General features: G+C 46.4%; 3 protein-coding genes and 1 long non-coding RNA gene across 7 annotated transcripts in view; 3 read left to right on the top strand and 1 right to left on the bottom strand.

The window, feature by feature from the left end:
• Positions 1 to 1,549: 1,549 nt before the first annotated feature.
• LOC146008875 (solute carrier family 2, facilitated glucose transporter member 9-like) lies at positions 1,550 to 20,828 on the top strand. 2 transcript variants are annotated; one of them, XM_083148667.1, is made up of 11 exons: positions 1,550 to 2,002; positions 2,475 to 2,635; positions 5,521 to 5,645; positions 5,738 to 5,867; positions 6,523 to 6,671; positions 8,059 to 8,246; positions 13,225 to 13,335; positions 14,019 to 14,120; positions 17,213 to 17,288; positions 18,254 to 18,381; positions 20,236 to 20,828. In XM_083148667.1, exons 1-11 carry the CDS (start codon positions 1,850 to 1,852, stop codon positions 20,431 to 20,433), a joined length of 1,521 nt encoding a protein of 506 aa, XP_083004793.1. In that variant the 5' UTR covers positions 1,550 to 1,849; the 3' UTR covers positions 20,434 to 20,828. The 2 variants fall into 2 exon arrangements, with proteins under 2 accessions (XP_083004793.1, XP_083004802.1); XM_083148676.1 differs by lacking the exon at positions 14,019 to 14,120.
• On the bottom strand, positions 9,303 to 36,270 carry LOC146008895 (uncharacterized). 2 transcript variants are annotated; one of them, XR_014444584.1, is made up of 4 exons: positions 35,862 to 36,270; positions 20,213 to 20,314; positions 14,010 to 14,124; positions 9,303 to 11,181 (listed from the first exon to the last, which is right to left on the bottom strand). It is a non-coding gene; the product is annotated as an uncharacterized LOC146008895 (long non-coding RNA). The 2 variants fall into 2 exon arrangements; XR_014444583.1 differs by lacking the exon at positions 9,303 to 11,181 and having other exon boundaries at positions 13,903 to 14,124.
• Positions 35,258 to 41,096, top strand: MIF (macrophage migration inhibitory factor). The gene is made up of 3 exons (XM_083148689.1): positions 35,258 to 35,473; positions 37,555 to 37,727; positions 40,924 to 41,096. Exons 1-3 carry the CDS (start codon positions 35,366 to 35,368, stop codon positions 40,988 to 40,990), a joined length of 348 nt encoding a protein of 115 aa, XP_083004815.1. The 5' UTR covers positions 35,258 to 35,365; the 3' UTR covers positions 40,991 to 41,096.
• Positions 41,097 to 43,235: 2,139 nt separating this feature from the next.
• DDX51 (DEAD-box helicase 51) overlaps positions 43,236 to 60,948 on the top strand; it is a 92,676-nt gene continuing 74,963 nt past the window's right edge. The window contains exons 1-15 of one of the 2 annotated variants that reach the window (XM_083148624.1): positions 43,236 to 43,502; positions 45,820 to 46,285; positions 46,700 to 46,850; positions 46,942 to 47,087; positions 47,167 to 47,238; positions 47,332 to 47,438; positions 47,586 to 47,694; positions 47,793 to 47,935; positions 48,075 to 48,273; positions 48,427 to 48,542; positions 49,800 to 49,916; positions 50,986 to 51,087; positions 51,515 to 51,578; positions 53,426 to 53,560; positions 58,347 to 58,388. In XM_083148624.1, coding sequence (XP_083004750.1) covers positions 43,414 to 43,502; positions 45,820 to 46,285; positions 46,700 to 46,850; positions 46,942 to 47,087; positions 47,167 to 47,238; positions 47,332 to 47,438; positions 47,586 to 47,694; positions 47,793 to 47,935; positions 48,075 to 48,273; positions 48,427 to 48,542; positions 49,800 to 49,916; positions 50,986 to 51,087; positions 51,515 to 51,578; positions 53,426 to 53,560; positions 58,347 to 58,373 — 2,043 coding nt within the window. In that variant the 5' untranslated portion in view covers positions 43,236 to 43,413 and the 3' untranslated portion in view covers positions 58,374 to 58,388. Of the gene's footprint in view, positions 43,503 to 45,819; positions 46,286 to 46,699; positions 46,851 to 46,941; positions 47,088 to 47,166; positions 47,239 to 47,331; positions 47,439 to 47,585; positions 47,695 to 47,792; positions 47,936 to 48,074; positions 48,274 to 48,426; positions 48,543 to 49,799; positions 49,917 to 50,985; positions 51,088 to 51,514; positions 51,579 to 53,425; positions 53,561 to 58,346; positions 58,624 to 60,948 lie in introns of those variants that run through there. The other variant, XM_083148615.1, reaches the window with a different exon arrangement.

Genomic DNA, 60,948 nt, shown 5'->3' with positions numbered 1-60,948 from the left:
TCAACCCAGTGACCTATACCCAATGTATACATACATTGGAACAAACACCCTTAGGTTGATAGGCCATAAATCAACACCTAGAAATGGTCGACATGGACTATGGCTCGACAGGGACTTTAGTTCGACATGCCAACGTTCAACATGAAAAAGGATGACATGATGATAATATCTTGGGTGACATTTAATGGGATGAGATATTTCGACTTTGGCAATTTTTTGTCAAAAAACTTCTGAATTTGCATGTTTTCCCATTATCGCCAACTTACTAGGATGCGAATTGCAATGTATCTCACAATTTTCTCTGGTCAATCTGCACATGATTGCCTGTCATTTGAATTCGCACTTCATATCGCATCCAGATATTTTCCCATACAAAAGTATACAAATCGCCGATTTAATAGGATACGAAGTCGAAATTTGCATCTGAAATGTTACAAAATATCGCCACCTAAACAGACCAGGTTCTGATGGGCGCTTTTGAAACAGACCAATATGAATAAAGAGGGAAATGGTTAATTTTTTACATAGGCGTCTACTACTATAATCAGAAACCCTAACATTATTAAAGACACCTGTGAGGGTTTGAGAAACTGAGTTTTTGCAGTATTTTGAATTTCTACTCATAGGCGTTGCAGGTCATTTTCACACTGGTTCCTCTCCCTGTGTGACTGGCCTGCTTCTTCTCTGTAGCCATCTTTGTTTTGAGGAGTCTTTTTATATCATTGAAGCGCTTCTTTACATTGCACATTTTGCGCTATATCACCCTCCTCCTCCTCACCCTCCTCCTGCTCTGCGGCCTCCTCATCCTGGCCAGCATCAGCCTCCTCCTGCAAGTCGGAGATGTCGGTCTCCTCCAGCTCCTCATCATGCTGTGTGGTAAACAGCTCCTCCTGTGTGCTGCTGTAGCTGATTGAAGCAACAGCCTCCTCCTGCTGTGGCTGCTCCTCCTTGGCACCAAGCCGCCTCTCACTGCGGCTGTCTCTGGGTCGCTTTCCTCCTCTCCTGTCCATGCTGCTCTCCTCACTACCTTTGAAAGGTCAAAATGGTGCCTGGATTCTTTATATAGGGTGTGATGTATATTTTAGGGGACTTAGGTGGGTCAATAGGTTGGGGTGTTGTATTGTTTGATAAGGTAGTATTACAAATCACATTCCGGTTGGTCAGAAATTCGCACATGACCAGGTCATAAAATCACGCCACATAGCACCATATCGCATTTTTCATCCGCAAAACCACATCCCATTAAATAGTGGAATCCTTCATAGAAATTGGCGATTTGGAAAAATTTCAGAACCTTACTAAAAATCGAATTCCATTAAATTTCACCCCTTGTGTCTATGTCGACTTACGACAACATAGACTCTGTATAAGTGTATCGCTCACCATGCTTTTTTTTTTTGGGGGGGGGGGGGATAAAATCCTTTTAAAAACTTTTAAAAACCATGTCTACCTTTTACATGTCAACCTAAAGTACCTTTTGACCTAAGCCAGGTTTACCTTTTATAGGTATTGACCTATGGGCTGTCTAACTAAGGATATCGACCGAATATAGGTCGACTACCATATCCCATGCAGCAACAGTGAGTATTATGTATATAGCTTTCAAGCCTACAAGTGCTAAGCACACGTGTCTTCCTTAGCACATGCCTAATGCTTTCCTTGAATTAAAAATCCTATAGGAACCCAGAGTACAGTATCTAATGTTAAGGGACTAAAATGGCACTGAGGATTTCTTACACAATGGGCCCAATTCTGAGATGAAAAGTGAAAGCAGCGTCATCTATTACCAGTCGCCTGTTTTTCAAGTTTACACAGATGGACTACATGGTACACCCACAGATAATCACAGATGTGTGCATCAAAATGTTTGTATTATATTCATGTTGTTTTATTTTTTGGTCAGCTGCAATATCGTGGGCTCTTCATCCTGATATTTGTGCTAGGCATCGGAGGCTCTTTTCAGTATGGGCTCCATATATCAATCCTAAACTCTCCCTCTCAGGTGAGTGCAGTATCCACAAAGACATAATTGAGAAAGGATTCCAAAATAGCGTCTTCTCAGCATTCTAATATCCCTAAAACTCAGGAGACTGCTCCCTAATAAAAGGTAAGCTGCCACTGGGTGAAATTTATTAAAGGCCCTCTTACACTTGTGAGATGTTGTCAGATTTGACCCAATTCAAATGGATTGGGTCAATTTATCTGACAAAATCTTATGTGCCTGATGTGTAGGACCCAATGCACAATCCAGTGCCATTGGGTATAACCAAGAGATTGCAAGAGATGCGAATGCGAGAGATTGCAAGAGATGCGAATGCGAATTCGCATCTGAGTGAGTCAACCAGAATAAGGGCCAGTATGTGGCCAGTGGCCACCAGTTGAACTATACTCAGTGATATGTAATCCATAAATGAGATCTAAGAAAAACAATGACATAGGATATGAATAATTATTGTCCAGTCTTTCTCTTCCAGTTTGTAAAGGCCTTCATCAATGATACATGGATACATCGCTACCATCTACCTATTGCCGATAGTAGCCTCACATTATTATGGTCACTCATTGTTTCCATTTATTGCATCGGGGGGCTTCTGGGGTCTCTGGGGTCAGGATATTTATCTTCCAGATATGGCAAGTAAGTAAACACTTCACACACATGTTAGCAAAAGGCATGGATTTCATCTGTATACTGTATGTTTGTTTTTTCTATTACATAAAGATGGTCATATCTAGAACATTAGGGATGACCCAAGCTCGACAGTGCCCTTTATTGTGAAAGTCTGTCCCATGAGCACAGCTAAATGTCCCATAGCCTAACCACAAACCATCCTATGTGAGAATCATATATGGAGTTTTATGCTGCTTTCAGACCGCAAAACTGGCTTTGACCAGGTATTTTGAAACCGTTTCTAAAAACGGGTCTGCCAGGTAAAACCCCTTTCACACCGCATCTCTTAAATGGGATATTACCGTTTAAGTGCCGCTCTTTGACACTGGCAGACCCGTTTTTGGAAACTTTCCAAATACAGGATCAAAGCCAGTGAGGTTCCCCCCCCCCCCCTGTAACCCCCTCCCCAATGTGTTTAAGAAGCCCTCCGTGCAGCCGGTACCTCATGCCTTGCGGATCCCGGCTGTGCAGACTCCTGCTGCTTATAAAAAAAGTGACTTTCGGAAAATGGCTGCCCCCATACCAAAGACAGTTTTATCAAACAGTCTTTCCTATGGGGCAGCCATTTTCCGAAAGTCACTTTCTTTTATAAGCAGGAGCCGACAGCCGGGATCGTAAGGCACGAGGTACCGGCGCATGGGGGTTTTCTTAAACACATTGGGGGGGTCCCCTCTGAGCCATGTCCCCTCTGCGCTGGTCCCTCTGAGCCAGCGCAGTGCATATTTAATGAGCCGGCCGCTCATTACATATGTGCATATGTAATGAGCGGCTAATTACATATGCGCATAGGTAATTAGCAGCCGGCTCATTAAATATGCAGGCACTGGGGACCAATAGCTCTCACTGCTGAGGGGGTACCATTTCAGACCTGTTCAGACCGCAAAAAAAAACGGGTCTGAAACATGTAGGACCCTGTTTTTTTACCGTTTTAAAATACCGGTTATTTTAAAACGGTAAATTCCCTCTGGACCTTTCAGACCGCACATATTACCGTTTTGAAACGGTAAAGAAACGGCAATATACTGTTTAATTTGTGCGGTCTGAAAGGGGCATATGTATATTATATTTAGGGCTTATTTATTAATTCTGCACTTAAAATACCTAGAAATTACTGTGTCCTCACATCAAGGAAATCTCGCATACCTTAATTGGTCCAATTAAAAAAGCAGGAGATAATGGAGAAAGCTTATGCTTTCTGACCACCAGCACCTGCAATAGCCACCACATTGTTTTGTACTGTATGTATTTAACAAGAACCACAAAGTGAAGCATCTCCTTCAATTACTCTGTGGGCTGCAAGAAATCCTAATGGAAGCATCAGCGACAGCTCTAATATGGTAACGCAGTAGGAGGTGTGCCACCTCCTGCTGCATTCACCGCTTCAGTGGTATGCCCTGGAAATATTCCGGGCTCAGCTGCACTGCCACAGCAGGCTGCACCCCTGGCGTACCACCTTGTAGTAGCAACCCATCGCCCTGGTAGGTTTGTCCAGCCCCAGCAAAACCCACCACTCAAGGGGTTATGCATTGGTATGTAATGCGCGCCTGGGGGGGGGGGGGGGGGGGTGGCGGCGGTGGTATGCAATAATGTGCGCCCGGGGGGGGGCTCACCTGCTGCTGCTTCTTCTTTTCTTCTGCTGGCTGGGCGGAGAGGGAAAGGGAGCTGGGAGCCTGGGAGGTGCTGCAGCCCTCCCGTGGCCATTTTGGATTTGGGAAAAGTGCTGCGACCGCTGCCCGCGGCCCGGTTTCCGGTGGGCCAATCCACCGCTGCACGTGTGCGACCTTTGTACACATGCACCATGCAGGAGAATAGTGACCTGTGATGCCCCCCTCTCTCCTGGACCTCAGCGGCACACAGAGAGCCGCCAGTCCTGCCGCGAATTTAGCAGCTCTCTGTGTGCTCTCTCCGTGTGCCGATCAGGAGGCTTACACTCCAGGTGGCCAGTCCGGCCCTGGGTGTATCAACAAAGAAGGAGGATTGTGTGCAACCTTCTCTATATAGGCCCATTCCTCTGTAGTTGGCGCCTAGTGGCACAATACAGGCTGAGAACTAGAGTAGTAAAGACGTTATTGCACATGTGAAAATCTCTGAGGTATTGGTGCGGTGGCCATTTTCTTACTGCGTATGCGCAAATCTCAGGGAAAATGGCCGCTGCACCATTTACCTGGAGATTTGTGCAGAGATGCTACCGCCAAGACTTTGGATATGTGAGTATTGAAAAAAATGGGTGCATGGTGTGCAGTGTGCGCCCCCACAGGGGCCCCTATTCACCACACACACACACATTATAGATACACGACTGCTTCAGATGCCGGGCCAGATGCACTAAGCTTCAAAAGTGATAAAATGGAGAGTGATAAACAACCAGCCAATCAGCTCCTACCTACCATGTCACAGATTGTGTTTGAAAAATGTCAGACAGCAACTAATTGGTTGGATTTTTATCACTCTCCATTTTATCGCTTTTGAAGCTTAGTGCATCTGCCTCGCTGTCTGTCTGCTAGTTTTCACAGATAATGGTTTACAGGAGACATGTATCAAGCCTTTCAGATAATGTGGAGAAACTAGCCAATCCAATCAGCCCACATGTTACAATGGTGATCCAATGCTGCATCTTCAGACACAACACAGATCTGTGATGCCAACAGAAGCCTTTTTATTCTTCAGACACTAGCATATTTTCACTTTGCTGCTGTGTCCAAAGACACAGCAGACATTGGACTAATGTGCACCATTTTTACTTCTTCTGCACAATGTATGAGACACAGACACAGCTCCTGTTTTACTGATTAGACTCAAATACTGTATAGCCATTACTAAGGAAAAGATTATCCAGACTTTGCATGTTACAGAAAGAGAAGCCTTCTGTGGAGCGATCTGATCCCCATGATTGCCGCTCTTCTGATTGGTCTCAGTGCCACTGCTAAGTCCTTTGAGATGATACTAATTTCCCGTTTTCTGTATGGCGTTAATGCAGGTATGGATATAATGCAGATCATGCTAGATAACACTTAAATATCCACTACTTTCATCCTATGTTTTTATTTGACTTCTATTTTACATTTTTAGGATTAGGACTTAACCTGCACTCTCAGTATGCAGGAGAAATTGCAGATAAAAACCTACGTGGCTTTACCAGCAGCAGTATTTGCATATTTTTGGCGGCTGGGAAACTGGTCGGTCAGATTCTTGGTCTAAGGTGAGTTCTTAGAGAAGGGTGGTTGGTCGTCATATGATGCCACTGTAATGCCAGAAGCAATGTCATAAAACAATATTATTTAAGCCAGGGGCGGAACTTGTGAGTGGTGGGCCCAGGTGCAAAAGTATAATTTAGGCCCCGCACCAGTGGGTGACAGGGGTACAAGCTGCTTGTCTGGGCAGCAATGGGCCCCTTATTCCTCAGAGGCCCCGGTGCAATGCACCTGTTGCACCGGATTCAGTACTGAATCCCGGCGGTCGGGATCCCGGCGTTCAGAATCCCGACGCCGGAATCCCGACAGCCGAAATGCCGACAAGGGGGCTTGCGCTCGCCATGCAGCGGGCCCGGTGCCTCGCTGCGCTCGGCACACTAATTTATTCTCCCTCCAGGGGTGTCGTGGACACCCACGGAGGGAGAATGTGTCGGGATTCCGGCGTCGGGATTCTGAACGCCGGGATCCCGACCGCCGGGATTTTAACTGCATCCCGTTGCACCAATGGTAGTTCCGCCTCTGATTTAAGCATAATTTTGTATTACAGTCATTATCACCTCATTGGCCATCAATAAAACTTGGCAGATAATTGTGGATGTTCTCTTAGTTTTGATTGTTCTGTGTGCCTAACAGCAGATCTGTGACTTTTTGTTTTACCACAAGGGAGATACTAGGTATTGAATCTCAGTGGCCTCTTCTCTTGGCCATCAGTGGATTGTGGGCACTAGTTCAGTTTGTCCTATTGCCATTCTTCCCTGAGTCCCCACCGTATCTCTTGATGGAGAAAGAAGATAAGGATGGCTGTATACGAGGTTTGAAATAAACTGATGTTCTGTACTAAATCAATTGCTTGTGGGTTTTGCTGGGGCAGGACAATCCTGCCCTGGTAGGTTTGTCCTGCCCCAGCAAAACCCATCACTCAAGGGGTTAATAATCTCGCAGTGTGTGGGCACCACCTGTAACAATGGGTCTGAATGAAACACCTGAATATAATTAACAAGTGCGGTTAAATACTTTTGTCCATATAGTACAAGGGTAACCAACTCCAGTCCTCGAGAGCTACCAACAGTTCATCTCGCAGGTGCACCACCTCACAGGTGCATTACTGACTCACACTTTTTAAAAGATCCACAGTTGGAGCTAAATACTTCACTTGTGATTCTGTGAGGAGACATGGAAAACTTTAACTGTTGGTAGCTCTCGAGGACTGGAGTAGGGCTACCTCTGATATAGTATATTAACATGTCATGTTGTACAATAAATAAGCAGCTTTATTTTGTGGGGGAAAAAACAGGGTGAAATGAAAAAAAAATTGGGACTTGAAAATCTAAATGAAAAAAGTATACGAATAGCAAAAAAAAAGCAGAAATAAGAACCACGCTTTACTTTTCAGCAACTGGAGGCATGGTAATGATGATGCTATCGTACTAAGACATACTAGTAAACATGTGCAAAGGAGGGCAAACACTTGGGTACATTTACAAAGCGTAACCAGATAAGTTAAAACAGCAATGATCAGAAAAGCAAAATAGGTTACAATGGAGGACACACTAGATGGAGTAACTCAGCTATAATCACAATACACAGGATACACACAACATAAAGACATACAGTATATGTAGTAAATGAATACTGAGAAGGAAGCAGACATACATACATACTTACATACAGTAGCTATTTTATTGCTGTGCTTGAATCATTTATTTGGTAACTTAATATTTTATGTTTTGTGACACAGCATCTGTCTGTTAAGCCCCATACACACTGGGCGATTTTGAGCTGAAAGCAGCTCACTTTTACTGATTGAGCTGCTTTCAGCTGAAAAGCGGCCCAGTGTGTACGGAACAGCACTGATCGCTGATGCGTGCTCCCGCATCCTAGCCGGCCACCGCCGCTCATCTCCTGGTATTACTAGCAGATGAGCAATGGGGTGGATGGCTTTACATAGCGTCCTGCTATAGAAAGTTGTCCACCCCAAGGGAAAATCGATTAGATTGGCAAAAATCACCCAGTGTGTATGAGTGATTTTTAGCCCAATGATTTTCCCCATCATCGATCTGTATACACGCCGGGCAAAAACGCCCAGAGTGTATAGAACTTTAATGTGACTTTCCATAATCTGCTTTGGCTAAGTGATCTCTTTATTCCTATGTATGAAAAATCTTAGTCGTGTGTTATTATTATACTCCACCTGCTTAGCATTGAAACAGCTGTGGGGAGACCGGGACCACCAAAATGAGATTAACGAAATGCTTAGAGAAAAAGCATCGCGCAAAAGTGTCCGGAGTCTGAGTGTGCTCGAGCTGCTGAGAGAGCCCTCGCTACGCTGGCAGATGTACGTGCTCCTCGCCTTGGCAACAGCTTTGCAGTTGTGCGGAATCAATGCGGTACGTCTTGTTATGCCTTATAAGAACTGAGGATCATGTTATCATGTATAATGCGTCTCAAGGCCCACATACATTAGTCCGACTTATCCTAAGGACAAGTCGGACCTGATTTCCTCAGCAGCTCCCTGGGAGGGGGACACACAATTAGGCACTTGATGTGACAAGTTTTGCACATGATAAATTGCATGCGATTTATCATATGCAACTCCCGGAAAGCTTGCAGGTGGAGGGAGCAGGGGTGCGGCGGACATAGAGGTGGCGACAGGAGACGCCAGTGAGCTGGCGAGGGTAACGGAGATGCGGGCAGGTGAGCTGTCTGTGCTGCAAGAAAAAAAAGCCCATACAAATGAATAGACAGCCAGTGATTGGCTGAGAGCTCTCTCAGCCAATCAGCAATCGGCTTAGAGAGCGCTCAGCCAATCACTGGCTGCCCATTCATTTTTATTGTTTTTTCTTTTCTTACAGCACAGACAGCTCCCTGCTTCTCCTGCCCAGCTCGGCTTTCCATTCCCCTCTCTAGCTTCGCCTGCCCGTCACCTCTGTGTCTGCTGCCCCTGGCCACCTTGCAGCATCCCGCGCCCGCCAACTCTGTGTTCGCTGCCCCTGTCCACCTCACAGTGTCCACGCCTCTGTGTCCACTGCTCCTGCCTGACTTGCAGCGTTACCCGCCCAGAAGCTGCACATAAGATTGAGCAAATCTTATGTGCTGCCAGTCCGACCCCCCAAATTCGATCCGATGGGCACAGGACCTCGCATCGGGCCGGACGGGATGTCTAAACATGTAACTTGGCCCAATTTCACTGCCCACTCCATCCGAATCTGGTGAAACTCGCATATTGTATGGGGGACTTCAGAATCTCTGCAGTAATTGCTGTAATTACTGGCATTGGTAACCCTGCCCCCTCTGAAGTACAGTACATCATAAGGCATCTATACATTTATTTGGCTTGAACCTTAACACTCTCTTTAAGCTAGCTTAACTAAAATTAAATCACGCTGACACAATAAAGACACAGACACCATAACAATTAGATTTAAAGGTCATATGGTATTTATTATGTGGTATGACCCTTCTTCGTAAAGGGCTGGCAATAAGGCGTCACGGCTGCCCAGCTCTAGTCACATCAAAAATGGCGGCGACTTAAACGCCCCAACTGACTGATATTACCCTGGGGACGACTGATACGGCCCCATCCGACTAAGGCACAACCTAACGCTGGGAAGTCTCACCACCCCTTTTCTGGCCAGTGTGAACACTCCGCTGACGAAGTGTCCACAGCGCCACCCCGCAAAGGCAGGACACCCCGCCTTCTTTCCAGGGGGCAGTGCCTCCCAGCGCCCTCTCATACCACAAGTGACCGCTGGACCGTGACGCCCTACCGCCCCAGTTCTGATAATGGTAAATGTACCAATGAATTGACTATAAATTGAAATGCCAAAGGCAGGGGTGGGTGGGTGGGGCTGAAGAAAATTCTGAAAGAGGAAGTATTTCCTGTAAGGACCTGCCTATATACCCCTCTCCTAAGCTCACACCCCTAAGCTCACCCATAGGCTAACCACTAAACTGAAAACAACTTTAGCCAACTAGCAGTCATTAACTCTTTCCTGCCAACCCCAAAAATGTAATCCTCTTAAGTACGCTCTGGCTTAGGCAGCCCTCGCTTAATCTAAGGCGTCTATACATTTATTTGGCTTGAACCTTAAAACTCTCTTTAAGCTAGCTTAACTAAAATTAAATCATGCTGACACAATAAAGACACAGACACCATAACAATTAGATTTAAAGGTTATATGGTATTTATTAAGTGGTATGACCCTTCTTCGTAAAGGGCTGGCAATAAGGCGTCACGGCTGCCCAGCTCTAGTCACATCAAAAATGGCGGCGACTTAAACGCCCCAACTGACTGATATTACCCTGGGGACGACTGAGACGGCCCCATCCGACTAAGGCACAACCTAACGCTGGGAAGTCTCACCACCCCTTTTCTGGCTGGTGTGAACACTCCGCTGACGAAGTGTCCACAGCGCCCCCCCGCAAAGGCAGAACACCCCGCCTTCTTTCCAGGGGGCAGTGCCTCCCAGCGCCCTCTCATGCCACAAGTGACCGCTGGACCGTGACGCCCTACTGCCACCGCCAGGCTCTAGGAGATTAACTAGATGAGCTCTAAGAGCCGCCGCATGCCACCCACGAAGACCTACCTAAGTGTCCGCTACCCTAAACTATACCTCAACAAAACCCCAAACCTAATTGAAGGGGAAGCTGAAAGAAAAAGTTCCTAACCGTTAGAAATTATACATTGATTGATTAGTATGACAAGGTAAGTTAGTACAATGGACCCAAGTGAAGTCGAAAACTTGATAAAAACCTCTCGTGTGTCCCGGAAGGGGGAGGTGGGCCGAATTGAAATTAATTAGGACCCACGGAGGTAAAAAATGCAAGAAAGTCCTTCACAGCCCTGATTCCGGAACACTAGCTGTTCCAAAACCAGCGGGTAAACAGCGTTTTTGGGTCAGCGCCACAGGCGCACTACATCCAAATCTTATCTAACCTTATATAAATCCTAATTGCAGCAGACTTCCACCGTCCCCATTGCCTGAACGGAAGAGTCAGGAAGCCTGCTGGCCGCTGCGCAGGTAGTTGCCCAAAAGGGGCAATTTCAGCACTAAATATTGCAGCCGCCGCAAGGCCTGCGGCGGCAACGCTAAAAGTGGATCAGCACCTAAACCCAGGATTATAACCAGGGACTTGTCGAAAAACCTGGTACTGTCTGTGGATCCCTCGAGGAGGAATTCCGCTTCCCGCCGGCCGATGAGTGAGGGAAGCCTGCACGGAAACCATTTTATCTCTCGACAGCACGTGGGGGGAGCGCCGGGACTGCATCCAATACGGCCGACGGCAGAGATCCCGAAGACTCCACTGGATCAAGGGTAACACCTCAGAGGAAAAAAGAGAAAAATGTTAAACCCTGACCATCCGCTGAAGTAACGAACAAAGCCCACAAAGGAAGGGGCTGCGTGCGACTAGTGGGGGGGGGGTTTGCCACAGTAATGTATGCGCAACTGGCCAACAACACTATACGCTGACAAACAAGGGGAGGTCCTGAGGGTCAACGGGGATTATTATATAAATAAGGATATTATGTAAGATACAAACCAAACATCAACACTAGTGTTCTTCTTGAGGGCAATGCATGCAACGCTTATTACTCATGATGGGCGAGATGTACTAAGCCTCGAAAAGTGATAAACTATAGCAGTGGTTCCCAACCCTGGTCCTCAAGTACCCCCAACAGTGCACGTTTTCAAGGTCTCCACACAGAATCACAGGTGACATAATTAGCTCCACTTGTGGATCTTTTAAAATGTGTCTGAATAATGAGTGCACCTGCTGGGTTACCTGGAAAACGTGCACTGTGGGGGTACTTGAGGACCAGAGTTGGGAACCACTGAACTAGAGTGATAAATAACCAAACAATCAGCTCTTAACTGTCAATTTTCAAATGCAGCCTGTAACATGGCAGTTAGGATCTGATTGGCTGGTGGTTTATAACTCTTCATTTTATCACTTTTCAAGGTTGGTACTTCTAGCCACTTGACTCTTGCTGAAATGCATCAGTCACATGATCCTGTGAAAGCGGTTGTGAAACCACATGATTAACACTAATGATGGAAAGCCCACTGAGACATCCTTGCTCCATAATAGGTCTCTGCTATCTTTTAAACAGGTTGAACTTAGAGAGGCCCCTTTGTGCAGCAGCAGAGATATCTACATAGGCCCTCATTCTGATTGACCTGCAAAGCTGCAAAATTCACAGCTTTGCAGGTCATCTAATCGCCGCCCGCCACCAGCACGAACGCCCGCCACACACGCCGCAGCTTGCATGCGTGGCCAAAATCATTCGATGGTCGCCGACCATCAAATGATTTCACAAGCACTCGCAGATCACAAGTCAGTCTCTGCTGACCTTAGATCTGCGGTGCCCTGTACGGGAAGAGGGCGGGCAGCTGACATCTGATGATATCAGCTGCCCGCCCAGTAGGGCACATGCATTGCCATGGGAACGCCCAATGTTTTCATGGGAACCCTTTGCTGCCGCTCCACGCCCCCCTTCCGCACTGCTGTATGTGAGCCACCGATGAATACTCAATTCACCATGCACGCTCACACAAAGAGGCAGTCTCTAAACATCGCTCCCCTGTGCGAACGCGCAGTGGAGCGAATCAATTAGAGTGACTTCCATATTGAATTGTGGGCCTGATTCTGGTTCACTCGCAAAAGCAAATTCTCTCTCTAATGGACAAAGCCATGTGCACTGCAGGTGGGGCAGATGTAACGTGCAGAGAGTTTTGTATTTGGTTGGGATTTGCACTTCAAACTGACTGTATATTGCAGTGTAAAATTAAAGCAGCCAGTATTTACCCTGCACAGAAACAAAATAACACCCAAATTTAACTTTCTCTGCACATGTTACATCTGCCCCACCTGCAGTGCACATGGTTTTGTCCATTAGAGAGAGAATTTGCTTTTGCAAGTGAACCAGAATCAGGCCCTGTGTCTTATCTGTCAGCTTCTAATGCTGGAAATTCAAGAGTTCATTTTCTGGCTGCTGCTAATACAAATGACCCTTTTAGGGGTAAGGTAGAGTGGGGGGGGGGGGTATTTTATGGGGGGTTCCGTAATTTCCGGCGGGGGGTGGGGGGGCACGCATTTTATAGTTACGCCACTGATTACAACAGTGCTCAAGGTTTTACACGGCTCCAGAAACTTCTCTAGAAACTGCACTTTGCCAGGTAATGAAAGTTGAGAACAGCACTACAAATCTGACATTAACCTTTTCCAGGTTTTGTATTTATTGCAATGGTTGACAGCCACATCTAGCTGTATACGGACTGCATGATTCCATCAATACTCCTTAAACAACTACATATATCATAAATACAGTGTAAGATACACATAATATAATGTTTATTGTTTTAGATTTATTTCTATGCTGCTGAAGTGTTCAGATCTGCTGGCTTTCCAAACACCACAATTCCGTACCTGACAGTCGTAGTGGGGGTGTGTGAAACCTCAGCAGTGATGCTTTGTGTAAGTGACCGCAACACTTTCCTTGTTTGTTTTTCCTTCGTTTTCAGACACTGATCTTTGTATCTCACATGGTACGCACACAAATATATAACAGGAATCACACAAAAAAGCAGATGGACAACACAAATAGGATGTATTATTCATCATTAACTTATTCACTGTCTACAATTGTATGATCACATATATACAATGTTTTCCAGTATTGTGGTTTAGCAAGGTTTAGCACCAAGGGCCCTATTAGAACGAGGCTACATGTGGAGGATTAAGGTTATGGGGCCTACACACCTAGCAATTTTCGGACATTTTCTATGCAATCTCACTAGATCACTTAGAAAATGCCCTTAGATCTGTGAGTGTTCTAGCATCGCTCAGAATGCTCATCTCCCCATGTGTAGGCCCCATTAGGCTGCTGGGTAAGGGTGGGGGGGGTTACAGGTAAGTGCTAAAGGGAATGGGCATGGATTAGGAATGGGGTGAAACACTCACTGACATGCCAGCGAATCACAGCTCTGCATCAGAAGACACAGTTCTATGACCTCCAATAAAAAAATATTTTGCCCCCCCCCCCCCCCCCCCCCCCAGTACCCAGGCCCTCTAAATGAAGGAACCTTTGTACAGCTAAACATTGGCAGCACACTTTTGCTATCTCAAATGTAACCTTACTGTGTACATACTTGTCTCAGAGTCTGGTAGTTGATCGCTTTGGCAGAAGACTTGCTTTGCTGACCGGATACGCATCCATGGTTCTAGCTTTGGGACTTCTCACTCTGACAATCTCACTTCAGGTAACTGTTTTTACCAAACATAGAAAAAGAAAAACATAAAGAAAAACATAGAACACGCTTGAAACAATATATAATAATAAAAAAAACATAAATGTTTAATATACTAAAACACACTGGCGAGTGAAAATGACAGCACAAAACATGTATAAAACATACACAAATAAAGAACTTATTAAATCTGTATAGTCTCATTAGTGAACTGGTAGGGTTAATAGGGTTAGTCCTGTAAAGTTGATATAATTGGATTTGTCGGATACAAAAGTAGTTGGTTCAACTTTGATTCGATGTTTAGTAAAATTCCAATCAAATGTGTCCACTAATGAGGAGTAGAGGCAAATGCTCTCTATCGTCTTATCTGGCCAGACAGAAAAAGGTTTTAAAATAAAACAGGAGAGTTCTCCCGGTACCTGCCATGTTGTTAGTCACCCCAATTGGATAGGTTTGTAGTCATTATTGGTAGTGCAGACTCTGGATCTCAGGGCTTCTTTGTGAGGCACCCCGGATCAACCAATTTCTGGGGGGTGATGGTATTAGCAGGTAGGCAGGGGGGATCCCGTGTAATCATCAGAAAGATGGACGCTCAGCAGAGTATAAAGTGAAGTATGACGCGTTTCTTCGCCTCCCTGGGGTCTCAGCGGCTTCTTCAGATTGTGAGCTCACTAAGTGGACGTCTCCAAAGTGGTCTGTACTTATATGTATAGTTCATGTGTCCAGTTGTGTATATGGTCCACAACACTAATTAAGAAGTGACATTTTATCTTATAACAAATTGTAACCCTTTGAGTGCCAACATCTGTGAGAGATGAGCAAAATACCTGTTACAAATGCTAGCAACGCTCACATTAGTTATACAGATTCAAATAACAATGGTTGTGTAAAAAATATATATATATATTATATTTCCTATATAAGGTACACATTATCAGAATCAGCTTTATTGGCCATGTAGGGCAAAATGTAGTAGGGTGCGATTTTTTTAGACTGAATTGGCTTATTGTCTGAATTGGCTTATAGGCTGTAAGCGTCTCCATGTAATAAAGCTGTACTGTTGTTGTTGGTGTGTGTTTGTTTATGTTAACATTCTTTTCACAGGTGAACTACAAGTCTAAAGGCCCCCATACACTGGTCTGATTTGTCCTATGGACAAATCGGACCAGTTTGCCCTTGAGAGCCCCCGGCAGCTCCCCAGGAGGCTCTGACGCGATGTGGCACTTCATGTGTCATTTTTATATACAATAAATCGCATGCGATTTGTTGCATACAAAAAACGCCCAGGGAGCTGGCAGTGGCAGGGGATGGGCAGCTGGTGGTGGTGGAGGGGGGCGGGCAGCTCTTAGTTGCGGGCAGCGGGGTCCGTCCGAGCAGCGCCGGTGGCTGGGAGCTGCCTTGTAGCAGCATTTTGCCGAGCTTCAGGGCGGGATGTGGCTGCTGTATATTTTGAATTGACTGGAAGGTCACTGATTGGCTGAGAGAATTCTCCCAGCCAATCAACGTACATCCAGCCATTACAAAATAATCAGCAGCCAAATCCAGCCCCGAAGCCCGGCAAAATGCCGCTACAAGCTCCCAGCCGCCGCCACTACTGCTTGGATGGTCACGGACCTCGCTGCCCGCCACTACCAGCTGATCGGACCATGCCGACTGCCACTAGGAGCTGCCTGCCCCAGGTGCCTCACTGCCCGTCAGGGCCGCCGACAGGGAGGTGCTGTGGGTACAGCTGGCCTCCTGCATCTGGAAAGGCCCAGGCAGCTCATTTTGCCCACAGCAACCCTCCGCTGTGTGCTGCCTGCGCTGCGCTCAGTCCTCAGCACAGCCTGGCTTCTTCAATGCAGGAAACCGGCTGCCATTTAAAATGCTGCCCGTCTTTTGAGCCAATCAGAGCTCGTGTACTGTTAGCCAATTAGAGCAGCTGCCGGTACACGTTCTCTGATTGGCTCATCTGCCGGTGCTGCATTTTAATTGGCCGCCGGCATCCTGCATTGAAGAAGCAAGGCTGTGCTTCGGGACCTGCGGTAAGTGAAGGGAGGGGGAGATGGGGTCCACGCACTGACAGCTCATCCACGGTGCCTGGCGGGGGGGGGGGGGGGGGGGTAGGGGGGGCACATGGGGGGGGGGGGTAGAAGGGGGGCCCGTGGGGACCGGACTGGAAATCAGTCCCGGGCCCCAAAATTCCTGGTGGCAGCCCTGCTGCCTGCCTCCACTGAACAGACCCGCTGCTGGCTTCACCGCTGGCACACATCTAGTATCGGACCTGACACATCGTGGGTGCTAAAAAGAATGGCCATGTGCCACTGATGGGTCCAATTGCGAGACATCTGATGTCCACCCGACGGCATGTCACGCACAGCCAATTTGATCGGATTTCACGGCCAGATCCGTCGGAATCGGCCAAAATCGGACAAAATCAGCTTGGTGCATGGGCACCTTTAGGGGGCCCATTAATGCCATGCCTGCTGGGACTTGTGGTTCGCCAAGTCCCAGCACGCGGGGGAGTCCTTCTGGGACTTGTAGTTCTATTGTAAAAAGCAATGTTTTTCTGCCTAAGTTTACACTTATCATCCCGGTGTCCAACGCCTTGGGATGTCGGGGACAGCCCCGGGCTTTAGCCGTGGATGGGGGACCCCCTTGGGATATGTTGGAATTGACATTGAATTGCACTGAATACAATGAAATGGGTCTGGCGTGCCAGGCTTTGTTCAGCAGGTGGACCACCTGGGGAAAAACTGTTTATGCTTCTAGACGACTTAACTGGGATGGGCCTGTAATGTCTGACAGATGATAGCATTTCTAACAAGGCATGGCCAGGGAGAAGTCTGTCCGCTATTTTCCCTGTGCGCTTCTTGGCTCTGGAATTGTACCGATCCTGGACAGTGGGGAGGTCATTATGATGAATACAAATGTTCGCTTGGAAATTTTTACACCTATTTTGACAAATTCACTTGGCACTCAAAGCGTTAATCATAAACCTGTAATCTATTTAAGGACACCTTGAGTATTATTATAAGCTTGTGAATTCATTACAGGCATGAGATGATTAATAAAGTGATAGGACATATTTACATAAAGATCTTGCTAATATCTACATTCCTCAGGACAAATACACATGGATGCCTATCTGCAGTGTCACTCTTATCTTCCTATACACTTTTTCCTTTGGATCAGGACCAGGTAAGTTGAACATTTATAATTATTATTATTATTATTATTATTATTATTATTATTATTATTATTATTATGCTGGTTCTCACATTTGATAATTATATGTACTTATCAAATATACAAATGAAATAAATCTGCGTATATAATAATCCTTATACATAATACTACGGTCACTTGTATGGTGTCACTGTCATAATACTACGGTCACTGATCTGTACTCGGGACTGCGCATGCTCTATTATGCGCATGCTCTATTATGCGCATGTGCAACCCTCCTTGGCGAATGGCTTTGGTGACTTACATAGTCGCTGAGCTATTCACAAGCATCGGAGCAGGCCGAGGGCATACGGGGGGCAGTCGCATTGTGAAAGCTGTGCGTTTCCTGGGCGTGCCCAAAAAAAGATGGGTGCGCCCCCAGGAAAACACTGGGCGTCTCCATGCGAATGCAGGGGGCGGTGATTCCTGTCGGGGGCGGGCGTCTGACTTCACATGAGTCAGAGTCCACCTTCGCTGCTTACCGAGCCATCCTGAATCAGGGCCCTAGTGATGTCATAACTTTAGTATTAGCTGCGTTCTTACAGACACTTCAATTTGAAGGGGGAGGGGTGCATGAATCACATTTATGTGCCACTGCCCTATGTTGTCCAGTGCTGTCACATGCAGCATGTTTTATTATAATTGTGAATACATTTCTAAGGGGATTTTTATTTAGATACAGTATGTGATACTGATGTTAAACTGAACAATAAGTTGTCAAAATTCCAATAATAAATAGGCCCCTATGTCATCCAGCATAACATCACAATGCCTCAGACAAACTGCACACATAGACCGATATTTTATTACCGATATTTTGCATTGACCAGTTATTCTTTTTCATTGTCTAACCCCTATAGCCAGTATAAAGTATTGTATGACGTGTATAAGTGGGAGTAGTGATCTCCAAGTAATTCTGCATGCCTTGTGTTTCTCAGGTGCTACCTCCATAACTATCATTGTGGAAATATTTTCTCAGGAGTCTCGAGCGGCAGCAATAGTGATTGTGGGGGTAATAAACTGGTTAGGCCTGTCCATTATCGGCATGGTCTTTCCCTTCTTAGTGGTAAGAGAATACCAAGAGGTGTTTTGTGTTTTGGTATTATGTGTTATCATATACGTTCAACTTATTTATTTATTAACAGTTTCTTATATAGCGCATACATATTCCGCAGCGCTTTACAGAGAATATTTGAACATTCACATCAGTCTCTGCACCAGTGGTGCTTACAGTCTATAAACCTTATTCTGATCCATGCGCTCCTCTGTGGGTTCACACAGGGGAGCGATGGTTTGCGAATGCGCATGTGCAGCCGCTTGGTGCTGGCAAGGGGCTGCGCCCATGGGTACTCCCAGTGTTTCATGGGCATCCCCTGTACATGTAGCATTCCCATGTAAATGTAGCGGTGACGCAGGTGCGGGCAGCTGATGTCAGCAGATGTCAGCTGCCCGCCCGCTTCCCGTACAGGGAGCCTGCAGAGCTAACACTCCTCTATGTCGTGCGTTTGCAAAATCATTCGATGGGCGGCAACCAGCAAATGATTTTGTCACCACACGCAAGGCTGCGAATGGATGTTTATGCTAAACATCCATTCGCATTTGTGCGAGAGGGGGCGGGCGTTCCTGTGGGCAGCAGGCGGCGCATATATGATATGCAAAGTTGTGAAATTCGCAGCTTTGTGTGTCAACCAGAATAAGGTCCTATATTCCCTACAACATGTACGCACACACATTCACTAAACTTGTAATTATATTGTATTATAGCTTCATGCCTGACTCCTAGCTGTACCCATTATGGCACACTGACAGACAGGCAAAAGTGGGTGTTTCTGTGCTAAAATGGGCAGGATTTTTTTTTTGGAGGGGGGGGTCTATTGGTGGGTCTGGGGCACAGCATATTTTTACCTGATTTTGCTTGTCTAAATCAGGGTTGCCGACCCTCCCGGAATTTGCGGGAGTCTCCCGAAAATCGGGTCCTTCCTCCTGGCCCCCGGAAGGGTGGGCAACCCTCCCGGAATCAGGGGGACCCCCACTGAGCCCCCCCCCCCCCGATCGCGGCATTTATATGCCGCAATCCGCGGGTCTCAGGGGAGGGGGCGGAGCTAAAATGGCACAATCGTGTCATTTTAGCCCCGCCCCCTCCATGGATATCAGTTATTTAGGCTATTTGCCGTAATGGGGCGGGGCTTAATGATGGCACTGTTAAGCCCCGCCCCCAAAACTCGCAATGCAAGATTCCTCTCCGGGCTTCTCCCGGAGAGGATTTTTTGAAAGTCGGCAACCCTGGTCTAAATTTTGGGAAGTATGCTTTATGTAACAGTGGTGTTGATCTTGTGTGTACCGGCAATTAGGAGTTGTGTATATAATGCAATTTGTTTCACAAGTCTTTGCAAATTAGTATTACATTGTTAAAAAAAATGATTTTACTGCACAATGCAAACATCATTTTTGGTACCACTTCATTGTGCACCAGCACAGTTATGGGCCATACACACAGGGCGATTACAGACCCATTTCTAAGCTATCTGACCAGATTGCTTAGAAATTAAGCACAGATCGCTCCGTGTGTATGGCCCCCAGCGATGTCGATGTCTCTCTATTGACTAATGGGTGGAGTTGGGTGAAATCAGGTAATTCTGGGGGGTTTAATGACAAACATGAGGGATACAAGGAAATATACAGATGTACTTTCTTATGCTGATGTGATAATCGGTACGGTTTGTCCATTTGCAAGAGAACAGCCATGATGCTCATTGATTTTATGCCAGCTGCCGCAATTGTCAACATACCAGGTCGACCCAATGTATGTTGACCTTGACTGTGTCGACCTAACGACAGTATACCATTGTGCATAGTGCGATTAGCAGAAAAACATCTACTGCATTCATGAGACAAACCTTGTGTTACTTTGTCTCCCCAGGCCACTATGGAGCAGTATTGTTTCCTCATCTTCCTCCTGGTAACAGCAGTCTGTGGGGGGTTTCTATACTTTTACCTCCCTGAAACAAAAGGAAAATCATGGCTGGAGATCAGAGAGGACTTTAACAAATACAACACCAGGAACCAACGTAGCACCGAACGTCATCTAGAAGTCTATGTGATGTCTACCAAATTATGACCTCAAAGATTTAGCTGGGGTACAAGTTACATTTGTGTTCTTCGATGGGATATTTAGGAAGCATAGAGGTCTATTTATCACTGCAACAGAATATTCTATAGTCACCATGCAGCTGTACCAGGAGAAAATGCTTTATTGAAAGACACAATTTTGTTCTATAGGAACATCTGCTATCACTATCCTGAGATAGAACTGCTGCTATCCTTGATAAATTCATGGTACTGTAAGTAGCTAACCCCGGCTTTGAGTGGGGAATGGGGGATATTCCCTACTATAACAAACTGGCGTTTGGGGGAATATGCCATAAATAGGCCCCATTTTCTCATATATTAGCTGCATTAACCAACTTGTTATGTCATATAGTTTGTGGAGGCCTTTCATTGTATTTGCTTTGTATGTGTAAACCTTTATATAAAAATTAATAATATTATATTTATGACTATTTGCAATTATGTTGCAATCTGTCAGGTTATCATGTGTAAAACATAAACAAATACAAGAACACGGGTATAAAATAGAACAACACCTCAGCAAAGGAGTCTGCTATAAGGTTAAAAAGTGAAGAAGTGACTTTAACTCTGTTAAGGCCCCAATACACTAGTCCGACTTGTCTGAAGAGCAAGTTGGCCTGATTTCCCTTGAACTTCCCCGTCAGCTCCTCGGGAAGTCTAACATCCGATTTGGCACTTCATGTGCCAATTTTTACATTCCCTAAATTGCATGCAACAAATGATTTCTCCTCCACACCCAAATCATCCATTCGCAGCCGCGCTGGGATATCGCAGTGTGCGAGGGTAGGGCGGCCATCCCAGCGGGCAGCGGGAGCAGCGTTTAATCCACAGTGTTGCATGTGGATCAGAATAAGGTCCAGAGTGCGCATGAACCTGCCTCCAATTTAGCTAATGGTGGCATCGGCGTCATCTGCCGCCAGGCATCTGCGCCGGAGGGGACACATCTCCTCTCCAGCTACACTGTACTCACAGCCCAGCAGCGGCCCCTGTTTCCCTCTCTCTCAGAGTAGAGGAGCAGGAGGGACCCTTCTTGTGCCGGTGGTTACCTCTGCTGCAGCCTTCGGGACCCCGGGTGGTCGGGGCAGCATACAGTATCTGCAGTGCACTACTGCCAGGAGACAGTGAAGAGGGGTCAGAGGAGCATGTGTTGAGCTCTGATTGGAGGAGAACCCAGCACATGCTCCTCTGACCTCTGCCCACACCACCGCTGCCCGCCCTGTGGCACCCGCCACTGTCTGCCCCTGCACATAGGTGTGTACCAGCGGTGTTTCAGTGCTGGCACACATTGGACCCAATACATCATGGGTGATAAAAAGCACCCGCGATGTGCCGCTAATGGGTCAAACTCTGATAGATTGAACCTGCAGTAGGTTAAATCTGTAGGGTCCGACATGATGCACATCGGATGGAATGAAATCAGCCCAAATCTTACTAGTTTATGGGTGCCTTAACAGCAGCCGAAAAATCTGACTGTCCTGTACTACACGGGGCAATTCAAGCCATTATCGCTGGCTAAATGGTCGCTGAGCAACCGTATTGCCAGTGGGTTTTTTTTGTGTTATGGAAGATAAATTGCTAGGAGCGTGCTCTCGCAGCCAGCCCTTAATGGCTAGAAATTGCTGGTGCACAATTCACTGTGTACCAGCGATCAGCGATTTCTAGTCAAAATGACATTGTACAATTTCAGCCATTATCACAGGAGATATGGTCACTGAGTGACCATATCCCCATGTGTACTGGACGACTGTCACCGGGAGCGCACTCCTGCAACCAGCCCTGGGGTAGTCGCTGGAGCATGCTCCTGCGATCAGGGGCTTACCCCAGCAATCAGTTCTTTACCCATGCGGCTTCCCCCGGCAGTGTCATCAGCGACCATCTTGGGTCCCGACCCAGGAACGTCCCTGCATTTCCCTGGAATTTCATTTCCAGGTTGGTCTCTGCATTTCTGGTGTGAAAGGGGTATAAAATGCAAGTTCTATTTCACATGGGATGTTGCTATGGGCAACCAATCAGATAATACCTATTATCTTTTAGAAGGTGCTAAATAAGAAGTAGATTCTGATTGGTTTCCCATAGCAACATCCCGTGTGAAATATGTGAACTCCCATGGTAGTAAATTTCCCCCATAGAGTTTGATGGAACATGAGAACCACTTGGCCCTATAACCCATGTACCTGCACACACTTACACACTAGGGTTCATTTGTGTTGGGAGACAATTAACTTACCAGTATATTTTTTGGATTACAAGAGGAAAGCTGAGTACCCAGAGGAAACCAATGCAAGAACGGAGAGAATATACACACTCCATACAGTGAGGGCCAGAGCGGGAATTGGACCCATGATCTCAGTGCTGGGAGGCATTAATGCTAACCATTACACCATCCATCCATAATATCTATCTATCTATCTATCTATCTATCTATCTATCTATCTATCTATCTATTTATCTATCTAGTCAAAATCTTGATATAAAATGTACCATTCTATTGAGTATGAGTTGAATAATTGTACAAATTGAGAGGTCTTATTACCTTATTTATTGAACCACCCTTGTAACATTGTTAATATATGATGAATTGCACCCCCACTGGCAAACCTAAACAATTGTGCAAAATAGATCATAATAAAGAAGGTAAATAGGTGATGTAAACATGCAATCAGACATTTCTCAAGCCCTATATAGACCTCTTAGAACATACTAAACAGTTTCTAATGAGCACAGCTAAGGTCCTGATAATGCCATAGAATGAAAGCAAACTAGGTCTGGTGTGTAGAAAGGTTCTTCTCCGGTTGTATATAGATAACAGCCATGGCCAGACCCCCATTCTTTCTGCTTGTCACAAACTAATTGTTGTGTCTGCAACCTGCTATTTACTGCCACTGGGGCAGTGCTGAGTAAGGCAGGTTGGACACCTTCGTGGAGGCTTCATTGGACCTGGCTGTTGGAACCTAACAAATTAGGTGACTGAGCAATAGAACAGATGTAACTTCGTAATAAACTGCCAGGCAGTATTTAACGACATCTCAACAAGGCTTTGTGTTGGTGGCCTAGTCGTAGCCAGAAAGGAACAATGTTTCAGTGGTTCCTCATGGGGCAAAGGGGAGTTTTGATTTACATGTACACTGTCTGCTTCCTATTATATTATTTAGAAATGCCTGTCTACTTTTTGCTTTTACCTATGGGATGAAGGCCTGCAGCCCCCCCAGGTAAAATTCTCCAATGGGTGAAGCCAGATGCAGTCTGTGAGAATGCACTGGCTTCACTATGACTGGCAGTGGCTTCTTATTAGAAGTCTGACCTTCCAGTTACCCAAGGCAGTCCCATTGGGAGGCGGTCCCTTCCTCTGGGATGCCTCTATGGACTGCAGCAGCAGCAGCCCATAAAAATGGGTTCTGCACACGATGCTGTGCATGTGTTGGACCCAGAAACGTGAATATGCTTCTATGGACCGCTGCCAAAGCAGCCCATAGAGGCTGGAAGTTAGCGCATGCGCAGTACCAAAGAAGCTACTGCGCATGCCCTGGTCACGCAACCGCTACAGTGGTGAGGATCAGCAGCAGGGACCAGAAGGCACCGGCGGCAGCGGAGGGGACCCATAGGCACTGGCAGTTTGTTCCAGCAGTTTCGGCAGAGGAGGGGGGAGTGGCATTACAGCAGCCCCCCCTACTCCACAGAGTTATTTCCAAAATTGTAACCTGAATAGATTCAAATCAGTTTTTATTTTTCATCAAAAACTTTCTAAATCCAAACAGTGTTAATTACATGTCGAATTAAGTATAATAGATGGGTCTAGAACAGACATGTCAAACTCGCCCGCCTACTTTTGTGGCCCGCAGGATCAAGGGCAAAGCCCCTTTCCGAACGCTGAAGCCAGGAGAGGCTTCAGAAGAAAATGTGCGGTCACATCACCGCGCACCCGCACAGTGCAGGGCTGAGGGCGGAGGCGGGAAGACAGGTTAGAGGAGGCGAGCGGCTGCATTGAGAGGGGGCAGAGCGGCCCAGAGGCCCAATTCATAGTTACGCCACTGGAGCGGCCTGAAGTAACCCCCTGCCGGAGGCAGCAGCAGAGAGCACTGCCAGCGGTAAGATGCCTTATGGGAGCATATGAGTTATCTGGCACCGTGGGGGCATATGAGTTATCTGGCACATTGGGGGCATATGTGTTATCTGGCACCGTGGGGGCATATGTGTTATCTGGCACAGTGGGGGCATATGTGTTATCTGGCACCATGGGGGCATATGTGTTATCTGGCGCCGTGGGGGCATATGAGTTAACTGGCACAGTGGGGGCATATGAGTTAACTGGCACAGTGGGGGCATATGTGTTATCTGGCGCCGTGGGGGCATATGTGTTATCTGGCACCGTGGGGGCATATGTGTTATCTGGCACAGTGGGGGCATATGTGTTATCTGGCACCATGGGGGCATATGTGTTATCTGGCACAGTGGGGGGCATATGTGTAAACTGGCACTGTGGGGGCATATGTGTTATCTGGCACCGTGGGGGCATATGTGTTATCTGGCACCGTGGGGGCATATGTGTTATCTGGCACCGTGGGGGCATATGTGTTATCTGGCACAGTGGGGGGCATATGTGTTATCTGGCACAGTGGGGGGCATATGTGTAAACTGGCACCGTGGGGGCATATGTGTTATCTGGCACCGTGGAGGCATATGTGTTATCTGACACCGTGGGGGCATATGTGTTATCTGGCGCCGTGGGGGCATATGTGTTATCTGGCGCCGTGGGGGCATATGTGTTATCTGGCGCCGTGGGGGCATATGAGTTAACTGGCACAGTGGGGGCATATGAGTTAACTGGCACAGTGGGGGCATATGTGTTATCTGGCGCCGTGGGGGCATATGTGTTATCTGGCGCCGTGGGGGCATATGTGTTATCTGGCACCGTGGGGGCATATGTGTTATCTGGCACCGTGGGGACATATGTGTTATCTGGCGCCATGGGGGCATATGTGTTATCTGGCGCCGTGGGGGCATATGTGTTATCTGGCGCCGTGGGGGCATATGTGTTATCTTGCACAGTGGGGGCATATGTGTTATCTGGCGCCGTGGGGGATATGTGTTATCTGGCGCCGTGGGGGCATATGTGTTATCTGGCGCCGTGGGGGCATGTGTTATCTGGCGCCGTGGGGGCATATGTTTTATCTGGCGCCGTGGGGGCATATGTGTTATCTGGCGCCGTGGGGGCATATGAGTTATCTGGCGCCGTGGGGGCATATGTTTTATCTGGCGCCGTGGGGGCATATGAGTTATCTGGCACAGTGGGGGCATATGTGTTATCTGGCACCGTGGGGGCATATGTGTTATCTGGCACCGTGGGGGCATATGTGTTATCTGGCACAGTGGGGGCATATGTGTTATCTGGCACAGTGGGGGCATATGTGTTATCTGGCACCGTGGGGGCATATGTGTTATCTGGCACCGTGGGGGCATATGAGTTATCTGGCACCGTGGGGGCATATGAGTTATCTGGCACAGTGGGGGCATATGTGTTATCTGGCACAGTGGGGGCATATGTGTAAACTGGCACCGTGGGGGCATATGTGTTATCTGGCACCGTGGGGGCATATGTGTTATCTGGCACAGTGGGGGCATATGTGTTATCTGGCACAGTGGGGGGCATATGTGTTATCTGGCACCATGGGGGCATATGTGTTATCTGGCACAGTGGGGGGCATATGTGTAAACTGGCACTGTGGGGGCATATGTGTTATCTGGCACCGAGGGGGCATATGTGTTATCTGGCACCGTGGGGGCAAATGTGTTATCTGGCACCGTGGGGGCATATGTGTTATCTGGCACCGTGGGGGCATATGTGTTATCTGGCACAGTGGGGGGCATATGTGTTATCTGGCACAGTGGGGGGCATATGTGTAAACTGGCACCGTGGGGGCATATGTGTTATCTGGCACCGTGGAGGCATATGTGTTATCTGACACCGTGGGGGCATATGTGTTATCTGGCGCCGTGGGGGCATATGTGTTATCTGGCGCCGTGGGGGCATATGTGTTATCTGGCGCCGTGGGGGCATATGAGTTAACTGGCACAGTGGGGGCATATGAGTTAACTGGCACAGTGGGGGCATATGTGTTATCTGGCGCCGTGGGGGCATATGTGTTATCTGGCGCCGTGGGGGTATATGTGTTATCTGGCACCGTGGGGGCATATGTGTTATCTGGCACCGTGGGGACATATGTGTTATCTGGCGCCATGGGGGCATATGTGTTATCTGGCGCCGTGGGGGCATATGTGTTATCTGGCGCCGTGGGGGCATATGTGTTATCTTGCACAGTGGGGGCATATGTGTTATCTGGCGCCGTGGGGGATATGTGTTATCTGGCGCCGTGGGGGCATATGTGTTATCTGGCGCCGTGGGGGCATGTGTTATCTGGCGCCGTGGGGGCATATGTTTTATCTGGCGCCGTGGGGGCATATGTGTTATCTGGCGCCGTGGGGGCATATGAGTTATCTGGCGCCGTGGGGGCATATGTTTTATCTGGCGCCGTGGGGGCATATGAGTTATCTGGCACAGTGGGGGCATATGTGTTATCTGGCACCGTGGGGGCATATGTGTTATCTGGCACCGTGGGGGCATATGTGTTATCTGGCACCGAGGGGGCATATATGTTATCTGGCACAGTGGGGGCATATGTGTTATCTGGCACCGTGGGGGCATATGTGTTATCTGGCACAGTGGGGGCATATGTGTAAACTGGCACCGTGGGGGCATATGTGTTATCTGGCACCGTGGGGGCATATGTGTTATCTGGCACAGTGGGGGCATATGTGTTATCTGGCACAGTGGGGGGCATATGTGTTATCTGGCACCATGGGGGCATATGTGTTATCTGGCACAGTGGGGGGCATATGTGTAAACTGGCACTGTGGGGGCATATGTGTTATCTGGCACCGTGGGGGCATATGTGTTATCTGGCACCGTGGGGGCATATTATTATTATAATTTTATTTATAAGGCGCCACAAGTGTTTCGCAGCGCCGTACAAAGGAACAATACAGGGAGACAAAAACTTGGCATAACATTGAATAAATAACAAAAATACAGTACAAATAAAGAGCACCACAGTTCAATACACATTACAGCTTAAATGTAAGTAGTGAGGACCCAATCAACATACAACTAGAGGCTTGAGGCCAATGATGGAGATGAGTATGAAGATGGTCACTGAGTGTTGGAGTAAAGGAGAGCTGTGAGTGAAATGTAAAGAGAAGTGGGCTTTGACAACAGGAGGGAAGAGGGCCCTACTCTGAGGAGCTTACAATCTAGTAGGAAGGGGAGACAGACAGATTACAAGAGGTGCAAGCGAGGGGGTGGTGGTTAGATAGCAGGATGTAAACAGGAAACAGGCAAGGGGTCGGAGAACCAGCTGGTTTATGCAGTGGAAGGGTACGCTTTGATGAATAGGTGAGTTTTCAGTGCCCGTTTGAAGCTTTGCAAGGTCGGGGAGAGTCTAATGGAGCGAGGGAGTGCGTTCCACTGAAGGGGTGCAGCACGGGCAAAGTCCTGTACTCTAGCATGGGAAGCAGTGATCAGGGTGGAGGAGAGACGACAGTCGTCAGCTGACCGTAGAGGGCGGGAGGGTGTATGAATGGAGATGAGGTTAGAGATATATGGAGCAATGGAATTAGAGATGGCCCTGTATGTGAGTGTGAGGTGTTTGAAGAGGATTCTGTAGGGGAATGGAAGCCAGTGCAGATTTTGTTGAAGGGGAGTAGCAGAGTTAGAGCGGCGGGAGAGGAAGATAAGCCTGGCTGCAGCATTGAGGACAGATTGGAGAGGAGCTAGTTGGGATTGAGCGAGGCCAGTGAGAAGAGCATTACAGTAGTCAAGCCGTGAGATGACTAATGAGTGGATGATCAGCTTAGTTGCACTCTGTGAGAGATATGTGTTATCTGGCACAGTGGGGGGCATATGTGTTATCTGGCACAGTGGGGGGCATATGTGTTATCTGGCACAGTGGGGGGCATATGTGTAAACTGGCACCGTGGGGGCATATGTGTTATCTGGCACCGTGGAGGCATATGTGTTATCTGACACCGTGGGGGCATATGTGTTATCTGGCGCCGTGGGGGCATATGTGTTATCTGGCGCCGTGGGGGCATATGTGTTATCTGGCGCCATGGGGGGCATATGTGTTATCTGGCGCCGTGGGGGCATATGTGTTATCTGGCGCCGTGGGGGCATATGTGTTATCTGGCACCGTGGGGACATATGTGTTATCTGGCGCCGTGGGGGCATATGTGTTATCTGGCGCCGTGGGGGCATATGTGTTATCTGGCGCCGTGGGGGCATATGTGTTATCTGGCACAGTGGGGGCATATGTGTTATCTGGCGCCGTGGGGGATATGTGTTATCTGGCGCCGTGGGGGCATATGTGTTATCTGGCGCCGTGGGGGCATGTGTTATCTGGCGCCGTGGGGGCATGTGTTATCTGGCGCCGTGGGGGCATATGTTTTATCTGGCGCCGTGGGGGCATATGTGTTATCTGGCGCCGTGGGGGCATATGTTTTATCTGGCGCCGTGGGGGCATATGAGTTATCTGGCACAGTGGGGGCATATGTGTTATCTGGCACCGTGGGGGCATATGTATTATCTGGCACCGTGGGGGCATATGTGTTATCTGGCGCCGTGGGGTCATATGAGTTAACTGGCACAGTGGGGGCATATGTGTTATCTGGCGCCGTGGGGGCATATGTGTTATCTGGCGCCGTGGGGGCATATGTGTTATCTGGCGCCGTGGGGGCATATGTGTTATCTGGCACCGTGGGGACATATGTGTTATCTGGCGCCGTGGGGGCATATGTGTTATCTGGCGCCGTGGGGGCATATGTGTTATCTGGCGCCGTGGGGGCATATGTTTTATCTGGCGCCGTGGGGGCATATGAGTTATCTGGCACAGTGGGGGCATATGTGTTATCTGGCACCGTGGGGGCATATGTGTTATCTGGCACCGTGGGGGCATATGTGTTATCTGGCACAGTGGGGGCATATATGTTATCTGGCACAGTGGGGGCATATGTGTTATCTGGCACCGTGGGGGCATATGTGTTATCTGGCACCGTGGGGGCATATGTGTTATCTGGCACCGTGGGGGCATATGTGTTATCTGGAGCAGTGGGGGGCATATGTGTTATCTGGCACCGTGGGGGCATATGTGTTATCTGGCACCGTGGGGGCAAATGTGATATCTGGCACCGTGGGGGCATATGTGTTATCTGGCACAGTGGGCGCATATGTGTTATCTGGCGCCGTGGGGGCATATGAGTTATCTGGCACAGTGGGGGCACATGTGTTATCTGGCACCGTGGGGGCACATGTGTTATCTGGTACCGTGGGGGCATATGTGTTATCTGGCACCGTGGGGGCATATGTGTTATCTGGCACAGTGGGGGCATATGTGTTATCTGGCACAGTGGGGGGGCATATGTGTTATCTGGCACCGTGGGGGCATATGTGTTATCTGGCACCGTGGGGGCATATGTGTTATCTGGCGCCGTGGGGGCATATGTGTTATCTGGCGCCGTGGGGGCATATGTGTTATCTGGCGCCGTGGGGGCATATGTGTTATCTGGCGCCGTGGGGGCATATGTGTTATCTGGCGCCGTGGGGGCATATGTGTTATCTGGCGCCATGGGGGGCATATGTGTTATCTGGCGTCGTGGGGGCATATGTGTTATCTGGCGTCGTGGGGGCATATGTTTTATCTGGCGCCGTGTTGACATATGTGTTATCTGGTGCCGTGGGGGCAAATGTGTTATCTGGCGCCGAGGGGGCAAATATGTTATCTGGCGCCGAGGGGGCAAATGTGTTATCTGGCACCGAGGGAGAAAATGTGTTATCTGGCACCGAGGGGGCAAATGTGTTATCTGGCAGAGGGGGCAATTATGTGTATCAGGCACTGTAGGTGGTGATATATAAGAGGGAATAACAGCCCCTGGCACACACACTGATCTATGGTATTATTATTATTATTATTATTATTATTATTATTATTATTATTATTATTATTATTATTATTATTATTATTATTATATAGGGGAGAGGGGACCACACAGTTATAAATGAAGGGGTATAACACAGCTGATATGTGGTATTGTTATTATTATATAGCCCTCCAGCTGTTGTGGAACTACACGTTCCAGCATGTCCTGCCACAGATTTTATATAATGGATTGCTAAAACAGTGACAGGGCATGCTGGGACGTGTAGTTCTACAACAGCTGGAGGGCCATGAGTTTGACACAGCTTGTAATTTATGGTGTGTTAGGTGTCAGCTGACATTCCCTGTGTCAGGATATGAATTTCGGGCACATTCCCTGTGTCAAATATGAATTTTTACTCATTCCCTGTGTCAAATGTGGATTTTTGTTACTCATTCCCTGTGTCAGAATGTGAATTTCAGCTTATTCTCTGTGTCACAATGTGAATTTTGGCGTATTCTCTGTGTCAGAATTTGAATTTTTGCTTATTATGTGTCAAAATGTGAATTTCGGCTTATTCTCTGTCAGAATGTGAATTTGTACTCATTCCCTGTGTCAGAATGTGAATTTTGGCTTATTGTTTGTGTCAAAATGTGAATTTGAACGCTAAATAGACACTGATATATAATATAATATGAAGGAGACGACTGTACATTGCTGACAATGGGAATATAGGACAATTGTATATAGAACTCTTTTTTTTTTTTTTTTCTTCTTGTAGCCCACACAAGACTTAAGGTGCCCATACACTGCCTGCGATGTCTCGCAGCAGTGTACGGACACCCGACACCCGACAGCCTTCCCAGTGGCAGGGACTCATGCGATCCGTTGCAATGGATCGCATGCGTCCCTGCTTCCCGCCCGCCTCACCGACAGGAGGAACGGGTGGTCCGACCACCTGGTCGGATTCGATGCGCACGGGGCCGCGCATCGGACCCAACGGCATGTCAGGGAGGGACGATTTGGTCCGATTTAACGGGCCAATTGGTTGCAATCGCCCGCAATCGGACCCATTCGCCTCAGTGTATGGGGGCCTTAAGACCTTGGTTATTCGGCCCAGTTGGGATTTTGAGTTTGACATGCCTGGTCTAGAACATCTGCTACAATGAATTACATAGTAACTATAGATACACCATGCCTGAGTCCACCCTGTAGTAGGGATGGTCATCAACTATCGATATTCCCAAAACATCGAAGGTTGGGACCTAGTGCTTGATGTTTCCTCCATCGATAGCAGAAGGTCAGATAGTTTTCAGCCATTGATGTATGGCATACCGATGGCGCTTTAAAAAAAAAAAATATTGCACAGAGCTGGAGACAGAGGAGTGCCAGTGCAGCTGCGGTGGATGGAGACTGGGCAGGATGGGCAGAGAGAGGGAATGACTCCATCCATTTAACACTGTCACAAGAGACCTGCCTGCTGATTAGAGATGGGTAATCATATGATGTTTCATCGGTAACATCGGATTTATGGTTCCAATGTTCGACATTTAACCCTGCAATGTTGAGGATCCAATGTTTCCTCAACATCGCTAGATTTCTTCCCCAATGTTTTTCTCAATTTTCCAATGTAGTTTTCTTTTGCGGGTCACTGCTTTCGGCAGACAGCTCACTCCTTGTTTTATATTCATTGACGACTTAAAAAACAGATACAAAACACTAACACACACTGAGCCAGATGCACTAACCTTCAAAAGTGATAAAATGGAGAGTGATAAACCACCAGCCAATCAGCTCCTACCTGCCATGTCACAGACTGTGTTTAAAAAATGTCAGGCAGAAGCTGATTGGTTGGTTGTTTATCACTCTCCATTTTATTACTTTTGCATCTGGCCCTTTTTTGTTATTTTCTATGTTCAGCTTAAGATATTAGCCTGTTGCTACTGTTATAAATCAAGTTATAAATGGTACTTCCAAATCTTTGTGGCCGCCACTTACGCTACAGAACTTACATTGCGTACACCGAGCCATAAGGGTAATTTTTGGGGTCCACGCCATCATCTATTACCTTTAGTAATGTTGTAGCGAGCGAAGCAGAGTGAGCCTCTGAGCCCAAAGCGTGGTGAGCAATCGCGAGGGGACAATCGTGTTTCACGTACAGGCTAACGTGACTGGCGTAAGCGGTGGCCGCAAAGATGAGGAAATACCTTTAAAATATTTAAAAATAGCCGATTGTGAGCTGCAATAAAGTTTTGCTAGTTAATGCTTAATTTTTTTCCCCTCCGTAACAAATTATATCTACCACAAAACATGAATAATATATCCAATGTGTGTGTAAACTGTAAGCCTCCAACAAGATAAACTTAATAGAAGGAGTATTTATCATCAGAAGTTTATTAGTGTATTATATGCTTAAGTAGACAGGGTACTTATGTATTATCTGGGCTCCCATGTTAAATGCACCCCATTTTTTCATACCCCTACTATCCAACTACGCATGGAGTTGATTTTATATAGTGTGGCGAGCGCAGCGAGCCACCGTGCCCAAAGCGTGGCGAGGGGACGCGGTCTCATAAGAAATAAGAGAGCCCAGATATTACATAAGTACCGTAGACAGTTTATTAAAAAAAACGGTACTTATGTAGTATCTGGGCTGCCGATTTTTTGATTGTATGCCTTAAGTTAAGGCATACAATCAGATGCGATGCGATATCGCATGCGACCATCGGATGCGATGACCCGATTTTTCCATAGGAATCAATGTTAAAATGGACTGAGTCCATTTTAACATGGAATTCAATGGGAAAAAGGGGTCCTTTTCATACCCCTACTATCCAAGTGGGCATGGAGTTGGATATAAACCTGTGGCGAGCGTAGCGAGCCACCGAGCCCGAAGCGTGGCGAGCGAAGCGAGCCCCGCGAGGGGACGGTATTCTGTGTCCCCTCGCGGGGCTCGCTACGCTCGCCACGCTTCGGGCTCGGTGGCTCGCTACGCTCGCCACAGGTTTATATCCAACTCCATGCCCACTTGGATAGTAGGGGTATGAAAAGGACCCCTTTTTCCCATTGAATTCCATGTTAAAATGGACTCAGTCCATTTTAACATTGATTCCTATGGAAAAATCGGGTCATCGCATCGCATCCGATGGTTGCATGCGATGCGATGTGATGTACCCGATTTAGAAATCGGCAGCCCAGATACTACATAAGTACCAAAAAAACAACATAGAAACATCGGTTAACATTGGTTATCATCGGTTTCAGAGTACCAATATTTAGATCTAAATTATGTTTTGGGTACTTGTTTCCTAGCACGGCGCCCGTCGGGTCCCATCGCATACCTTAACTTAAGGTATGCAATGGGACCCGACCGACGCGATTTTTACATTGGACCCAATGTAAAAGTGGTCCCTGAGACACGATTTTACATTGGACCCAATGTTAAATTTCCCCCAGACCCGATTTTTAATTGTAAACCCACCCTGATGGTTAATTATTATGTCAAATGCCCCCCCATTGTTAACGCAACGCCACGATCAACGCCAACCCGAAGCGTGGCGAGCACCGCGAGCCCGCGAGGGGCGGCGGTACGCGTCCTCCGACCTTTTCATACCCCCACTATCCACGTCGGCGTGGAGTTGATTCTCTATAGTGTGTCGATCGCAGCAAGCTACCGAGCCCAAAGCGTGGCGAGCGCAGCGTGCCCTGCGAGGGGACGCGTAATACATGTGAAGTAATGCGCGTCCGCTCGCCATGATTCGGGGTCGGTGGCTCGCTGTGCACGCCACACTATCTAAAATCAACTCCACGCAGACGTGGATAGTGGGGGTATGAAAAGGTCGGAGGACGCGTACCGCCACCTCTCGCGTCTCGCTGCGCTCGCCACGCTTCGGGCTCGGTGGCTCGCTGTGCTCGCCACACTATCTAAAATCAACTCCACGCCGACGTGGATAGTGGGGGTATGAAAAGGTCGGAGGACGCGTACCGCCACCTCTCGCGTCTCGCTGCGCTCGCCACGCTTCGGGCTCGGTGGCTCGCTGTGCTCGCCACACTATCTAAAATCAACTCCACGCCGACGTGGATAGTGGGGGTATGAAAAGGTCGGAGGACGCGTACCGCCGCCCCTCGCGGGCTTGCTGCGTTCGCCACGCTTCGGGTTCACGTTGATCGTGGTGTGGCGTTAACAATGGGGGGCATTTCACATAGTAATTACCCATCAGGGTGGGTATACAATTAAAAATGGGGTCTGGGGGGCATTTAACATTGGGTCCAGTGTAAAATCAGGTCTCAGGGACCATTTAACATTGGTTCCAATGTAAAAATCGGGTCGGTCGCGTCGCATCGCATGCGATTTGGTCGCTTGCGATGCGACCGATTTTTCATACCCGATGGCATACAATTATAATCGGTGGCGCCGTGCTAGGAAACAAGTACCATGTTTTGTAACCAATGTTCAAAAACATAATTTGATGTTTTCTTTCGATGTCCCATCCCTTCTGCTGATTGGCTAACCGCGGTGTGCACATGGCCTGGAAAAAACTCCCGATTGGCTGAGCCATCTTTGAGGCTGAGTAGCTCCCTCAAAGTTTCTTCTGTGCATGCGCAGCAATTCGATGTTGGGAACCATCGATGGTTTATTGTAGAATGTTTCATAACCATCGATTGTTTCTGCTAAAACTGATCGATGGGGGATGTTTCGATGGCCATCCCTACTCTGTAGTAATAATGAAATGCGCGTGGACCCTACACAGTAGACAGTGACACTCAGGGCTCCTGCATTCGGATAGGCTGAAGTGCTGGAGTCTTCTGCGTCATGTCCAGCAGAGGGCGCAGGAATAGGATCCCTGGCCTGCTGCTGCTGAGCCTGTAGTATTAGCACGATTGGTCTGTGCCACACGTGTTCTGTGCCCAGCCTCCTCTCTCTCCATTTTACCCAGCATCGTCTGCACGGAGACATCATGCCCATCTTCGAACTCTCTACCAACGTGCCCCGGGACGCGATCCCCGAGAACCTCCTGTGCAGCCTGACCGAGCAACTCGCCAAGGCCACCGGCAAGCCAGCAGAGGTGCGCGGCGAGCCCGGGAAGAGGGAGTGGGGTTGGGCAGGGTGGAGTAGGGGGGTGTGGGTAATGGTACCCGATGTAAGCCAAATGCACAGATGCATACCCTCCAACATTCGAGGGTCAGAAATCGGTACACAGTCGGAAAGGGGCGTGGTCAATTGTAAAAGGGGGCGTGGTCACCCCCACTTTCCGAATGTGTACTGGGAATATATATATATAGTAAGTGGACATAGGATGAGGCAGCGTGTTGAGATTTATAGGTGTATAGCCGGGACAGGAAGAAGTGTGAGTAGGACATTGGATACAGCGAGAACACTGTTCTGGCGAGTGGCACGGCAGACACATACTCGCTGGCGGCAGAGAGAAGGGGTAGGGAGGTAGGGACACGCACCTGTAGGGTTGGGGAATCTGCCAGAGATGCGGGCATACTTCACTGCTGACTGTAGCAGCCGTCGACAGCCTCTTCACTCAGCTGACTCACATGCCGACTCACACTTTTCCTGCTGCCTGGTTCTGTCACTGCCAATAGCGCAGGGCAGGCCATGCTGCAGCTCTGAAAGCCCAGCAGCCGGCCCACAGTGCTGAGAATGGGAATGTCCCCCGGCCCAGCCCGCCTCTGCCTGGACGCATGGGTTGACAACAAAACGGGGTGTGATTGGAGAAGCGGAACTCGCTTACTAGCACCCTAAGCCCCCTGGGAGATGTAGTTTGGCCGGCTATCCCTCTCAACCTCCCCGAAGAGCAGCCGGCTGTGAAAAAAACTACAAATCCCAGAGTCGGAGGAGCAGTTTACCAAAAAACGGTACATTCGGTACACTTTGATTTAGCCGGTACAGACCGTTAAAAAACGGTACTGTACCGGCTAAATCGGTACAGTTGGAGGGTATGCAGATGTGCCACGACATGTAAAACATTTCCTGTACAGCGCCGGAGCCCGGCCCAGGTGAGACGGGCACAGTGCCAGTGGTGCCCCTAGCGTCCTGTTATATTATACAGCACTTCCTCTCATATCCTGCAGGTGGAATCATTGACAAGATGCCAGCATATGTATCTGGCTTGCTGCAGTATATGAGCCAGAAATGTCTATCCCTGAACCATGTACACTGGTGAAACCGGATAGGGTTACTGACCCTGCTGCTCTCAGCAAGGCTCCTGCCCTGTACAGCTAAGTGAATAGTTCTTTACATAAAAATAAAATAAACGTCATTTTAGTAATCTACCTATAACTACACAGGTTGTGAATGATACATCATTTTATTATTTGCATTATAATAATATTAAAGCTAGCCATAAATTAGTGCGACTTGGGCAATTTTCTGATTGTGCCGAGAAATCGTGTGAATAGTAACAAGTCTCATGTGCCTAGCCTCCGATCCGATGCATGGTCCTGTGCACATTGGAGCCAGATATCGCAAGAGCTGCACCTAGGATTTCTCAGATCCCTAGTCCTTGCTGGGATTGCACGCAATATATCTTATACAAAAGGGCCGCATACAATACATTGCATGCGATCCTGTCGCCCAGGAAGGCCCCGGGGAGTCCAAGGGGCATCGTATATGACTTTTTCCCCTCATGAAATTGCAGTACTGTATGGGGGCCTTTATACAGAAATAGAAATGACAGCCCTACTTGACAGGTATTCATATAAAGGAAGTAGCCACAAAGAGGGCAGGTGGCTACGCGTGCAGTGAATTTTTAATTAATGTTATCTCTGTTGTTTTTACATGTGGTCAATGGCAAGTTAACCACTGCTTTATCTATATTACAATTCCCGAGATCAGGGGTTCTCAAACTATTTTGCTCTGGAACACCGTCCGAAGATAAAAAATTATTACCGTGCCCCAGCAGGTTACCACAGAATGGCCGCCAGGCGTGTACTGCAGACAATCCAACTGATTTTTTTTTAGACTTCTTGGATAACTGGCTGAGAGATCAGAGAAATCATCAGCCTGACCACATGCTGAGATGGATGCAACACACTTTGTGACAGGACCCACAGTTTGAGAACCGCTCATCTAAATCCTATACATTTTTACAAAGCTGTGCCGTCTAATTGAATCCCCTGTATTGTCTTTCATTTATAGTACATCGCCGTGCATATTCTGCCCGATCAGCTAATGAGTTTTGGAGGCTCAACTGAGCCATGTGCTCTTTGCAGCCTGAAGAGCATTGGCAAGATTGGAGGGCAACAAAACAAGAACTACACCAAGTTGCTGAGTGATACACTAAACAAAGAACTACATGTACCAGCTGACAGGTATATGATATGGTCATTATACACAATCCCAAATAAATACCCCTTCTAGCTATGGGCCTAATTCATGTTTGCAAGTAAAGCAAGCAACTGGGAAAAACCATGCTGCACTGCAGGTGGGCAGATGTAAAGGTATATACAGGTCTGATTTGACGGATTGGGCAAAATCAGAAGTGGTGTTTGACATTAGGTCAAATCTGATGCACGTTCCCTTGTGCATCAGCTCCTGTAGATCATATATGCGGCATGTATGATATATCGCATCAGCGGCACATCACGGGTTGTTTTTTTAGCACCCGCAATGTATCACTTCTGATTTCCCTTGAACTCCCCTGGCAGCTCCCCGGGAGTTTTTTTTTACATGTGATAAATCGCCTGCTTCATATCGCCTGTCAAAAATGGCACATCATTTGCCAATTCGGATGGAGCCCTCCCGGGGAGCGTCTGGGGGAGTTAAAGGGAAAACAGGTCCTCGGACAAGTCGGACCTGTGTATGGGGACCTTAACTTGTGCAGAGAGATTTAGGAGTGTGTTCAGGCTGAAATCTAAATGGCACTAAAAATAAAGCTGTCTGACATTTGTGGGCTACATGCAAACGCAGCTAGTATTAACCTGCACACAAAAAATATAACCCTCCCAAATCCACGTTCCATCTGCAGTGTAATGTGATTTTGCCCAATTGTGTGGGTTTTTGTTGTTGTTTTTTTGCTATACTTACAAACATGGATCAGACCCTATGTTCATTGTGACATGTCAGCAGACCACTGTCTTCTCAGTGTAATTACACCCACTTGTACATTGTGGCAAATGTATAAAGGTGTTAGGATGGAGAGGGATAAGCCACCAACCAATCAGCTCCTGATATGGCAGTTAGGAGCTGATTGGGTAGTAGTTTTATCACTCAATTTTCAAGCTTAGTACATCTGGCCCAGAGTGCGGAGATGTACCGTTTTCATGCGTTTAAATGCTGGAAATTTCACAGATTTAGCCTTATATCGCACCCTTCGATGGGCCGAATTCACTTAAAATTGCTTGCACCCCTATGAAGGTGCGAGTGCTTTTAAGCGAATTCAGCCTGCCATAAATTGGGCCTGGTGCCATGATGATTCGCACTCGCGAATCATCCGCACCCAATAGGATCAAATGTACTCTGTGTTGGTTGCATAATTTCTCAAAGAACTGTATTACATATATTGCTACATCCACTCACATTTCCTCTCTGTAGTATTTACATATTAAGTGTTGCACACATATTACCACTTCTTCCATGCAACCCATATGGCAATATTCCCTTACTCAGATTTATTCTGCAATGCACCCAACCGTAGCACTGTAGGGGAATCATGCAGATGCCTCCTGCTGTGGTAGTGATCTAAGCTGCCTCCTAGGACACAACGTCGGATCAATGACTTACCATCAGAAGGCTTGTGGCCTTCATTTTGCAATGATACCAATAGCTTGAAAATATTAAACTTTTACTGTATATGAGTGTTTTAATTTTAATTATACAGCTTTAAAATGTTTATTATAAATGCAAGTAACTTGTAGTCACTGATTTGTAAATAAAGGAATGCTAAAACTAATTGGGGCAATAATGGATATTGTTCCAATGGTAACTGGAGAAAAGGAGGCCTTATCCAGGGCAGGATTCATAAAGCATTGCATTTTGAATGTGATACATCCCGAAAATGATTGCATGCATAATGGTGTTTAATAACGGTGTATGCATGTACGTTTAAGCAAAAGACAGCACTCCTGATAAGAGCAATTATTTTTGGTGTGGGGACTTCTGGTGTGGGGACTCCGTCCGCCTGCCGCAATGCCAGCTCATATGTACTAACATATGCGGCTGGCATCGCAGTGCAGTGATGGACATTGCGGTGCGGTGACGGAGACCCCCCGCGATACCTCTACAGTGGTGTGCGGGGGGTCTCCGTCATCTCCCTGCCGCCTGCTCCTCCCCTCACGCTGAGGACAGCTAAGCAGGCTTTCCCCGGCGCCTCCTCCTCCCCCCTGCAGGACGTCCGGCTGCTTTACTAGGGGGAGGAAGGGCTTACCTTCCGGGTCCAGGAAGACCTGGACTAAGGTAAGCCAGAGGGAGGGGGACAGGGGGGTCGGTGGGTTTGCAGCGGAGGCATTGGGCAGCGAAAAGAATAGAATCCCTTTATTCGTCTCACAATGGAGAAATTTCAGTGTTACAGCAAGGTTCAAGTACAGATAAGAGTAGTAGTATAATAATAAGAATACACATAATAAGATAAGATCCAAACAATATAACTCAAGAATCTAGGAACATGCAGGTCTTCTTCAGACCATGACAGTTGTACATTCTAGTTGCAGCCGGAAGGAACGATCTGCGATATCTATATATATATATATATATATATGCGATATAGCCCATAGGCTTCTAAAGGGTATCGCCACCCAAAGGTGGCGATACCCTACTATGCGGTATCGTGGTGGCGGGGTTTTAATACATAGGAAAATGCGGTAAAATGGGGGTTTTACCGCATTTTCCCCTTAGTACATCCCACCCTAAGACCCAGGAGTCCTTCTGTGAATGCATCTGCAATCTCACCAAGAACACCGTTACCCACGGAGTCCAAGCCCGGGAAAATATTGTGTTCTGGAGCTTGGTGCATATGTGAAGAGAGGCCAAAGTGAGGCAAGGAGAGCATACTTCCACATGAGGTGAATGTGGAAGAGCCAGTCCAGGATTTAGAGCAGCAGCAGGGCTAGTGAGATCCGGTCTGGGTTTTCCTAAGACGTATTGTGAATCACTGTCTGCTGATTAACAATACCTATTACTTCCTGTTATATGTTAGTCCAGAGCAGGGGGTCAGCATTTCCAATGCCTGTTAGCGGCTGGACCATAGGCTGGGGGAGGGATTATGTTAGGGATTCTCTGGAGTACCCATATTGTAGAGCCTGTGTGTTGCCTGCTGTAACCTAAGAATTGCCACGCTGTTATCCTGGTATGCTGTCTACCTGCTACAAATAAAGAACAAGACTTTGTTTCAATCTAATCTATGTGATTCCTTATCACAATGCCCTTTGATGTGTCCCATTCCCCAGAGAAGTCATTTGGACATATGCATCTATTATCCGTATAATTATTAATGTTTTTCCTGATGCAGTGTAGTAATACACTTGTAGGTCTGATTGTGTATTTGGAGCTAATAATTTGTTTCTTTTTCAGGGTTTACTTCAATTTTGTTGACTTAAATGCTGCTAATGTGGGATGGAACAAATCTACCTTTGCGTAACAATGTGCCACTTAAAATTGATGAGCAGATGAATCAACAACAGCCGTTTAAAACCTTGTCTACTGTGTAATACATTCCATGTTAAATAAACATCTTAATGATCTGATTTTTTTGTTTGTTTTTTCCTGTTTTAAAATACTACCTACAGTGTTGGGGTGATGACAGACCCTGTGGGGGAGGGGCATCTTTCACTCCATATACACTAGTGCGATTTGGACCCTTTTCACTCAGATCCAACACGTCGGGCCGAAAAATTTACTCAAAAATTGTGAATTTGTATGTGTTTTATCTCCGATTCCAATCAGATGTGCGGTCCCGTGCACATTGGATCAGCAAGGGCTGCACTCAAGATCTGTCAGATCCGGCAGCCTTTTCCAGGATCTCACACATGATACATTGAATGCAAAAGGAAAGCAAACGATGTATCGTATGCAATCCTGCCACCCAGGAAGCGGTCGGGCAGATCAAGGGAAATCACATGCAACATTTGCACTAGTGTACGGGGGTAATTTTATGTAAATTTCATTCTATGTCCATGAATGCCTTCCTTTTTTGCTGAGATAATGGCATTCCATAGATTATCATTATGTTCACATTAAGGGGGAAATTTACTAAAGGAAATTTGTAAAAAATAGGTGTATTTGTATTTAGAAATACACTTATTTTTGACATTTACAATCCCGAAAATACGGCAATTCGTATTCGTATAGATAGCACATCCATACGAATACGAATTGCCATATTTTCGGGATAGTAAATGTCAAAAATAAGTGTATTTCTGGATACAAATACACCTATTTTTTTACAAATTTCCTTTAGTAAATTCCCCCCTATATGTTTTATTGTTTACCCTTTATAACGTACTGTAGATTTGAACAGCTAAATCATATTGCTGGTTTAGAACAATGTTCCAGTTAGAGATCTTTTTGAGAGGAGTTTTCAGGCTTGTGGCGGCCACATCTGATTGCTTGAGAGCAACATTCTACCCACTGAATGCGGGCGCAGAAAATGCGGACAGCACGTTGAAGATTATTTACAGAAACTAGATTCTTAACTTCTGTGTGATGCTTTATTTAAATAAATAGTTGTGGAAAACCCAGAAAAATAAAGTTTAGATTTTTTTCAGTTGACTTTAATATATTGGCCTTAAACATTTAAGACCTTGTTTATTCATAGCCTATACGAGTATTTGTACTATTCATGTATAAACATTTTTATTTTATATAGCACTGTTGTAATGTTGTGGAACAGTAGATTTGTGTTGTTTGTGTTGGAGAGGTGCGCTCAGCACCTGTCTACATTTGCAGCAGCAGGATCAGCCCGCTTGTGCTCCCTGTCCCCAGGTGTGGGTGATCCCCAGCGTTCCCCACTGTACTGTGTCCGTTACATTACAAACAGCGCGCCCTGAGCAGTGTGTGTCCCGCACTCCTGGTTGAGAGGGATCCCGCGCTGTAAAGTGTGATGGAGCCCCTGCTGCAGTGTGCTGGCAGGATGGCACTGTTAGTGTGTGCAGCGTGTTCGGAGCCCGGCAGCTATCCCCACCGGAGAGGGGACCTGTCAATCACCCCCTGCCACATAGAGTTCCCTCCATGTAGCGCTTGCAGTGCTAGAGCCCTGCGGATTTACCTCACAGACCTTCCAGCTCCAGCCAGCAGCAAAACGATAAGTACAAGTACCTGCACCATAACCTGCCGGGGGGGAGGGGGGTTAAGAAGGCCCTGGAGGTATTATTATAATTTTATTTATAAGGCGCCACAAGTATTTCGCAGTGCCGTACAAAGGCACAATACAGGGAGACAAAACTTACTAATTGCATCACCTTTGGCCAAGTATGGATATACTTAAAACCTGGACCGCCAAGCTGTGCACATACTGGAGCGATGTGTATCTAGGTGAGCCAAAATATTGTACCATGTGTACATACAGTATCAGAACAATGTAATAAACTATGGAACTGCTTGTTCTATTCTTTATTACAAGTCAGCACCACATGTGGTATCGTCTGTTAAGCCATGCAGCACAGCTGCAGGATCATGCAGATTGGATGTACACATTAAGCAATCGAGCAGATATTCTTTTCCGATTCATCCATGAATTATATATTGGGCTGAGATTGCTCCAATGCACTTTTTTTACTTTAAATTATATTACATGGATATTATAAGTCACTTTGGGTCGGACTAGTCATGAATTGCTGTTACATGCTTTTTTAGTTTGCAAAACTTGAAACGCAGCTCAAACACACAGCCATGCCATCTAGTGTCCCGGAGGGGAACTGCAGGCCGCCGTCACTGCTCTGATTATCCTGTTAGTACAACTTTTTTTTTTTATAAACCACGTTGTGTTGCCGGGAGGAGAAGCCGCTGAGTGCCTTTTCCCCGGGCCGCCAGCTGCTGTGAGCTCCGGCTGTTTATTGGACCGTCATGTCCATGAAGCAGACCGGTAATACCAGGAATCCCGGCGGGGAGAGCGTGCCGGCGCACGGTGGAGGAGGCCTGCATAACATGGGAAGGTGGGTGATTTCTAGGGGAAGCCATGATATTAGTAAAGTTGGGGCACAGAGGGACTCGACCGCAGCGGGAGGCTAGCGTGCAGGTTGCGGATTCCATCCACACTGGAAGCAGGGAGTCGCATGGAGGTGCCCAGCTGTCAGTCCTAGCGATGCGACGCTCCCACGTGTTGTGCTGGAGGAGCAGGGGTTAAGCCGCAGTGCTCTCCAATGGGAGCCATTGCCAGTGTTTAGAGTCCTTCGCCCGGAATATGCTGGCACTGGCAGTGGCTGCCTATTATGTGTGTGCGTCGCATTCTGCTGCCACCCTCCCCGGTCTCCCTACTCTCCTGCACATCCCATGCAGGGAGCACAAATGCTGCCAGTGAGCAGACTATGAACTGCAGCATAACTATTTCTCTCTTTACTGATGTAAAAGATCAGAGTTTTAAATTTGTTTATATTGTAAACATTTCAGCATTTGGTAGTATTGTATATAAATAACCATATATGATTTTGCTGTCTTAAGTGTAAAAAAAACAAACACCAAACCAAAAGTTGCATACACACTAGATGTAACGAAATGCACAATACTGATATTAACAATATTGTTGCACATAACGTCTAGTGTGTAGTACGCAGTACACACTGGATGGTATCTCGTTAATGACACGTGCTTCTGCGGGTTGTTAACTATGTCTTCTGTCATCCTGCATGTATAGCATTAAAATACATATACATTAATTACATAAAAAGGGGGGGGGGATCCTCGCCATGAGAGGCCGGTGAGGATCCCCTTAAATTGCAAGGTTTGCCGCAAATGCAGCGAGTCCGCCACATTCTGTGGCGAGCCACGCTGGTTTAATGGCCACATTCGCCGTTTCCACCTCCCCTCAGGGAAGAGGCAAGCGGCGAGTGGTGAGGATGAATACCCTAATGGTGAGCTATCGACACTTCTATGTGTGGATGTAATCTATTGTACCTAGTGATGCCAATCTCAGGAATCCCCAGGATTGAAATAAATGCTCTGGGATTGGCATCACTAGGTACAATAGATTACATCCATTGCTTTGTTCATTTACTATTGACCATCTAAAGACAGTCCTATCCCTGGGCCATTGGGGGACATCAGTGGCAACTGCACCACTGCAGTACAGACTCCAAAATTAAAATACTTTGCATGGGGAAGTATTTTTCATTCTAGAGCCCTTTACAACCTGTGCAGTTCCCCTTTCCTGCCTGGGGTGTCACTGTCTGCTTTGGTGCTTCTAGTACACTCTGGTCTGTATTGAGGTACAGGCCTTCAGGCGAGATGTACTAAGCCTTGAAAAGTGATAAAATAAAGAGTGATACCAACCAATCAGCTTCTGTCTGTCATTTTTTAAATCCAGCCTGTGACATGACAGGTAGGAGCTGATTGGCTGGTGGTTTATCACTCTGCATTTTATCACTTTTCAAGCTTAGTACATCTGGCCCACAATGTGATAGACACCACATCAGAGAGCGACACCCCAAGCAAGAAAGAGGAACTGCACAGGGCTTGACAGGTGCAGGGTGCTATAATGAACATTAGGGAAGCAGTGATTACAGCATTGCATCTGTTAAGTAGACATGTCAGTGTGGGAGTTTCTTCCTGAGGCCTATTCTTATGCAGCAGGAGTGGTAGAGGAACACTGTACTTACCTTCGGACAGTCCGCACACTGCGTATCAGATGCTATATTTGTACACAGACTCTTGATACGACTGTTCAAATATTCTCTGTAAAGTGCTGTGGAATATGGGTGCGCTATATCAGGCATGTCCAACATTGGCCCTCCAGATGTTGTGAAACTACACATCCCAGCATGCTTTGCCACAGTTTTGCTATTAGAGAATGCTAAAAGGTACTTATGTAATATCTGGGCTCCCGGTTTTCTTATGAGACCGTGTCCCCTCGTGGGGCTCGCCACGCTTCGGGCACGGTGGCTCGCTGCGCTCGCCACACTATATAAAATCACCTCCATGCGTAGTTGGATAGTAGGGGTATGAAAAAATGGGGTGCATTTAACATGGGAGTCCAGATAATACATAAGTACCTGCTAAAACTATTGCAAAGCATGCTGGGATGTGTAGTTTCACAACATCTGGAGGGCCAACGTTGGACATGCCTGCGCTATATGAATAACTGTAAAAAAAAAATATGTATTTAATCTTACTAGCTGTTTTGGTACAATAATGTACTTTCTTTTATATCCAAAACACACCAAAAATATTCTTAGTGACACTTTGTTTCAATGTAAGACCTTCTTTATTCAATCTCTTTAATTATTTATTAATGGACCATTGAACACTTAACTGTAGGTACCTTGGTGATGAGGTGGATCCATCAGAAGACCGCTCCAAAGCTTTGCTGGAGAAGTTACTTCAGGAAGCCAAAGAACGGCAGCTGCAGTTACATGGTAAGGTGCAGAAGGTAAAGGAGGCTCCTACGTCAAGAAAGGAAGAGGAGGTAGGGGCTACTGCTACAAGTAAAAAACTTAAGGTTAAACCGAAGAAGCGCAAAAACAGTCAGGTTGAGGTGATACCTGCTGAGGTGGAGAATCCCCCTGATGATGCTGACCCAGAGGTTTATGAGGAGACAGTAGAGGTGAAAGCAAAGAAACCACGCAAAAAGAAAGTCGTTCAAGAAGAAAAAGAAGAAAGCATTTGCTTAGAAGCCGCACAAAGTGAGGATGAGAATGTGGAGCAGAAGAGTGTAACAGCTGATGCTACTTCAGATCCCAACTCTATTCTTTTAGGTGGCTTTGAGACCAAACCGGTTCAGAAGGTAAAGTCCTTGTGTGTCGTCACTTAGGCCCTTATTCAGATCTGATTGCAGTACAAAGTTATTCTCATAATGGGCAAAACCATGTGCACTGCAGGTGGGGCAGATGTAACATGTATAGAGAGAGTTATTTGTGTGTTATTTTGTTTCTATGCTGGGTAAATAATGGCTGCATTATTTTACACTGCAATTTAGATTTCAGTTTCAACACACCCCACCCAAATTTAACTCTCTCTGCACATGTTACATCTGCCCCACCTGCAGTGCACATGGTTTTGCCCATTTTGAGAACAAATTTGTTCTGCGATCAGATCTGAATAAGGGCCTTATTCTCTTGTGTGATACAATGCAGTTCATCTACTGTGCACTGAGCTTAGTATGTTTTTATAATAAATCTATTTACCTTTTCTTGTATAGGTTCTGCCTGTCCTACCCCAGTGGCTGACAAATCCTAATCTAGTGCAAAAAGGTGTTAAAGATAACCTAGTCCCCATTCACGACTTTCCTGGTCTGCACCCAAAACTACTTAAGAAATTGGAAGCCAACAAAGTGAAATCTTTCTTTCCAGGTAGCAAAATAATTTCCATCCACCTTTCCTTTATTTCTTGCGTTTTCTTGGTTAGAGTTTCCACACACGCTCACCCATGTTTGTTCTTTAGTTCAAGCAGAAGTTATCCCAGCTATTTTGGAGAGTTGCTCTCACAGTTTTCTTCTTGGGAAGGGTGGATATCGCCCAAGGGACATTTGTGTTTCTGCACCCACAGGCAGTGGAAAGACTTTGGCGTTTGTTGTTCCCATAGTGCAGGTGAGATTTCTGAGAGCATTTACTGGTGACTTGTGTTCAGCACCTGAGCACTTATCCGGATCTCTGTCTCTGGTTACAGGCTCTGCTGCAGCGCGTTGTATGTGAGGTGCGTGCTCTGGTCATGTTACCCACCAAAGAGCTGGCACAGCAGGTAATTATAAAATGTCCAGCTGGCTAAATTTAGCACATCTACAACACCTGCTAATATTTTCCCCAACTATCTCATATATTTTCTTCCCATCAGGTCTGCAAGGTTTTTAATATTTATGTGGATGGTACCGGCCTGAAGGTTGTTTTATTAGCGGGGCAAAAATCTTTCTCCAATGAGCAAGAGTCATTGGTAATTAAAAAGTGAGTTTTTATTTTTTTATATTACTGCTATTATTATTTTTACATGATTTCATTGACATTCAGACCTATAATGTCAGTTTTTCTTTTTATATAGAATTGTCTAATAGCTGATTTCTCATCATCTCTTCTCTCATGTCTGACTCCCAGGATGCCTGGGTTCTCCAGTTTGGCCGACATACTAGTGTGCACCCCGGGGAGACTTGTTGATCACATTCAGCAGACCGAAGGTTTCACATTGAAGCATCTGCGCTTTTTGGTAACTTGGTTTTCACTGATTAATGTTATTCGTCATTAAGGAGTTATTGGGAGATTTCTTGTGCCTGTGTGACCTCAGCTGTCATATTCCTCATGCAGGTTATTGATGAAGCCGATCGTATGATAGATCGCGTGAACCAGGACTGGTTAAATCATGTTACTAAGGCAGTGTTCAAGACGGATCCTGGAGCAAGCGGAATGCTCTTCACTCGGAGGGAGCCTATAGTGCCTACAGCAGCAAAGTAACTCACTTATATCCATAATCATGGTTACCTCTATATCATTTGGCTTTGTCTACACTACAGTAGTTTTGTCATTCATATTTTAGCCACATTTGCTATGTGTCATTATATTAATATGAAGAATACTCTTATCCCGCAGTTATTACCAGTGTCAGGTCCCATTGCAGAAACTACTTTTCTCTGCTACTTTGACACATAACCCAGAAAAGCTTCAGCAGCTGGGCCTGTACCAGCCCCGGCTCTTCACATCCATATACAGGCAGCCACAACTAGACTCTGCTGATGCCACGACTGAGCCACCTTCTTCTGGAAACTATTCCCTACCAGATGGCCTTACGGTAAGCAGTTGAAATTTTTCAGACGTGCCAAGTGAATGTTAATTACTCTGGGCATTGTTATCGTATTGCTAATTGCAGTGCAAAAGAAGATCTCTGCAAGATGTAAAAATAACACCAAAAAAAACAACAACCATTTTTGGTTTGTTTCCTCAGCACTATTACATCCCCTGCACACTTAGCTCCAAGCCTCTCATCCTTCTCCACTTCTTACTCACGCTGCGATTTTCCCGTGTCCTCTGCTTCACCAACTCCAGAGAGTCTTCCCACCGGTGAGTGACTTCCCCCTGGACCTTTTAGCAGTAGATTGTCTCCCTTCTGGTTGGAGATTTCTAAGCGATGATGTACTTATGTGACCAATGACCAGGAAAGCCCCTCCTTTTTTGGGAGCAGTTCCAAAGACCATTCTATATTGTTTTGTTCTTCCGCTTTTGTTTTCAAAATATTAATTGTTTCCTGCACACTGGGCGATATAATAAGTGTTCTCTTCTTGCATTTCAATTACATCTCTCTTACTCACCTACCATCTATACCTGCATCTCTTCTTACTCACCTCCCTATATCTCAGCTGTATTGTGTACTAAGAAATGTATCGTTAATTGTGCTCTGTGTTTGTTCTTCTGTTGCTGTTATGTCTTGTTCTCTTTACTGTCTGCCTAGGATCTGTGCTGCTAGCCAAATATGTACCCCATGTCACCCCTGTAGTTTCCTATATCTGTACCGTTTTTACTTGCTACCGATCTGGCTGGTGCAATCACTAAGTGGCGCCGCTGCCTGGGTGCTGTCCAGCTCAGTAAATATATGTTCCCCATGTCCATGTCGTTCAATAGAGTACATCTAGTATATATATCTGTACGTGTCCTATATCTGTACTGTTTTACTTGTCTACCTATCTGGCTGGTGCAATCACCAACTGGCGCCGCTGAATGGCTGCCTGGATGCTGTACAGCTCAGTAAATATATGTTGTCCATGTCCCTCATTAGAATGCATCTAGTGCATATCTGTATGTGTGATGTATATCTGTACTGCCATTGTTGCTCATTCTGATAACCCTTTGTATTACAGTATGTGCATTATTTTTAATGTCTGTAAAGCGCCTTGAGTCCTGTTGGAGAAAGTGCGCTATATAAATAAAACTTACTTACTTACTATATCACTTATTTCAGCCTTTCTTTGTGATATCGCTAATTAAATCGCCCAGTGTGTATGCCTCCACCGATGGATGCATTGCGCTCCCACTGGTCATTAACCACCCCCTGTATTGTCTGTGCGTGTACAGATAAAGGAGTTGATTGTTAATGAGGGCCATGCTCCAGAATGCAACATGGCTGCTGCTCTCAGCACACCGCTGGCAAATTTCTCCCGCCAGCATCGGCAAGTGTGTATACATTTTCCAATGCCGGAACCGTGCTGGGTTCCAGTGGCCTCAATCGTGTGTGTACGGACCTTTACATATTCGTGTTTTTGTTTAAAGTACAAATGACTATCACTCTCTGTCACTTAGTTTGTAATTGCTTGTATTTCACAGCTTGTTCCTGCTCATAAAGCTTTTTGGGGGAATCACTGTGGCTGAGTTTTCCTCCCGTCTCAGCCCCGGGGAGAGGCGGAAGACCCTGAAGGACTTTGAGCAGGGAAAGTTACAGCTGTGAGTTGAAATAATGTCCCATGATTGAGGCACATCATTCTCACTACTTTTACTTCGATCATATTTTCAATATTTTGTTATGCAGTTATATATATTGTTTAAATTAGGGTGCAGTGCTCAATGTCTTATAGCAACAAACAGTCAAATGTTACTCATACATATGTATGTGTAAGGGGAAAAGCAGCCCATACATGCTGCTTTGTGGGCGTGCTGTACTAGCACGGATCACATTGCATTGCATGCACAACTGATGCACATGCAATGCAATGTGATCTGTGCTAGTACAGCATGGAAAGCACGCCCTCATAGCAGCGTGTATGGGCTGCTAAAGTAAATTTTTATCTATATATCAATGTTGTTGTTTTTTTGTTTATTTTCTTAAATACCGTAGCTCCAGACACAGTTCCTGAATCTTTTTTTTTTTTTTTTTTTTACAGAAAAATAGTACTGGTTAACACTGTTTAGGGTTTACATATATTATTGTTTTCAATCAATATAACTCTTGACACCAATTCCAATTTACTGTATAGTTTAGTTCAGGAGTGGCTAAACCAGTATTAGAGATCTAGACCAGTTAGTTTTCTAGACCACCTGTGGATCTGTAGAATGTGTCAGTTAGGAAGGAATGCAGCACATGTTTGAATATGTGGCACTTAGTAATGACTACACCTGTGCATAAGCTTGGTGGTCTAGAAAATGTGAGGTGTTAGGGCCCCGACCTGCTTGGCTGCGAGGGGGGAGTCAGAGCAGGGTGTCACACTCTGCTGACTGGATTTCTAGTGTTAAGCAGTGCGGCTCTCTGCTATTGCCTTCAAATCCAGCAGTCCTGCTATCTGGTCCCACCGCAGCGTGCTGGGGTAGGACCCGGCAGCTGACGCCCTGCCACTAATGTGTGGGCGGCTGCTTAGGAGTCTGTGTGCAGGCTCCTTGCTATGTGTGGCGCGGCCCTTCGTAAGCCCATGTTTAGAGTTTCCTTAGGATAATAGTCTACAATGTATGTATGTTTTTGGTTTGCAGCCACAAGTGCTAGCTGATGCTTTTTTTGTACTTGCTGCAATCTCATTAACAGGTTAATAAGCACAGATGCCACTGCAAGAGGAATCGACACGAAGGAAGTGAAATGTGTGATAAACTATGATGCTCCACAGTACATCAGAGTATACATCCACAGGTATACCTGCCCATAGAAGGCGTGGATGGTCTGTGTGACTTACATCCATTCTCACAGACCCATACACTTTCTATATAGTTCTCTTTTTAATTTTGTTATTAATGGAAATCCATGTCAGTAATTTACCATTTGCATTATGGTGAAAATGTATCGTGAGTTTTTTGTTCTAATTGAATAGGAGGTGTGTGAATGCCACAAAATACTGTTTTAGATGACAGCTTTCAATCCCTTGTTTACAGTGATCTATCATGTATAGGACTGATATTATCCATCTTTGTGTCATGGTCTCTACCTTTTTTCCCTTCCAGTGTGTGCCCTGCAAACTTACTGGTTTTGTATCTCACATTACTAATCTACTGTGGTGATTAATGGAATTTCAGCCCGGTGTTCCGTCATAGGTTACAGCTGGTTGTTTCTGTTTATGCAGGGTGGGAAGGACAGCTCGCGCAGGGAAGGCAGGTCTGGCATTCACCATGCTTCTGAATATTCAGGTAGGGGAAATGTCTACACTAAGCCAGTAAATGTCACTATTCACTGCATTCAGCTAGATCATATGAGCCCAACGCGTGTATACAGTATGTGTGTGTGTGTGTGTGTGTGTGTGTATATCTCTCTCTCAATAATAGGAAGGCAGGACTGTGTCAATTCAGTAGTGTAAAACAGGGCTCGACAAATCCTAGTCACCATGGTGACCAGATTCTGCTTCCTGGCGACCGGACCAGGGAGGTAGCAGAATCTGGTCGTGGGCCAGCGTTTTCCCCTCCTAATAGAGCTGAGCAGCAGCAGCTAAACACCCCCCCTCCTAAGAGAGCAGCAGCACACTGTAGCCAGCATTGCCCGACCCCACTCCCAACAGACAGGGCAGCGTTGCCTGAGCCCCCCCCTTATAGTACTGAGCAGCAGTGCCGGCAGTGGCAGCCCAACCCTCTCCCCCATCGCCCCCCCCCCCCCCCCACTTCTTAACAGAGCGTTGCCTGACCTCCCCCACCCTCCCTCTCCTAACAGACAGCCCCCCCCCCCCTCAGAGCTGCAGCAGTGCACCGCGGCTAGCGTTGCATGACCCTCTCCCCGGCAGCGCATCCCCCCCAAGCAAGGCGGCGGCTAGCACGCGGGAGCAGTGGATAATCAGACCAGCAGCAGAAGCCAAGCAACGGCCCGAGTGCCGAGCAGCGGCTGGTGCTGGGAACCAGGAGACCTGCTGATGCTGGTGAGACTTGCCTCACCTCAGCACCCATTCACTCACTCTTCCCCTGTCACTTAACCCCCATCCTCTCGCTCCCTCTTGCCCCTTATCACCGCCCCTCCAGAACCTCACCCTCTCTACCACCCCCTGTTGCCTCACCCCCTCTCCAGTAACCCCCCATCACCTCACCCCTTTGCCCAACCAAGCACCTCACCCTCTTTATCGCTCCCCTGTTGCCTGACCCCCTCTCACCTAACCCCTTGTCACCTCTCCCTCCATGACCTTACCCATTTGCCACCTGGCACCTCACCCTGTCTAGCACTTCACCCTGTATCACCTTGCACTGTCACCTCTCCCCCCCCCCCCCCCCCCCGTCACCTTCCCCCTCTCACTCACCTCTTCCCCATCCTGTCACATCCACATCGCACCGTGTAGGAGCACCCTTAAGTTTGTCTGGCTCCTACACTTTTGTCATGGCTCCTAGATATATATGCCATATGATAATAGGTGCATTTTGTACGTCATGGACACTGACGAACACTTTTACTTTAACATTCAACCCTCAGCATCCAGTGCATTGTCAATTAATTACAGATTAATATAAATATTCATTTGGACTTTAAAACGAAGGTTTAGAGGTTACCATAGCCATCCCCGCCTTAATGCTTCTCACTCAGGAATCATCATTCCCTGTATGGTGGCATAGGCACCTTGTGGCACTGGATAATAAAGGTGTCAACCTTTTATAAAATATGAGTTATTGCAGAATGATTGGTGAGGTAATGTCCCAATATGGTATCATCCTAGCCCCATACTGGCAGTATTTGCACTTGTGGCATGGTTCTTTCTTTCCTTCCTACCTACCCCAGAGTGAACACCAAGACAATCCTTTTTAGTGACACAATCATGTGATTAACCTAACACAGCTTTGATTATCTGCTATACTCCAAATGGAAGTGATATTTTCCATGGAAGAAGCCCACGTTTCCCTGCACCACTCTACATTTCATGTCTAACATTGGCAAGTCAGTCTGTGCTACAGAAAGCTGACTGGGACTTGTGCCCTAATTATATTGGAGCTTCTACCTACTGTCACTTTCCTATATGCTGTAACGGTGCGTCTGATCATTCCATTCCTACATGTATTTTCCCCAGGAGCAGAAGTACCTAAACATGCTGAAGGCGGCCGGTGTACCACAGTTGCAGAAGCAGCTGGTGAAGAGTGAAAACCTGAGGCATTTTGAGCAGAGATATGAGGAGGCGCTATCTCAGCTACAGAGGGTTGTTAAGGTGATTAATTCCTCACTGCAATCTTAAAAAGAAACTGTAATTGTGCACACACAGACACATGATGATCCCCTCTGCCGGTATTGGCAAGTGCACGTACGTGCGTGCGTGCGTGCGTGCGTGTGGGGGTGGGGGTGGGGGTGGGGTGGGGGAGTCCATGCTGCACGTCCCACTTTAATGATCCGCTCCCTCATCTGTACATGCATAGATGACTGATGCAATGTGTACAGGGTTTAAAAGGTTACACAGGGGTCAGCTTGGATAGATCCAGAGGCTATCCTGCTGTGGGGCTTGGGGATTCCAGCGTGCCAGGGCCCCTGGCTGGAGGGAGAGCTGGCGGGGGGGGGGAGTCAGTGAGGCCTGGGGCTGGTTAAGAGGTGAAATGCCGAAACCACCTTCGGCAAAAATGGAGCTCCGCTCTGTCCTCCGAAAACTTCAAATAGGAGGACTTACACGACAAAGCCCCCAATTCGGAGACCTGTCTAGCCAAGGCCACAAGCATGAGCACTTTCCACGTAAGTAACTTATCCTCAACGGAGTCCAATGGCTCAAACCCTGAGGACTGCAAAAAGGTCAATACCACTGACCGGTTTCACAGAGCCGTGGGCAGTACGAAAGGAGGCTGGATGTGCAGAACACCTTATAAAAAGTCTTAACCTCCAGTAGTAGCGTATCCCGAGTAACCTTGGGAAACGGCAGACACATTTTATCAAACTGTCCTCGGGACCCCACACGGTGCATGTTTTGCAGGTCTCCTCACAGAATTGCAAGTGAAATGGTTTGTCCATAATTGGATCTTTTAAAATGGGTCAGTGAGTAATGAGTACACCTGTAGTGTTCACTCTAGGATTTTTTTTAGGGCCGGCATTCTTACTCTCACCCCCCTTCCCTATCACTGAGCAGGTATTCCCTTCCAATAACTTACAGCAGGGTGGGGGTGGCAGCAGCAGGGTACACCTTGAGGAGCTGAAACACCACTCAGTAGAGGCAAGTGGCATGTCGGCTCTCTTTAGAGGAGGTGAGCAGCCTGTCAGCGCGGCAGGGACGGGATGTGGCTGGTAGAGCTTACACACTGCGCTGAGTTCAGCAGCATGTTAGCTCTTCCAGATGCGTCTCGCCCTCCGCCACACTGATAGGCCATTCACCACTGACCTCCTCTGACCACTATCAGCCTATCAGAGCAGCCAAGGGAGGCACAAGACACAGAATACAATTTCTAAAAGGGGCATGGCGCGGTAATGAGTAAAAAAAAATGGGTAGGGCACCACGCCCTGCAAAATACACCTAGCTGGAACACTACACCTGTGCACTTTCTCTGGTTGACCTGAAAAATGTGAACTGTATAGGTGTCCTGAGGACAGAGTTTGAGAAAAACTGGGTACTTGTTTCCTAGCACGGCCACAATCTTATGGATCGTGTACCTTTAAGTTAAGGTACACGATCCATAAGATGGACCCGATTTCCTTTGAAATCAGGTCCATTTTGCCGGCTAGGACACACTATCGGGGGCATCGCGTCGGTCGGGACCATTAACATTGGTCCCGACGCGACCGACGCGATGCCCCCGATATTTCCATAGGCTTCAATGTTAAAAAATATTTTAACATTGAAATCGTGTCGGGAAAGGTAAAATATCGGGGGCATCGCGTCGGTCGGGACCATTAACATTGGTCCCGACGCGATGCCCCCGATTTTTCCATAGGCTTTAATGTTAAAATATTTTTTAACATTGAAATCTTGAAAAAATGTGAAAAATGTGAAATGGGCCAATATGACCCATTTCACATTATAGATGTCCCCGTCGTCACCCCACGATAGACGCCAACCCGAAGCGTGGCGAGGGGCGGCGGTGCGCGTCCTCCGACCTTTTCATTCCCCTACTATCCACGTCGGCGTGGAGTTGAGAATAGAATAGTGTGGCGAGCCACCGCGCCCGAAGCGTGGCGAGCGGACGCGTATACCTTCACAGGTATACGCGTCCCCTCGCGGGGCTCGCTGCGCTCGCCACGCTTCGGGCTCGGTGGCTCGCTGCGCTCGCCACACTATTCTATTCTCAACTACACGCCGACGTGGATAGTAGGGGAATGAAAAGGTCGGAGGACGCGCACCGCCGCCCCTCGCGGGCTCGCTGCGCTCGCCACGCTTCGGGTTGGTGTCTATCGTGGGGTGGGGTGTACGCCGTCAAATTTGGGGGGGTTGGGAATATTTTACATTGAATCCAATGTAAAATCGGGTCCCAGGGACCCGATTTACATTTCATTCAATGAAAAAATCGGGTCGAAAATCGGTCGGTCGCGTCGATCACATCGCATGCGACCAAATCGCATGCGATGTGATCGACCCGATTTTTCCGACACGACCACCCCGATGTAAATCGGTGTGGCCGTGCTAGGAAACAAGTACCAAAAACTGTAATAAAGTAATATAATAAGACAAAAAAATATGAATTAAACGGAGAGGAATATACCACCTATAAATGACTGGCGACCTGGCAACAACCTGCCTAATAGCCAGAGACCACCACCATCTTGGCCCCGTTTTTCTGCCACCTCGCCCTCTGCAGTCTGCGGCTACCAGCTGCCACATCTGCTGTCCCTACAGTGCCAGCACTTTACCTCTAACCATAAGGACAGATTGTCATTTCAATCACTGCAGTTGTGGGTTGTGCAACTGTACACAACCCTCAACTGCAGGACAGGCATTTTGGATATCCACCAATTATTGGAAATTATCAATGTTCAGACAGATTACGGGGACGATGCCAGATACATTGTGAGGTATCTCATCAATTTCCTGCTACTCGAGGTATATTCCTCTCCATTTTATTCAGACTTTTCATCTTCTAATATTTTCATATTGTATTATTATCTGCAATTTTAAGTGTGATAGTATTCATTCATATTGTGGGATCAGTTGGTCTATTAAATTGTGATTTTACACTCACCTAGTTTATGTCTCTTATACTTTGACTGAAATTATCCACTTTTTTTTTTTATTTTTTTATTCACCTGCCTGCGCAGCTTGTTACAAAAAACCTTTTCCTCCAGATTTCTCACCCTCAACACGCAACTATTGTGTTCAAGCCGCTGTGTACAAGTGAATGTTCTATCCATGATTGCTACAGCCAAACCCTTACAATAGGCGTTTCATTTTATTTGATCACTTATTAACATTATTTAGCCAATTACTAGCCTCTAGCGCCACAAGTTCATTCCACTTTTTTTCTTCAACTAGAGTTTGAAAAATGACCATTAGGAGCTGATTGGGTTTATGGTACTTTTGTATTATCTGGGCGCCCGATTTTATCATTGCATGCCACTACTTAAGGCATGCCATGCGATTTTTCATTGTAAAGACCAGATTTTTAATTGTATAGTCACCCATGGGTGATTTCATACCCCCACTATCCAACTATGCATGGAGTTGATTTTATATAGTGTGGCGAGCGGACGTGGATTACTTTACATGTATTCTGCGGGGCGCGCTGCGCGTGCCACGCTTCGGGCTCGCTGCGCTCGCCACACTATAGAATCTACTCCATGCATAATTGGATAGTGGGGGTATGAAATCACCCATGGGTGACTATACAATTAAAAATTGGGTCTTTACAATGAAGCATTGCATCGCATGAATTGTACGCCACTATATTGCATGCGATGCGATACAATGAAAAAAACCGGGCCCCCAGATATTACACAAGTACCGGGTTTATCACTCTCCATTTTATTTATTTTCAATTTATTTTTTTAAGGCTTCGTACATCTCGCTCCTATCGTTTCATAGATTTTTGCAGTGTGCTGCTCATGGTTCAAGAAGTTCCTTGCAGCTTGATCTTAACCCCTTCCCGACATTTGACGTATATATACGTCATGGCCGGGATGTACTTCCCGACACATGACGTATATATACGTCATGACTTAAAAGTGCCACCGCGTCTACAGACGCGGTGACAGAGGGACGATGTCTGCTGTCCCTGACAGCAGACATCCTCCCTCATTGCCCAGGGGGGGCAGGGTTGCCCCCCGTCTTGGGCGATCGCTGCGATTGGCTGTCCAAAAGTGAACAGCCAAAACCAGCGTTAAACTGCGTGTAGTGTAAAATTTAGACGCTGCTGCCCCCTAGTGTCCAAAAAAATTAAAGGAGGTTAAAATAATGATTTTTTAATAAAGTATAGATATGGTCTTTGTTAGTTATTAACTATTTTGAGTGGTATGATTATTTGTCTCACAAGCAGAAAATGTAACATTTTGCAAATAGCAAAATGTTCCATTTTTTTACGACATTTTGGTATTTTTCACAAAAAAAAAAAAAAATTGTATCGACCAAAATTTACCACTAATTTAAAGTACAATGTGTCACGGGAAAACAATCTCAAAATCACTGGGATAAGTAAAAGCAAAAAAAAGTTATCCCCACTAAAGTGATACATGTCAGATTTGAAAAAAAGGCCTCTGTCAGGAAGGCAAAAACATGCTGCGGCGGGAAGGGGTTAAACTAGTTATAGTCCATCAAAATTATGAAACAATATAACCTTAATGTCCGTACCTGAACAGAGCAACGCTTGACTTGCTCTGTCGGATGACATTTACTGGCCCCTAGGGCAGAGAACACTTGAATCCCCCTATAGACACAATGAGCAGCATTCGCCTTATATAGGATGTCTTACAGGCTCTTGAGACTTTTACAAATGAAGTGTTTTATGGATTTTCTATCCTATAAAGCAATTTGTGTCTTGTTTACAGCTATTGTACATAATACTTATTACTCTTCTGTCTTTTTCCTTTCACAGAATGAACATGCTCAGAAGCGTTGCTGAAACTTAATTACCATTGTCAGTGACTAGAAACAATTTGGTTCCATTCTTGGGAACTTACAATTACCACCATTGGTCCATATGGACCATCATTGTCTGCAGTGCAGTGTGAGATCTGGTTCTATACGTGACCGTTGCCTGTGTTGATCAGCATTCAGACTCATCAGATGGATGAACAGCTTTGTATAAGCAATATACTCTTTAGTGAGAGCTTAAAAGTTTATTTTCTAATTAAACCTCAATAGAAACGGTACAGGAGCGTCTAGCAATTTTTTGACTGTACAGAATTGCTTTTATTTTTTGTATTTATGGTAATATGATATTAGTTGAATCATTGTATGATTCGCTATTTGAATCGTTATTTGTTTGGTCAATAAATTGTTGTCATAATAATCTATAAGGGAAAATAGAACACAAGGCTTTATTGTACTTTTATAGAAGACATCCATTGAACACTAAATACAAGCAGAGTATATTTCATTTAACAGTTTTTGCCAAAGAAGTCTTAAGTTTCAAAAACATTGCAGAGCATACCTTTTACCATTTGCTTCCATAGAAAATCTTGCCTTTTTTTTCTTGGTTGGATATCACTGCAACTTAGTCCTAATTGGGTTATGCAATCACTTTAATTTGCTGCCTTCTTTATTTTCATAATAGAAGGCATATAGCCACCACAAGCTAATGTCATACGTATGCTCATTATAGAGTGTTGTTCACACAATACCTATCATTATACTAATGCGTAGTTAACAGGATATCCCAGTCTACATTTCCCATTATCGAAGCAGTGTAGAGGCAAAGTCATTTACAGAGGATTGAGGCTGGAACAAAAAGCATCAGTCAAAACTGTCAATATGATGCAACTTTATTTGTTGTGTAAAATTAAATGTCATTGACGTTTTTCTATGTGATTAATTGAATATATTTAATGACCTATTCTGCTGCTGCCTGAATAACAGTCGCTAAGCTATTACTCACCTTGAGTCTACTTCAGACTTGATCGCAGGGCAAATTTGTTCTCAAAATGGGCAAAACCGTGTGCACTGCAGGTGGGGCAAATGCAATGTGTAGAGAGAGTTAGATTTGGGCTAGATTACACTGAAATCTAAATTTCAAACTTTATGTTAAAATAAAGTAGCCAGTATTTACCCTGCACAGAAACAAAATAACTTACCCAAAAGCCCTGTACACAGGGTGACGAGGGAGCCAGTGCTGAGCGACATGCTTAAGCACGGATCAGCACACATCACTACACAGCTGCGTTGTGTGCTGAGTGATTTGTGCAGAGCACCGTTTAAATCCTATAGACAGTGCTTGCACATTCTATCCCTGCGGTTGATGGTGACACACGTGATCTAGTCTGTTCGCTTAGAAACTAGCCCCAAATCGCCCCGTGTGTACGGGCCTTAACTTTTACAGTCCAGAGGATCATATCATGGGTGTTATACATTATTGACCCATCTTGATCATCGGAGACTGCTGATTGGAACATCCTGTGGGTGGACTGGCGCTTCCAGTGGATGAAAGAATTGCGCCCACTGATGGATGGGCACCTTAACTAATGTCGATATCAGTGTTAATCTATTGATATTTTTACAATGTCAACAAGTTGCCTGTTGCCATTACAAATGTCCATATAATTACAACCCTACTAATGCAGCATTGGTAGCAGGGCGGGCCCTGGAGTCAGCACATGAGCAGGCTTTTCGGAGCATTATATGCTGAGAAATATGCAAGTATAATGTGCTGACCCTATTAAGTGGCAAGTTTTGTTTACTAGTATATTTTCTGAGAAAAGTCTGGAATAGAAAAGTCTGGCCGTACGCGTTAGAGTGATCCTGCCAACACCGATATTAGCGGCAGGGGGGGGTGCGAAATCTGCACGTGCGTATACACTTGCCGATGCCGCACACGAGGGAGGCAACCTCTGTGGCGAAATGACATGCTGCAGCATGACAGTCGTTGACTATGTCCTCCCTCGTCCGAACATGGTTAGGCGAGGGGGTGTGCATCGTTAATGATGCACCGCATACACACTGGATGATATTGATCACAATATCATTCAGAAAGCCCTTTCTGAAAGATATTGTGAGCAACATCATCTAGTGTGTATGGGCCTTTACTAACCACTGGCTGGCACTCTTCTGTCCAATGCCAGGTGCTAGAGCAGCTGTCCTCTGCTCACTTCTCATCAAAAGTTTAGTGTTGGACAGGAACTTTTTACCTGTTATCAGCTGATATAAATCTCCGCTATCTGTGAGTGAGGAAACCAACTGACATCCCTTTTGTGGGGGTTATCTTTCTGATTAGTGGTTCGGACAATTGTCTGCTTTAAAATGCTGTTCCTGATTATACAGTATATTGAGAAAAAGTAACCACATTCGTCCTCTATTGGACACACATGGACTGATTATCTATTACAATAATAATTGCAGAAGTCAACTAGGTATCTATAGATTTTTAATAAAATTGAAATTCAATTAGAATAAGTTATTAAGCAAAATCTAAAGTGACAATAGAAACTAGTGTGTACAAGTGAACTGAAATTCTGTTACCTGTAAGAAATGTTGGTATGGTT

Source organism: Crinia signifera, chromosome 1 (assembly GCF_055691185.1).
Source record: "Crinia signifera chromosome 1, ASM5569118v1, whole genome shotgun sequence".
NCBI lineage: Eukaryota > Metazoa > Chordata > Amphibia > Anura > Myobatrachidae > Crinia > Crinia signifera.
This window is presented reverse-complemented; position numbering and strand designations above follow the sequence as displayed.

What these genes read in the sequence shown, in the direction of transcription:
- LOC146008875 (XM_083148667.1), top strand. Translation starts at nt 1,850, where the DNA reads ATGTGTGCATCAAAATGTTTGTATTATATTCATGTTGTTTTATTTTTT. An exon ending in CCTCAGCAGTGATGCTTTGT is followed by an intron (nt 13,336 to 14,018) that starts GTAAGTGACCGC and finishes TACTTGTCTCAG; the next exon opens with AGTCTGGTAGTTGATCGCTT. An exon ending in TTCCTTTGGATCAGGACCAG is followed by an intron (nt 17,289 to 18,253) that starts GTAAGTTGAACA and finishes TGTGTTTCTCAG; the next exon opens with GTGCTACCTCCATAACTATC.
- MIF (XM_083148689.1), top strand. Translation starts at nt 35,366, where the DNA reads ATGCCCATCTTCGAACTCTCTACCAACGTGCCCCGGGACGCGATCCCC. An exon ending in CCACCGGCAAGCCAGCAGAG is followed by an intron (nt 35,474 to 37,554) that starts GTGCGCGGCGAG and finishes TTTCATTTATAG; the next exon opens with TACATCGCCGTGCATATTCT. An exon ending in CTACATGTACCAGCTGACAG is followed by an intron (nt 37,728 to 40,923) that starts GTATATGATATG and finishes TTTCTTTTTCAG; the next exon opens with GGTTTACTTCAATTTTGTTG.